Source organism: Barbus barbus (assembly GCF_936440315.1).
Source record: "Barbus barbus genome assembly, chromosome: 1".
Taxonomy (NCBI): Eukaryota; Metazoa; Chordata; class Actinopteri; order Cypriniformes; family Cyprinidae; genus Barbus; species Barbus barbus.
In genome coordinates this window covers 2,320,877-2,392,965 of record NC_136729.1, presented here as the reverse complement: position 1 = coordinate 2,392,965, position 72,089 = coordinate 2,320,877, and the positions used below count along the sequence as shown (strand labels likewise).

Below are 72,089 nucleotides of genomic sequence, written 5' to 3'. Positions count from 1 at the left end.
CACAGATTGATGAGAACGGGTTGGTTGAAGAAACAATACAAGATCAGTTATTGTGACTGACTATAAAAAAATAGAGATATGATGCTTCAACCTTATTTGGCCCATTTTACCAGATGGCCCATTTTAGCTGACTTCACCCTACCCTTTAAAATCCAATATGAGTTTATATTTTAGTTTAATTTGGTCAACTCTCTTTGTCTGAGTTGCAAGGTGTCAGGTCTGATAAAAGCCCACGCATGGGCGACTGGATTTTTCAAGTGTTTTAATGGAAATGGCAGATGAGGGATGAAACAGGGAGGTTCGCAAGGCTTGGACGAATGTCCGCCAGAGAACGTCAAAAATGCGGACGTTAGTGGACGTCCTCAAAACGTCTTCCAGCGAACGTTACAAAGCAGACGTCCTGCGGACCTAAACAGACGTTCGGAACGTCTGGGGGACGTCCCCTGTTTGCTGGGAAACGATTTAATAAATGCAACCCAAAGAAATAAATTAACTACCAAACAAAAGACTTACATGCAAAGCATACATTAAAGCAAAACAAATTAGTAAATGATAAACATAATAATGAATGCAATGTTAAAGCAAAACAGCAGTGTTAAAATTGCCAGCTCTGCTGTATTCCCTGCTATAAACCATGCAGAGCTGGGAGCACAAAAGCAGGCACGCTCACAGGATGGTTTACACACCTAGCACACAGAAAAGGTTATACCCCAAACTAATTTATGCTGGCTAGAGAACAAAAGTGGGCAGTACATACATACCAGATACTGCGGACCACATCATCTGTTCAGCAGCCCTTACTTTGATAGATCACATACAGGCAGCAGCAATCACCCAAGCAGGCGTCACCTGCAGTTCTCAAATGCAGAGGAACACAACAGCAGAGGACCAGCAAGCACCCATATATGGGTGCAACACGCACCCAAACAAATGCCAGCTTCGCAAAGATTACTAGTAGCAGACAACAAACAGTTAAAATCACTATAAAGTCTACAATAAACCAATACATACCCCTCTTGCAACACAATTAAACTCCGGAAGTGTGATGAAGCAACACCATTTCATTTTGCCTCAAGCATTTATATACACTCCCCTGACTAGAACATCATAACAAATAATTACCTAGGGGGTGTGGCAGCAACCCCCCCGCAATCAGTGCTTCGTTAAGCCTTTGGGGGGCCCTGGGCTAATGCAGCTTTGAGGGCCCCCCCACACCCCACCGTTACACGCCAATCAAAATCAAAAATGCGATCAAACACATAAAGACATGCAATAAAAAATAAACACAATGCTCACGTCATAATTCCATAGGAGGAAAAAAATTATGTACATAAATTAGTATTGAGTAATAATCTTACAAATCAGCAACAGCCAAGCAAATACAATTAAGTATCTCTCACCACTAAAAGGGCTTCTTCCTGCTCTTCTTATAATGCGCTAGAAGTTATAGACATTTAAGAAATGTATAATTTTGTTTCTCTATTTAACAACATTAACTTACAATAGTGACATACATCTTCCCTCAGGTTATTTGTATTTATATTTATTAAGTACAGATAAACACAAAACCAGTTGACCATATTGCTGTACAAAAAAAAGGTAAGAAAACAAGATTTCAATAGAATTTTAAACGGAATTTGAATCTTTCACCAATAAAGGAAGATTATTCCATATCCTCGGTCCAACTATTGCAAATAGCTTACGATCAATAATCACGTCTTTGCATTCGACCAAAATGATTTGCAGAAGACAAGTCCTGCTCGCTGTGAATCAGGAGCGATAGGCGGCAGAGGATTCCACTTGGGCCTCGTTTACACTGCAGGTCTTGATGCTCAATTCCGATTTGTTGCCTAAATCCGATTTTTTTTGGCTGTCTGTTTACACCCGCAATAACTGCATTTCACCACATAGTCTACGCATGGCTGTATCACAAATATACAAAGCAGTTCTCAGGGTCTATAAGCAGTTAGCAGAGGGGCAGATGTCTGATTTACTTACATTTACAGTCTTTTAGCACTGAAACAAAATGTTAGCTACATCGGAGAGTCCAAGATTTTGTGGGAGAGATTTTGTCTCTCATGTACAAATCCTGTTATAGTTTAGGCCTACTTTGACTTTTCAATCCTGGAAATGTGAAAAGGATTCATTAATTGCTCCTCAAAGGATGGAGGACAGAAGAAACATTCTGAGGATGTTTTGAGCTAGATATTATTCACATTATACATTTTAACATTGCATCTTACTTTGTTAATATTTATTACAAATGTATTATTTCAAACTTCAACAACAGATTTTATAAGTGAAAGCTGAATACAGTCTGGAGCCCTTCAACATTACTCTCTTCTTCTCAAAAATCTTTGCTAATTATACTCATCCAAAACCCACCAGCAGATCCATCTGCCTTTTCCTCCAAAGCTGACATTGCAACATTGACTATCATGAAATGGCCTGAACATTGTGTCAGTTTGTGAGCTTCAAGAGGAACTGAAAGCTCTAAATGTTAGTGAATAATCACAGAATTGTCATTATTTTCCTGTAGTTCAGCGATACTCATCTGCATCAACACGTCACTAAATGCTTCACTTCATCTCTTCAGGAAGTGGTGTGCTGGGTGATGAAACACTTCTGCTCTTGCACTAGTGTGAGGTGTTTTATCTCTCTTCTGTTTCGCTGTATTCCTGCTGTCACGGATGCCTCAGTCAGTCTTACCGATGTCCTAACTACATTCTGGGCCTTGAACATGTCAGTCCCCTTGCTGTCTTTGGAGGGTCAGAAAGCTCTCTGATTTCATCAAACATATTTTAATTTGTGTTTTGAAGGTCTTATGGGTTTAGAAAGACATGAGGGTGAGTAATTAATCCCTGAACTAAGAGGCCTAATAAAAGTGTTAAGTGAGAGGTGAAGGTGAGCTGATAGTTGTTGGTTTTACTTCTGCTTTGTTCTCTGCAGCTCTTTTCCACTCGTCTTGAACGCAGCTGCCTGTCATCTGTGTTGAAGGCAACGCTTTTGGCCGACAAACCGAGAACAGAGCTACTCACAATCTCACCAGAATGAACCGCACTTCAGCTGCAAAGTACAAAAAGCATAACTCAAATTACATTAAAAGGCCTACGGTAGATGTCACCTCATAACATCTAATCTCAATGTGTGCGGCTGTGTGTGTGATTTTTTATTTTTTTTCCCAACATTACTACATTAGTTACTCCCATGGCTGTGTGCAAATGAATAAATAAAATAACAGTTTCAGAACAATTCTAAAATAACTTATCTTCAAGTACAGAAACAGAGCTCTAACAACCTGCATGCACTAAAACAGAAGTAAAATATCTTAGGAAGAAAAAGAGATCCATTCTATTTCTTCATTTATTTCTGTAAAGAGTTTTGTCTCCTCCCTCGTCTCTTCTTGAAGTGTGAAATGACTGTTTAAAGAGGAAGTGTCTGTTTTAGATGACACCGGTCAGCAGGTTTTTTTTATTAATGTGTCACTATGGGGTCCGGTGCACTGCCTCGCATTCTCCGTAAGTATTTTATTATATTCTATATCTGGGGTGCAAAACTCAGTTCCTGAAGGGCCACAGTCCAGCAGTGTTTCCAGCCTTGTTATCTGTAGTTCTCAAATCAGCTCAAATCTGCAGAGCTGCAGGCCTCCAGGAGCTGAGTTTACCTGCCCTCTTCTACACTTTCTTCTGTTTTCTGTTTCTAATATGTTGTATCCAGTTGACGATCAATTTCAACAGATTGTGCTGTGTGTAGGAGGGTTTGTGACTTTAGTCTTACTGCTAATTCTGTTCTCTTTTTCTGGCATGTTTTGCCTTTATTGTGTCAGGACAGATGAGAATTGACAGGAAGTGAAGTGAAGTGTGGGGTGGGGTGGATCAGGAAAGGTCCTCATGTCAGGATTAGCACAATAACGGCGCTGTATGTTGGTGCACTGCAAGGCTATCAGCGTCGACTGCAAATTATATTCTTTATTGTTCAAATTTAATGTGATGACATGTTAAAGTATATGTTAAAGTAAGACAGCTAAGTCACACTTAAAGGGTCAGTTCACCCAAAAATGAAAATTCTGTCATTCTGCCAAACCCGTAAGACCTTTGTTCATCTTCAGAACACAAATTAATATTTTTGATTAAATCCGAGAGCTTTCTGACCCTCAATAGACAGCAAGGGAGCTGAACCGTTCAAGGCCCAGAAACGTAGTAAGGAAGCTATGAGGCTATGGGGATACATTTTTATGCAAAGAAAACAAAAATAACTTTATTTCAGCATTATTTCTCTTCTGTGTGAGTCTTTAATGCACATTCAGAAGAGCACCACAGCACACGTTTGAAGTCAGTTCTGCTCAGGTTTATAGACCAGAGCTGTAGTTCATCACATTAACATAAACATGTTCCACTAATACTTGACTATCAGAAAGACTCTGGACTCCAGTTTGAAAATTATTATACTTACTAATTATTATCATGTTTTATTTTGTGAAATGTTTTTTTTTAATTGAAAATTGTGCTTGTGCTATATTTTGTTAAAATAAAGGCCACTAGTTTTGATATATTGCAAATATGTATATGTTGTATCAGCCTGTTTATGCTGTGAACACTAAGAGCGGTAACCTACAGCAGTTTTCTTTTCTGGTTCACTTTAACTGAACTGAGTTTGGTTCATTTAAAATATACTTCATGTGAAAACACTCTAAGTGTCTAAATTCTTTTTGGGTCCACTGTAAAGTCACAATTAAGTTGATGGTACCAACATCAAACAGTGAGGAAGTGAGGCTGAGTGCATCTCAAACACCTCGTTTGTTTAGGAGTTTTGTAGCTTGTTTTGTTCCTGTGAATAATCAGTGGTGAGAAACGTTAACCACATTACTGCATGTAACGTGTTCGCAAGTGTCTTTGGTTTCAAAGTTTGGTTTTGGAATTTGGTTTCACTTTATTTTGATGGTCCCTTTAACACATTCTGTTGACTGTAAGTAATGTTACACCTATACTGTACTAACACACTAATGAGAGTTAGTATATAAGTAGATAGGGTCAGGGTTAGAATAAGTTGACGTACTTGCAAAGTTACTTATAGTCAGTAGATTATCTGTTGGGAGACTATCACTATAAAGAGTAAGCAGATATTAATCAGACAGCCTACTAACACTCTATCGAGAGTTTATTGACACGCAAGTGCAAAGTTATTTATTGTCCACAGAATGTTGACAAGGGACCATCAAAATAAAGTGTTACTGTGATTTTTTGTGTATTATGATATAATTATGTCATATAACCTATTTGGACAGTAATAGTTTCTCATGGAGACGTAAGCTATTTTCACCATTTAAAAGAGGTAGTCAGTGATTTTATTGCTGTCCGAATCCAGAATGTCATGGTTTTTCTCTCACCACCCACGTAAAAATCCCCTGCTGAATTACTTAGTTTTTTGACAAACAGCAGGGACGTGTTTTTTTAAAGTAAAAAAAAAAAGTCGTGACGTATTGTCAAGTATGGTGACCCATACTCGAAATTGGTGCTCTGCGTTTAACCCATCCAAGTGCACACACACAGCAGTGAGTAGTGAACAAATCCACACACACACACACACACACACCGTGAACACACACCCGGAGCAGTGGGCAGCCATGCTGCAGCGCCCGGGGAGCAATTGGGGGTTCGGTGCCTTGCTCAAGGGCACCTCAGTCGTGGTATTGAGGGTGGAGAGAGCGCTGGACATTCCCTCCCCCCACCTACAATTCCTGCCGGCCGGGGGCTCGAACTCGCAACCTTTCGATTACGAGTCCGACTCTCTAACCATTAGGCCACGACTTCCCCGGGTAGGGGACGTATCAGATATTAAACTGATAAGAACAGATACTACAAGAACAGTGTTGTAATTTAATTGCCGTCTGAATCCACATCTCTGAGTTTACAAGAGGAAATCGATTTAAAATTCAATGTTTAACCTTTTTGACCGTACGGTAATTGTTGTACCTCTCTGTAATTTGCATGCATATTTATTTCTGAAATGCTGTAAAGTATTTGCAAGAACAATATTTTATAACTGCTCCCTCAAAGCGCGGAGTCGGTGCGACCACATCAGTTGCACCGCCCAAAGTACGGTCCTGGCTCCACCAAGAGAAGAAAATCACGTAAACATTCAAATTAGGTCTTTATTATGGCAGCAGCAGGTATGCAATACAGTTTTAAAATGTGTATTATATACAGTTATATATATTGCGTATAATTATATACAACAATAACGTGTCTATTTTACTATTTTTAAAAAGGATATTAATAATCAGCGGGGTTGAGGCATCAAAAGTAACTAAGCTGTTTAATGGATAATAACTGTAGTATTATCACTGAAATCTTATTAGTAATTAGTTATACTACTAGTTACTGCAAAAAGTAATTGTATTACAGTAACTAAGTTGCTAGTAACTAGTTAGTGCCCAACACTGATTAGGACTACTACATTATTATTATTATTATTATTAGGCTACAGGTAGGTGAGTTTTATCAGGGTTGGAGCTAAACTCATTTAATATTTAAACTATAAACAAATATACTGTACAGTATAAGAGTGATTTCAGAAAAAGAAAGAAAAATACCTTTATTGTTTGCCGCCCCGGAAGAAGTTTTTTTTCCTCTCTTCTGATTGGCCGAAATCCTCTGATCTCTGAAGAGTGCTCTCTGTTGCCTCTGATGCACAAATCACTTTTGATCCACTTATCACACAGATATGTGGTGCTGAAGGGAGAGAGCACGAAACTAGTCATTTGCAGGTGAAAAACAGCATTAAGACTCGTAGCAGCAGATTCAAGCCGTTGTCCTTATATACGTGTGTTTGTGCTCGAAAAAGCATCTGAGGAAAATATATAGATATATGTAAGAAAACATTGTACAAGTGTGCAAATCTCACTTCTGACTTCACATTTTTGATGCAGGTGTGTGAATGTGTTTTGCACCATATTCACTGCAGCAATAACAGAAAAACATGTGAGAGTACGAGTTTCTTGATTTGTGATTCGGAGAATAGGATTTGTGTCTCTGCAGTGAAGGATTCGAGAAGGTGTAACTATTGTGTTTGTGGGAGAGAAAAAAATCTACAAGTTTGCAACTTTTGTCTCTGGCTTCAAGTTTACTGATGCACGTGTGGCTATTCTCTACAACTACAAATTCTGCTGTCACAGACACTCAGCTGTTTTGCACTAAATTTACCTTCATAAAAACTAATTTAAAAACAAAACGAGCAATGAAAAGCTAAACAAACAGCACTACAGACACTGGCAGCACATTTGAGTCAAAAGGGGTCATTGCCCCTCGGAAAGATTTTGTGCCCCCTCAGTTTTCTTAACAAACTTATTTAAACCGTTAATGGATAATTAATTGGAGGAGCATGGGCACACTGTCTGCAGAGCACGTGTTGTGTTCGATTTGAGTAGATCAATCAGTGTCTGACTTGAAGCAGCGTTGCCTATCAAAGGCAATTCATGAGCAGACGCAGGTTACAGTCATTGCAGTTTCTCCAGTGAGGCTGGCTGCACAAGCTTTGATGATGACAGCTAATGCACTATTTACCAGACTCACTCATGTATTTCCAGGGATGGTTCTAAGGGGAGGCCAGTGCCCCCCTGTCAAAAAGCTTGGCCCCCCCTAAATTTGGTATCATATCACACCAAGCGATTCTGGGTGCAATGTGCAGTTTGTCCTGTAAACTATATAAAAAAGCAAAATATCACCAGGCTGCTAAACTCAAATCTGCTTTTGCTGGCTGGCGCAGTATAGAGCTTATAATATGGCAAAACATGGCAGTTTTTATGGCAGTTTTGTAATAGACATGCATTTTCAAACAGTGGATTTTTGGTTCTGTATTCATAGACTGCAAATATCAAGTTTTTAAAAATACAGTTTTCAAGATGAAGAAATTCGGAACATCAAATTCAATATTTAAAATTCAAAGCGCAGAAATTCAGATGGTGCATAAAGTAGGTCAGAGGTCATCCACAGGGAAGAGTAGATGATCTCAGAAAAGTCAGAACGAAGCATTTACTGCGACCGGGAGGGGACATGTTCAGTTCAATTAGGCTAGTTTTGTCGTGGCCATGACATGTTAACTTGTGGGAGCGTGATAATATGCTGTGGCCACGGGATCATTTCGTCCAGGTAATCCTGGAATCGTCGCGCGGCTGCCGATTTCTCTCGTACTGGAAGTGTTTTGTGCGTCTCTGTTACGGGGTTGACGAGACGTGAGACGTGCGGAACCATTCGCAAGGCTTTATTAGTAAACATGGTCAAGACAGGCAGGGTCAAATAACAGCAGACTGGTATGGCAGAGGCAAGACACAGAACAATCCGAAGGGCAGCGTGGGTCGACGATCAGCGTACAGTATCCAGACAGGGCAAGGCAGAGAGAATAATCCAGGAACACGGGCAGGAATCAAGACACAGGAAAACTGACTATGAAAACAGGGAAACGCTTTGTAAGGTAGACTGGCTAACAATACTCGGCGGTGAGCAAGAGCAAGGCCCAGGCTTAAATAGAGTGATGCTGATTGTGAAATGGTGATCAGGTGTGGGCGAAATAGTGAACAGCTGTGCAAGTCGTCAGTGCAATGGATTGTGGGAAATTGAGTCCAGTGTGCTGTGTAGTGTAAAAGTCACTGTGGTGAACGGGTGACCTCTAGTGGTGGTTGACAGGGAGAGCATGGACCAGATTCGTGACAGTCTCGGGGCAGACATTGCCATAGTTGTAAACAACAAGGTCACATTTGATTTTACAAAAAAAAAAAACATAACCAAAATGTTATATATGTGTTATTTGCTATGTATCATTGGGACTAACTATAGCGAAGTTTTCATATCAGACAGTTAACTATGACATTTTACACATAATTGTATTTTTACCTGACAAACCAACTCGTACACGCATGCTCTGGATTTTTTTACATTTTGAATTAAGAGATTATTATATTAATTATTAGAAATTATTACATTACTCAATTATTTGAACCACATAGGCCTAGGCTACCGGACTGTATTGTGCGCGACGTAGACAGCATTCAAATTAAGTTTATCATGAATAAATTACATAAAGTACATAAATTAAAATACGCCTACAATCCATCCCAAGTCCATTAACCGATTCTCATTTTCCAAAATATTTGTATATTATTATTATTATTATTATTATTATTGGTTATATTTTATATTCGTTGTTATGCATTTGATTTACTTTCCCTTCATTTCTCTCTCTTTACTTAACTTTCTGAATAGTAATGTAAATAATAATAATTACTGTAAATGCCGACATGCCAATAAAGCTTTGATTATGCTATATGATCTAGGAATTTTTACTGTAAGTGCAGTTTAAGTGTTGAATTTAACATTTAATTTTATTTCGGCTAATTAATATACTATTATAAATATTGTGTTTCACTGAAGAATGAATAATTTACGTAGTTTAATTTGTAAATGAAAACACAACACGCTCATTGTCACATACGGGTGTAAATACTATCATAAAATCAAAACTTCATTGTCTTATAATCCCAGGTTGCTATAGTCACGCAGGTTTGTTTAAACGACATAAGATCTTCGACAAAATGATCTCGTGGCCATGACATATTATCACGCTCCCGCCAGTCAATAAGGGAAACTAGCTTAAACTAGCCTAATTGAACTGAACACGTCCCCTCCCGGTCGCGGTAAATGCTTTTCGACTTTTCTGAGATCATATACTCTTCCCTGTGGATGACCTCTGATCTACCTTTCTGTGCTTTGAATTTTAAATATTGAATTTGATGCTCCGAATTGCTTCTTCATCTTGAAAACTTGAAGCTGTATTTTTAAAACTGGATATTTGCAGTCTTAGAATTCAGAACCAAAAATCTTTGAAAATACATAAATACAATACAAAAAATAAATTGTGTTAAATTTCAAATGTTCAATATTCAAGTTAAAAATAATTCAAATTCAGAACTATGTTAACTGCCACATAATATTCAGTTTTGTTAAACGACACTAGTCAATAACTCAGATTTACACAATTCAAATTCAAATAGTTTTGTTATATTATAAGCTCCATAGACGCAGAGCCAGAGACACGTAGAGCTGCACATTATAACCAATCACACACGATTCTGATGAACTTATGAATGCAGTGACCAATCAGAGGTGTTCAGATGAGTCATCACTGAAACACGCTGTCACCGCACGCGCTGGCTGAATGAATGGTCTCTGGCAAATTCTCTCATCAGAAACAACATTCATTCACAGTGTAAACAGCTTTATATATTATTATGGCAGTTTTTGAGAGTGCTTGAACTCGCTGGACTGAAGTGAAAAAGTTCTTTGCTCTCTTTCTGTACAATAAAAGTGTTAGGCAAATTAGTAACTTGCAATGCTTTTATTAAATTCACATTAAATACAAAGTCAGTCTTATTAAACTTTATGGCAAGACACCCATATCTGGTTCTTATGTAAAAAGACACTATTAGGCTATTTTGCCCATCACCAGTAGATCAACTAACATAATCTATAAAGGTGCAAAATGCATTTACTTACACATATTTGAGAAGCAAGGTATTTCATTATATAGTTTGGGAATATTCTGAATACAAATGAAAAAATAAAACATAAACGTATATCTGTTATACAGTGGTATAGTTGCTGCTGTGTCACATCACACGCGACCCCCTTCACTCATGCCCCCTCAAAAATAATGCATGATGCCCCTGACACTACAATACAACATTATTTGTCAAATAAATGAAACATTCATTTGAGTTGAAATTGTTATAGCTTATTCTAGAGATTGCAGTGATGCATGACTTGGTGAAAACTTACTAAATGAATAATAATGAAAGTATAGGTTAAGAAATTTTAAAAGTTAAATGAATGAAACTGAATCATATCTGTGTTTCTTCTGTTTTTAGTGCTGATGTCCTTCATCCACGCTGGACTCACCCAAGGTAGTACTGCAGTACATTTGATTTATTAAACAAATGTGAATTGTTTTGTAGTTCTTTGTTTATTTGATTGAGTTCATAACAGTGATTGATACAATGATCAATCAATATTTACTCATATGTGTATTAATACAGAGAGACCAAAGCCTGTATTGAAGGTGACTCCAGATCAGCGTGTGTTCAGAGGAGAGACCGTCTCTCTCACATGTGACATACAGAGAGCAGGAAACACTCAGTGGACATACAGCTGGTTTAAAGATGGATACAATTTCTATCCATATCAAACAGCAGCAGGAGAGTACAATTTCACAGCTTATGAGTCTTATACCGGTGAATACAGCTGTAGAGGAGAGATATCAGACTCACAGAGATCAGACATCAGTGCTGCTGTTACACTGACTGTATCAGGTGAGTGATTATATTCTGTTTAATACTCATTTAAATCATTATTGTGTTGCTCCAGGCTGCGTACGTTCAGCATTGTAGCTCTGCTTCATTTAATTGAACTTAATATATGTAGACAATTATTTGCTAAAATAATTACAGCAGCAACACTGAAATAACAGCGTACAGTTGATCTGTCAGTCAGATACATGTGAAAGTTGTACTTTTTACTATAACCCTGTGCATTTTCTTTTGGAAAAATAGAATAATTTAATTTAAAATAATAAGTTAAAAACCCAATCATCATGCAGTTATATGTTATAAATTGTCAAGTATAAATATATTATGAATAGTGCCATGTAAATTTAAATAATTGAAAACATGCATCTGAGAAAAAGAACAAATCAGGCATTTTTTTATTTGACTCTTTCTTCCTTTCTTTCTTTCTTCATTTAGTTGAGTTAGTTGTTTAAATGCATGATATTCCAGAGTCGCCCATCCATTGAAGCCCTGTAGCTTGCTGTTATTAATGCTGTAATCACGTTCTAGTCACTATTCTGTTCAAATGCAGAAATGCATGAGATGTTTAAAGGATGTAAATCCTTGAATCCAGTGATTTTGATACTGTTTTAAGAAGCTAGTTACACTTACATAGAGTTCAGTTGTTCATGAGAATGAAAACTGAATTTTTTTTTTTAAGTAAAGTCTCTTAAAACTCTCAGCACTCTCATTCATATTTTAGCCCTTGTGCACCCTTATGGACATTTTTGTCCATTTTAGTTTAGGTTTTTTGATAATTTTGCCTGTGTTAATGCTAACTGCATACATTTTGGCTCAGGTGTGTATTTTTATTGGAATTTTAATATCCCACCCTCATTTGCTTTAATAAATCTATTTTACACTAGCTACACAAAATTGTTACACTCAGGACCTTTTGGACAAAAATGTCCCTATTGAAAGCCATTAAAACTGCTATTTTCAATCGCAGTGCCGTTTAAATGTAAAATTATGCAATTTTTATTAATAGGCTTTCATTCTGTTGGCAAGGCAACAAAATGATTATTTTTTATATTTTTTACCAGATGGTGCCATTTTTTCAGGTTGGGTCTATAAAGGGTCTATAAAGCAAATACTCGCTTTATTCCTGTTTTCTGCTTCTGCGTATTATAGAGCCAATTGGATAAATAATGCAGCTATAATTGTGTCGGTGTGTTGGTATAGATGTCAGAGTGTGGTTTGTATGTGTGTCATGAAACAAATTGTGTGTGTATGTGTGTGTTCTTGTAAAAATTGAGAGAGAGAAACTCTACTGCAAATCACAAATCCAAGCACTGTGTGCACCAGCAGAGGTTTACTGGCATCTAATGGGGAAAATTTGGTACTGCGTCCAAACAAAATTTTACTGAAGGCAAATTTTTTGAGATATCATCCTCAAATTTGGAACAAAACTTGTTTAGATTTATGGCTTTGATTTTCTATCAGGTTTAGAGTTCAACATGTTTCATATATAAAATATTAATAAAATAAAATATAAAATACTGTTCATAAATAATTTTCATAAACTTAAACCTGTATAACTTTTGTTTTGGTTTCACTTTTTAAACTTTTTTTATTTCAACCATAATCTGCCATAGGTCTTCTTTAAAATGAGACCACACTTCAGTCTCTGCTCCCAAGCTTCCAATTTTTATGACTGTTTTTTTGACATGGACATTTTGCTTTAACCCATGCACAAGGGTTAAAGTCACAAGAGGCATCTTTACACAGCCGATTTAAGGCTGCTCTAAAGCGGGTCTGTGTCTGCTCAGAATTCAGTGTAAAGATGCAATGCTGCATAAAAGCAAACTTAATACACCGGGTCTGACCCACCTCAGTCCCTTGTATCAAAGGCAATGCAATGCTGTTTTGATTCAGTGTAAATACAACTGAAAGCAGCATCGTTGTCATGACAACCCAAAAAACTGTCTGCTATTGTTATCTTTTGAGCTCCTGTCACCAACACATATTCTTTGTGTATGTAAACACACTTGGCAATGAAGCTCTATCTGATTCTGATTACTGTAAGGCTTTTCTCTGTGATGTCAGAATTTGCTGCTCAAGAAACATTTCTGATTATTATCACAGTTGAAAATTGTGCTTAAAGAAGTGTGGAAACCATTAGGCCTATACAGTGACAGGATTCCTTGATGAATTGAAAGTTCAGAAAAACAGTATTTATTTGAAATAGAAATCTTTTGTAACATCATAAATGTACTTACTATCATTTTGTTAATGAATTTAATGCATCCCTCTCAAACAAAAGCATATTTCTTAAAAAAATAAAAATAAAATCTTAAAATAACAACATAGTAATCCCAAAACTTTTGAATGGTAATGTCATGAGTGAAATGCCAGAATCAAGTTTAGAAATATGCTGTTGTTGTTTTACCTCTCTTACATGATCTTAGAATAGCTTTATGTGTCATATTTTTATACAGCAAATTCAACAAGGATAGTGATTCATACTCAAAAATCAGGAAAACTTATATTAATCACATCCTCCATGTCTACATTTTCCTGGATTTTCAGTGCGAATCATTATTGAATTCATTTTTTTTTTTTTTTACAAAATGTCACTGTCTCACATAATATCAAACATCCACACCAAAACACATTATAACACCATCTAGTTATCAAAAACTAGTCAAGGCCACAATCCAATCTTTATTCCACTTATTTTTTTTATTTATAAAAAGGTGCCTCTATTTAAAGCCTAATTAAGAATATATATGTTTATGAAACTTATAGACTTATAATGTTGAATGAGTGTTTGTTGTGCATCAAAATATATCATGCATTTGTATAAATGATCATGATTGTGTATCATTCAGGTACAATACAAACATGGTCAAAGAACAGATGACAGAGAATAACATGTTGCAAAGTTTTCTCAGGCCACGGATATGGTAGTGAATGTTATTTCAGTCATTGTCGGGGAATGACCGTTTTAAAACATAAAAGGTAACAGAAGAGTATAACAATAAATAATTGAAATGGTTGTTGGTTCACATGTTGATATCTGCACTACTTTTGGAAATCATGTAGACAATCATCCAGGTGTTCTGGGATGTTTCACTGTGCAATGGAAACCTTAAACCTTTATTTGTGATCACCTAACATTTACATCTGTCTGTACAAATGTTTAAACAGTATATATTGGAAACATGAAAAAAAACAATAAAACTGACAATTTCAGCAACTTGATAGTTTATAACGTCTCGGTTACGTACGTAACCCTCGTTCCCTGATGGAGGGAACGGAGACGTTATGTCGTGACGACATTAGGGGGATTTACTTGGAAGCCCCGACTGCCTCTGATAAGAGAAAACGCCAATGAAATTTGGCTAGTGGATTTTGCATACCTGAGCCACTCCCCGTGCATACGGGTATAAAAGGGCGACAGGTGCATCCACTCATCAGGTTTTCCGCTGAGGAGCCGAGAACGTGTCCCTGGCAACCAGCGATGGTTCGAGATTGTGGCATGGGGACATAACGTCTCCGTTCCCTCCATCAGGGAACGAGGGTTACGTACGTAACCGAGACGTTCCCTATCTGTCGGTCACTACGAGTTATGTCGTGACGACATTAGGGGTCTATGGAAAGCGCCACAACCTGAACCCCGTCACGACCTTGTGGCATGCAGATGTTGACAAGCTAGCGCGTGACAGACAAATGCGATGCGAAGGTCGCAACCTTCCCGTCGCCCCAGCGCAAATTCGCTAACCTTGGTGCCCGCAGGGACCACTGAGTACATTGCTGCTGGAGATAGCCAAGCCGCTGTTCCTTTCCCCAGAAATCGGAAGGGATTTCGACCTTCTATGAAAGATTGCTTCAAGTCTTTCCTGTTTGTTGTTACAGCCCGGCAGTAACGACGGGGAAGCGAGCCTTCCGGAGAAGGGCGCTACGGAGGCCACACCCTGCCCGAAGGGAGGTAACGTGTGGAGACACTGGTATGGACTGGCCCAAGCCTGGGGCAGTGCTACATACGCCTGAACCCTGGGGCAGATCCTACCTAGGAGAAGGGAGGAAGGCTGCCAGCAGGGCCTGACAGAGCTCTGTCAAAGGGAAGACACGGGTTTACCATGAGGGAAACCGTACCGTGGATGAATACACGTGTGGGATCACCCGAAGGGAATCAGGCCGCACGGGCACCTAGCCGAGTACAGGGGCTGACCGGAGACCCGGGCAAGCTAACACCGGTACTGGGCCTGGCGTCAGACTGCTCCGCCCAGCCTGACTGCCGGGGGTGCTGGAGGAACTCCGCCAGGGTTCGCCGTTCGGGGAACTAACTGGAGGAGAGAATAGGCGCTCGTATCCCCGAGTAAGGGGGAATGGCGCAGCAAGCGTGACACCGGCCAACTCTTCCCGCCACTTACCTGTTACCCAACACACGGGAAGAGACTGGCTCAACGCGGAGACTGTAAAATCTCGCGAAGGTGTTCGGTGTCGCCCAGCCCGCAGCTCTACAGATGTCTGCCAAAGAGGCGCCGTGCACCAGCGCATAGGAGGAGGCAACACTCCGTGTGGAGTGAGCCCTCACCCCGAGGGGGCACGGCTCGCCTTGGGATTGGTACGCCAAGGCGATGGCATCCACTATCCAGTGGGCCAACCTCTGCTTGGAGACAGCCTTCCCTTTCTGCTGACCTCCGTGGCAGACAAAGAGCTGCTCGGAGCTTCTGAAGCTCCGGGTGCGGTCCACGTATATGCGCAGCGCTCTTACGGGACACAGCAACGCCAAGGCTGGGTCTGCCTCCTCCGAGGGCAGTGCTTGCAGGTTCACCACCTGATCGCGGAAGGGCGTGGTGGGAACCTTGGGCACGTATCCAGGCCGGGGTCTCAGGACAACGTGAGAGTAGGCCGGCCCAAACACAAGGCACTCTTCGCTTACCGAAAATGCTTGGAGGTCCCCGACCCTCTTGATGGAAGTGAGCGCGGTCAGGAGCGCTGTCTTGGCCGACAGGAATTTCAGCTCGACTGAGTCCAGCGGCTCAAAGGGACCCCTCTGAAGTCCAGCCAGGACAATAGAGAGATCCCAGGAGGGCATCAGGGGTGGCCTAGGAGGATTTAACCTTCTGGCACCCCTCAGGAACCTCACGATGAGATCGTGCTTCCCCAGGGACCGGCCGTCCACTGCATCGTGATGGGCCGCAATAGCAGCCACGTACACTTTCAAGGTGGAGGGCGACAGCCTGCGCTCCAACCTCTCTTGCAGGAAGGAAAGCACCACTCCAATCGTGCATCTTCGGGGGTCCTCTCGACGAGAAGAACACCAGTCCGCGAACAGACTCCACTTCAGTGCATAGGCTTGCCTAGTTGAAGGGGCCCTAGCCTGAGTGATGGTGTCCACCACAGCCTGTGGCAGGCCACTCAAGTCTGCCGCGTCCCATCCAGGAGCCACACATGGAGGTTCCACAGATCTGGACGCGGGTGCCATATGGTGCCGAGCCCCTGAGAAAGAAGGTCCTTCCTCAGAGGGATGCGCCAGGGAGGGGCTGTCGCGAGGAGGGTGAGTTCCGGAAACCAGGTCCGGGTGGGCCAATATGGCGCAACCAACAAGACCTGCTCCTCGTCCTCCCTGACCTTGCACAGCGTCTGTGCGATCAGGCTCACTGGGGGAAACGCATACTTGCGCAGAGCCCGAGGCCAGCTGTGTGCCAGTGCGTCCGTGCCGAGGGGGGCCTCGGTCAGGGAGAAATACAGCTGGCAGTGGGAGGACTCGCGGGAAGCAAACAGGTCTACCTGAGCTTCCCCGAATCGACTCCAAATCAGCCGGATCGTCTCGGGATGGAGTCGCCATTCTCCGGGGAACGTGAGCTGTCGTGAGAGCGCGTCGGCTGCACGATTGAGCTCCCCCGGAATGTGGACGGCGCGCAGCGATTTGAGCTGTGACTGACTCCAGAGGAGGAGATGGCAGGCGAGCTGTGACATGCGGCGTGATCGTAGACCCCCCTGCCGGTTGATGTACGAAACAGCCGCAGTGTTGTCCGTGCGGACCAACACGTGCTGGCCTAGAAGCAGTGGCCGGAACTGCTTTAAGGCCAGATGCACTGCCAACAGCTCTAGGCAGTTGATGTGCCAAAGCAGTCGAGGCCCCGTCCAGAGCCCCGAGGCTGCCTGCCCGTTGCATGTAGCGCCCCAGCCCCTGCTGGAGGCATCTGTTGTGACAACAACATGCCGGGACACTTGTCCTAAGGGCACCCCAGCCCGTAGGAAAGCAAGGTCTGACCAGGGGCTGAAAGAGCGGCGACACGACTGTGTGATGGTCACACGACGTGTCCCGCGGCGCCATGCCCATCTCGGGACCCGTGAGTGTAACCAGTGCTGAAGTGGTCTCATATGAAGCAACCCGAGCGGCGTGACTGCGGCTACGGATGCCATATGCCCCAGGAGCTGCTGAAACTGTTTCAGCGGAACCACTGTCCTGCCTCTGAAGGAACTCAGGCAGTTCAGCACTGATTGGGCACGCTCGTCCGTGACACGTGCCGTCATACTCACGGAGTCTAACTCCACACCGAGAAAAGAGATTCTCTGCACAGGGGAGAGCTTGCTCTTTTCCCAGTTGACCCGAAGCCCCAACTGGCTGAGGTGCCGGAGCACCAGGTCCCTGTGACCACACAACTGTTCTCGCGACCGGGCCAGAATGAGCCAATCGTCGAGATAGTTGAGGATCCTGACGCCCACTTCCCGTAACGGGGCAAGGGCGCCTTCCGCCACCTTCGTGAAGGCACGGGGAGACAGGGAGAGCCCGAAGGGGAGGACCCTGTACTGCCATGCCCGCCCCTCGAACGCAAACCGTAGGAACGGCCTGTGTCGAGGGAGAATCGAGACATGAAAGTAAGCGTCCTTCAGGTCGATCGCTGCAAACCAATCCGCGGACTGCACGCATTTGACAATGCGCTTCTGTGTCAACATCTTGAACGGGAGCTTGTGTAGGGCCCGATTCAAGACTCGCAGGTCCAGGATTGGCCGGAGGCCACCGCCTTTCTTGGGCACGATGAAGTAGGGGCTGTAAAACCCCTGCCTCATCTCGGCTGGAGGGACCGGCTCGATCGCACCCTTTGCCAGAAGGACAGCAATCTCCTCGCGCAGGACAGGTGCATCTCGGACTGCCACCGAAGTCTCGAGGATGCCGCTGAACCTGGGAGGCCGCCTGGCGAACTGAATCGCATAGCCGAGTCGAACTGTGCGAATGAGCCAGCGAGACGGGCTGGGTAGCGCAAGCCACGCCCCCAGATACCGTGCAAGTGGCACCAAAGGCACAATCGACGTGCCCGCAGTGGTGCAGCGAGGGGGAGTAAGGTTGGATGGAACAGAAGGCGGTGCGTTCTGACTCATCCCCACAAAACTCCCTGAGTCCCCGGGGGGACTGGCTAGAGGTGCGCGGGGAGGCATCGCGTCCCCAGACCGCACTCTCTTGGCCACTGGCAATATGGGTCTCGGGTGAGAGTGAGGAGGCAGTGCGTCGCACACTGTCAGCCCGCAGACCTGGGAACCCGGAGGAAAGGGAAATTGCTCTTTCTTGACAATGTGGGTACCACTGGCCCTTGAGCCAGTGGCGGAACAGAAAGAAAAGAAAACACAGGATTCTCCACCCGGCCCTCCTCCGGAGGAAGGAGCGACGCTAGCCTCGTCGTCTCCTGGGAAAGAGCAAATTCCTCCATCTCCGGGTTGTGCGCGTCAGGGCCGCTTTGTCGTCTTCCTGGAGGACTTGGCGGCCGGCTGAGGCGCAGGGGGCGCCGCACTCCTGCGAGAGGCTCGACGCACCGGCCTAGGTGACGACTCAGCACGGGGCGGAGCAGCTCTGGAGGACGCAGGAGGGCGCCCACGGCGACCAGCAGACTGGGGCCTGGCCCTTGGGCCAGCGGTGGCAGCTGGAGCATCCCGCCGTTTAGGGAGGATGTGCTGAATTGCCTCCGTCTGCTTCTGTACTGCCGAGAATTGCTGGGCAAAACCCTCGACAGTGTCGCCAAATAGCCCCGTCTGGGAGATGGAGGCGTCGAGAAAGCGTACTTTGTCGACGTCCTTCATCTCGGCCAGATTGAGCCAGAGATGGCGCTCTTGGACCACTAACGTGGACATCGCCTTCCCGAGGGACCGCGCCGTGACTTTCGTCGCCCGGAGAGCGAAGTCAGTCGCCGTGCGCAGCTCCTGCATCAACCCCGGGTCGGGACTACCCTCGTGCATTTGTTTTAGTGCCTTGGCCTGGTGAACTTGCAGGATGGCCATGGCATGCAGGGCAGAGGCGGCCTGGCCCGCAGCGCTGTAAGCCTTGGCGGCGAGTGCGGCCGTCAGCTTACAGGCTTTGGACGGGAGACGCGGACGATTCCTCCAGGTGGCGGCGTTTTGCGGGCACAGGTGCACCGCAACCGCTCTCTCCACCTGGGGAATATCCACGTACCCCCTGGCCGCCCCGCCATCGAGGGTAGTGAGGACGGAGGAGGGAGACGAGCGGCTTCTGGCCGTGAAAGGGGCCGTCCACGACTTCGTCAGCTCCTCATGCACCTCCGGGAAGAAAGGCACCGGGGCAAAGTGCGGCCGCTGGTCGCGTTTTGCGCCGATGAACCAATCATCCAGCCGCGAGGGCTCGGGACTGGGCGGTCTGTTGACCTCCAGCCCGATACTCACGGCTGCCCGGGCAAGCATGGCCGTCAGCTCTGGGTCCGGATCGGCAGTGGTGACAACACCCGAGGGGGGCAGCCCCGCCGATCGTTCATCCTCAGAGGACGAAAGCCCATCCCCCGATGCCGCGATCGACATCTGATCCTCGGGCGGCGCACCGAATGAAATGCTGGCGGCCCCGTGAGGCGAACCAGCGAAATCACTCGGGAACCGGACGGAACAAGCGCTGCGGGAGGAGTAAGAGGTCCGTGGGGACGTGCCCGGCGGAGAAGCTCTTACCGTCACCCTCAGATCTCCCAGAGCGCCAGCCGGCGGTCCTCTGCTCGAGCCAGAGAGACCGGGACGGGTGGCGGCAGAGGGTGCCAATCCTTTCAGAAAGGAAAGGCGAGAACGCAGCGTTGCCATGTTCATACGCCCACAACAGGCGCATGACTCATCCACAAACGCATCTTCAGCGTGCTGGATGCCCAGACACTGAAGACAACGCTCGTGACCGTCATCCGAGGACAGGAAGCGACCGCAACCAAGAGAACACGGACGGAACGGCATCTTTAAAAAGACGCGAACCGCCCAGTGTTTTAGAAATTTGCTCTTTCAGGTGAAGTGCCCAGGGGAATCGCTGCTGCAGGGACACCGCTGTCTGCACCGTGACGCCACCCAGGAACAAACTCTTTTTTTTGAGGCAGCAGGCTTTGTGGAGATCGCAAAACTTCTCATCCACTCGGCTCCGAAGCAAAAATCTGATGAGTGGATGCACCTGTCGCCCTTTTATACCCGTATGCACGGGGAGTGGCTCAGGTATGCAAAATCCACTAGCCAAATTTCATTGGCGTTTTCTCTTATCAGAGGCAGTCGGGGCTTCCAAGTAAATCCCCCTAATGTCGTCACGACATAACTCGTAGTGACCGACAGATAGGGAACCAAACAACACAGAGAATGTTGAACAGAGCTAGTTAAGACATGGATCAGCACACCCTATACACCAAATATGTCCACAGATACATTCATGGGTTTATTTCATTTGTAGCATGCAGTAATGTATTCAACAAATGATAACAATTAATAAGACACAGTTTTAATGAATGAACAGCACAACGAAATGAAATCAATGTATAAAACTAGCTGAGGTTTGCAGTGATTTATCCTAACATTTCACAAAGAACGCCTGCAATCATTCAGTCAGGGACGACAGCACAAAACACTGCAAACTAATCAAAACTGTTACGAAATTATGAACAAATGTAGTTTAGGCAACGCTGTAAATATATTGAACTTTTTTCCATTAAACCTGCTGAGATACAAGAGGAAACTGAAATTCTCAGTTCCAGCATGTCCGGGAAATCATTAATATTGTTGTGAGTTTGGGTTTATTATAATGTTCATCTGGGAACGCAACTTACACCATTTCATCAGATTTGTAAGGTAAATAATTTATAAATCTATAGAAACACAGGAGAATACATCACCATTTCAAAATAAACCTCAACCCCTCACTCTGAGTTTACAGGGTTTGATGTCCACATATTCATTTAATTACAGCGGCTATAGCATTTCTGTCCTAAAGAAATGGACAAATATTAAAGATTAAGTGGACGTTTGAATTAAATGGTGCTTGGTCAATATATTAAACAAGGATTAGATCTCACAGTAATGTGTAAAAACAATCGCCAGGCCATCAGAGCCCCTGCAGGTGTTTGTTGTTATGCATAATTTACATTAGCTCTGTTGTTTAGAATACATTATGTATTTTAACAGTTTTGTTCAATAAAACCGTATGATTTCTTGCTTTTTGAATTGAATTCCGCCATGTTTTAGGTCACGCTCAGGAGCGCACGCAAATCACCACAGAAAAAAAAATTACCTACATACTCTTAGAATAAAACGGACTAATGTGTAAATTTCTTTAAATAAAAAATAAAAATAAAAATAAATAAATAAATCGCTCTGTGGTTTGTCTGAGAGGCTGCAAATATTCATTATTCAGTCTCCTTCACTACAGTGGTACTGATATAAGCTAACAGCTAAAACACTTTGGTTAGAGCAGCAAAACCATGGCTATTTTTTAAAGGGGAGAATACATGGCTAGATCTTAAACCGTGGACCGTTTAGCATTGTTATATATCACAATTGCCCAGTAAATCTGCTCAGTGTAAATAATTAAGCCATTATAGAGTTACTGCTGCTTTGAAACGATGTTTTGTGGATGCTGTGCAAATAAATAATGAACCAAGTTGAAGATTTCTTACTATTAGAGATGCTGAACAATGATGCAAGCGATCAAATAAATGAATGAATGAAACTTAACAAACAAGTGGCCGTGGATCAAAGAGCTGCCACAGATAATATTTCCATATATGATTTTCTTTTATTTGTAGTGTGAGGTCTTACCGTTTAATGCAAATCGCTGTATATATTAAATCTACAGAGATCAATTATTAAGACATATCTTCTTTGAGTTGTTACCGAGATTCAACTTAATATCGCGTTGAATAATTAACGCTTACTGTATCAACATTAGGGTTAATCAAAAGCAGAGGTATTTCATGCAGACATCTATAAGGGTTATAGCATTAATATCTGCAGGAAATACCTCTGCTTTTTCAGCTTTCTAAGGCTGAAAAAAGCACGTTTTTCACACCGGCCGTGCAAAGGGCTATATGGTAAATGATGTAAAATGAGCCTTAACCACTCCAACGTGATCTTAAGTAGAATAATTAGAAACATTAAATAATATCAACATCTATATTTACTATATTATCCAGTCTCCGCTCTAGCTCCCGTGACCGAAATTCCCAGAATGCATTGCCGCTGCCGAGTTGATTCCTCTTTCACGTCTCCCTACACCAGGGAGTTATCTCAAGTTATAGCAAAAGTTTGGAGTGAGATTAGGGGAGGGGCCACATAAAGGGGAGGTGTCACTCAAAGGGGAGGAGCAAGTCAAATATTTGCAGCACCCAAGTTTTTGCTAGCAGTTCAATTGTTCATAATTGACCAGCACAAATAGAAATTATAACATCTGGTAAATCTGATGAAAGACAAATTTATTCTAAAATAAAAAGATTTATGTATTTAAAAATAAAAAGAAATTTTGCCCCAAAAGAGCCAACTGAACAGCAGTGCTCGATGTACATACTGTACACATACAGTAGGATTACAGTACTTAACCTGAGCATGTATGTCAGGCTGTGTGTGTGTGTGTGTGAGAGAGCGAGAGAGAGAGAGAGAGAGAGAGAGAGAGAGTAAACATTTCAGCTTATGTTTTTTTTTTCTGTTGTAAATGTTTGTTGCACATTTTGATGCCCGATGGCAGGGGTAGGGGGCTCCCGCATAAAGCACTGTCATGACAGATAATACATTTACATTTAGTCATTTAGCAGACTCTTTTATCCAATAGCGTTCCATCCAGAGCCAAACTGTTTCTAGTTTTGGTTTTGTTCAAACCCACTATGGAAAACACAACGCATCTGAATTTGAGTGGGGAAGCCACAGTGCTTTATATGGGAGCCCCCTACCCCTGTCATCAAGGCATCAAAATACAACAGAATGTGCAACAAATACAACAGAAAAAACAAAAAACAAAAAAACATTCATAAGCTGAAATGTTACTCTTTCTCTTTCTCTCTCTCTCACACACACACAAACACACAGCTTGACATACATGCTCAGGACAAGTTCTGTAAACCTACTGTGTTGCTTAACGAACGCGCTTGTGGCATAATCGCGTAATTTAAACGGAAACAACAACATCCTAATTACTGATTGGCTGGTAGGTGGCATGAACTTGGCAGAGAACGTATTCCCTCGTCTATTAATTGTATATATAACAGGATCCCGTCTCGTGGGAAATACAAGGTGTGGCGTGAGCGTGCGAACGGGTTGAAAGGCATGTGTCTCACGCCCAATGCACGCGACTTGAGAGCCCTGCTACATTTAAGATAGCCTGCATAGACATAAATGTCAAAAACCCTTCATGACATTGTCATTCTGTGTGCTATAATCTGTGTGCTATAATCTAGTGCTATAACCACTATAATCTATCTATCTATCTATCTATCTATTTAACCCCCACCCCCTCGCCGATCCACTGAAATGTTTTCAAAACGTAACCGATCCTTGGTGTAAAAAAGGTTGGAGACCCCTGCATTAGAATACAGTTAGAATGCCCTTATAATTCCAGCAATGAAAGGAAAAATGCCCATGGATGAGTTTTACGTTTTTATATTAATTGCACAAGCAATGTACTTTTCAGCACGTGCACGAGGCCGCGAACACAAATGTGCTATTAGTTTTATACAGCAGTGCATAGCAACGCGATGTTTCATTCATCTGTGAATGAATCAGTTTTTGAACGAATCGAGTGAGTCAGTGATTCAGATGCTCTCACTTGTTTAAACATGTCGCGTTAATATTCTGGCTCACCTGCATGTCTTTTAGCATCACTGTCTTAGTACATTAAACCAGCTTTTTAAAATGATATAAATCTGTTCACAAGCTCCTAGGGATTAGATTGTGCTTGTCATTTGTTTACATAAATATAAAAATAAAGCGATTTTGTGACTCGCTGAATGTGACCCACAATCTCTGATTCTCCCCCGTGGCCATGGAAAAATTAATATTTATAATTGCAACAATTATACTTTGTCATTTAAAAGTTTGTACATATAGAAATAAATACATGCATGTGCTTGTGTGTGTATGTGCATGCTTGTAAGGATAAAGTGCATATTAGTATGTTATGAGTTTTCTTTTTTCTTTTTTTTTTTTTTACTTTGAAACACTGATAATAATGTTTTGGTATGATAACATATGATAGTTGTGTTATACTTGTTATCCACGATAATACAATGTTGCATGAGAGCACCAGCTGGATATGAGATGTTACTTTTTATTAAACATGACATGTGTAATACATTAAAAACTAGATAAATCTGTTTGTTCAATTGTTTGGTTAAAGAAATTGAGGTTTTAAATAAATATATTTCTTTTTTCTGCATGAAAATGTCAAATATTTACATTTGTCCGTTGTGATGCAACAAACTTTAAAAAATAATGAAAATGTTTATTGATATTGTTATAGTGTCCAATTTTAAGTAGGAAAAACATCAAATATATTTTTCCTCATTGATATCATATTCTGTAAAAGTCAAAGAAGAGACCAAAAAGGTCCTGACTGGACAAGGCTATTTATTTGGGCACCAACAGCAAGAAGACTTAAGCACATTATTTGTATACAATAAGACAAATATTAAAACCTCAAGAGGGCAAAGCAGCAGGTTGAGATGATTGTCACATATGCATTTCAATTAGTAATGTATTTGACAAATGACAAGTTACCCAGGACACATAAAATCAATGTACAGCAAAGTATTCAGCAGAGGGTTTCAACACATTACATTAAAATTAATTCATGTGCCGACCAATTATACACAGTATTATTATACAGCAAACACTAAAGGTACAACAATTCATAGATGCATCAGTTAAATAACACACATTGATACACACCAAAAGAAGGATCACTCAATAAATGCCAAAACCACTCTGGCTAACTGCTTAGCCATCATCAAGATAAAATAGAAGATGTCACATGAAGGATAACCTGCACTAATACCCCCTGCGCACACACACTCACAACAACAAACAAATATACACAAATACAAACGTTGGGGGACCGGCTACAATTAATCAGTCACATTAAACCAGGCCTCCCCAGCGACTACAACACTAAATACACCCACGGATCAATTAACCATAAATAAAGACAAATAATGGGCTGCAAGCCTTCTTACCCACCATCGGACATGAGGTACAGCGTTCAGGAAAAAAAACACAGAAGGGCACCGAACATTAGTTAGAAACCCCAAGACTGTAAACTATCCTTCCCAATCGATTCGCACGCATCGCAAAGAAACATCCAGCCCACATCCCGACACGGCAGCCTTGGCAAGAAGCTCAGCAGCCCTCACATACAAAATCCCTCAAACAACAGCAGAACTCATACCTTTATAGCTTCCATTAAAAATACAGTAGAGGTGTTTGCCTCTTTCCTCTAATGAGACGCCAGGAAGACACTGCAGGCACTACTACTGTCGCCCCTCCCCTTGACTTAAATGAAGGGCTTACATTTCTATTGTTTGCCCTGTGGTTGACCCTTTACCTATTACAATGGATTACCCTTAATAAAATCTGTGTTTGGATCTTTGACCCAAGGTCTAGAGCAGTGATTCATTATGATTAGCAGAATCAGTTGTGTTTAATTGCAGCTCCTGGTTAAAGCTGCAGCTCCTGGTTAAAGTGAACTAAATGAAATAAACTGGAGAAATCCAGCATAGGTCATCAAAGAGAAGTCTGTCGTTTCACTGGATGTATGCATGGATCAATTGTTCATCTCTGTGAAACATTTACAATATTTCAAGGAAAGAGGTGTTTGAGTCACTATGTTTTTGACTTTCTTCACAGCTTTACCCAGACCTACACTGACTGTGACACCAGACAGTCCTGTATTCACTGGAGAGACAGTCAATCTGACCTGTGTGATAAAACCGGATCACAGTGACTGGAGATATGAGTGGTATAAAAGCAGTACATACAGCAGTGTAATGTTACAGGCGTCTGATCGTTACACTGTAAACAGAGACACTCTCACTATCAGAGGAGCTACTGAGTCTGATCAGGATTATTACAGGTGTAAAGGACAGATAAGATCAGTCTCATCACAATCAAGCTCTTATGTTTCTCTCTCTGTGAAGGGTGAGTTGAATATTATTGTCCTCATAAACTCTGTGCTACATATTTGATCATTTATTCAGACGAGACATTTAAGCTTAATCTACAAACTCCTGAAGTTCTCAGAGTAACATATAAAACATTAAGTTACAGCGAACAAAAATAACACACTTGTTCACTGTAAGTCTGATGATTGTTTCTGAATCACATTAAACCTGCAGCGATTGTTCAGATGGAGGAGAGACCATCACTCTCCTCTCCACATCTCTCCTCTTTAACATCAGTGTTACCAAAATACAGGAACTCAGATCAGATCATGTTTCTGACTAGATCACTGAAAGACCTTCATCTTCTTTCTTCACAGCTTTACCCAGCTCTACACTGACTGTGACTCCAGACAGTGCTGTATTCACTGGAGATACAGTCCATCTGAAGTGTGTGATTGAGTCTCACAGTGACTGGAGATGGAGAAATGGACTGACAAATGACAGGAGATTTGACAGGAGAGATGGCTGGACAGATGACTGGAGATATGAGTGGTATAAAGACAGAGTAAAGTTACAGGCGTCTGATCGTTACACTGTAAACAGAGACACTCTCACTATCAGAGGAGCTACTGAGTCTGATCAGGGTCAGTACTGGTGTAGAGGACAGAGAGATGAAAGACCAAAATCATCACAATCAAGCTCTGCTGTTTCTCTCTCTGTTAAAGGTGAGTTGAATATCATTGTCCTTCTGTGCTACATGTACGATCACATGTACACGTACGATCACATGTACACATCCAATCAAAAGACATTCTCGTTTTCAGATGTTACATTCATTGCGCAAAAGGTGAGAATGGTGGCGTTGTTTCGAAAACCAGTGTAAACAAACAACAAAGAAGAGTATTAAGAGAGTGGATGCTGAGTTCTTGTTATCGTTAGTATTTGAGACTGTTTTAGTCGTAGTCTGGAGCTCTGGTATTGTTGTAAAGCGCACCAATCCAGCTTTGTGAATATTATAGTGAATACTCGATGTCATCAGTCTGAACTAGGGATGTCAATGATTAATTGCCGATCGATTAATTGTTGATAAGTGATGTAATCGATAAGAGCTATCGATGGTCGATTAAGCGGTTTCATTTTTTTCATGCTCAAAACACTAGTGATGGGAAGTTCGGATAATTTTACCGACTCGGACCTTTGAGTCTCGTTCAGCAAAATGAACAAATCTTTTTTCGAGTCATTTCATTCATTTTAGGAAAATATAATTCAAATGTTACGTGTTACTTTCCAAAAACATCTACTACTTATGCAAACGTTTATCACACTACAAACAATACAAAACTATAATGCTATAAGAAACAGAAAATATTAATTCATTGTTTACCTGGGTCTTTAGTCTATGATTTGCGCACCACCTCTTATCTGACAAGTGTTCGGGTTTGAGTCGTTCGTTCATCACGTGACAGCCCCATACGCTTAACCAATGCAGCGTGAGCCGGAAAGAGAATTGATTAGTTCACCTCTTGAGTCTCGGGTTTGAGTCGTTCGTTCTTTTGTCACATGACCACTTGCCGGATCAGTAAAATAGGCTACTATAAAGTAAAACTGTATTTTTTGTATGTTGGATCATATTTAAGAATTATCATAAAATGATCAAAATATGTGTAATAAGCATTTTCCTAGAAATAAAAATGGTCTGTTCATTTTTTTTGAATGCAAACATGCCTTAAAACATGTTCTAAAGTATAGCCACAGTGTGTTATTTATTTTAAAGCTTATATATTTTTATATATTTAAAAAAAGCCTAGCTTGTTGTGCAATATATATATATATATATATATATATATATTATTTATTTATTTTTTTTATTTTTTATTTTTTATTATTATTATTTTTTTTAAATTGTTTAAATTTATGTGGGATTAGTTATTCTCTTAGCTAGAAACTTTTTTGGCACAAAAGTGTTATTTATTTTAAAGCTTATTTTATTTATTATTAAAAAAAAGCCTAGCTTGTTGTGCAGTATTTTGTTTTAGTTTTTTAAGGCTCTGTGGCTTTAGTATATTGTAATTTTCTTGTATTTTTTATTTAAATAGTTTAAATTCATTTTGGAATAGTTATCTTCTTTGCTATAGCTTTTTCTGGCACAAAAAATAAACAATAAAAAACAATTCAGGAGTGTGTACAGAGTGTTAATGTCTAAAGTGTCATATGTTACAAAAGTATAGTAACACTATAGTCCAATCTAAAGGGTTAACTCAAAAGACATAAATACAACAAGGTATTGTATTTTATGAAGATTAGACTAAAAAAAAAAAAATACAAATAAAGCATAACCAACTCGTTATTATCTTTATTACCACATGGTGTTATGGAAAAGAACCATGTGACAGAAATTAAAAGCAATAATTTGAGACCAGAAAAGCATCACATAACTGTAAGAGTAAATAATAATAATAATAATAATGACTAGGCACCCGTTTGTAAGGAAGGTTGCAAATTAACTAATTTCTCTGTCCAAAACGGTCACGTCACATGACAAAAGAACGAACGACTCAAACCCGAGACTCAAGAGGTGAACTAATCAATTCTCTTTCCGGCTCAGACTGCATTGGTTAAGCATATGGGGCTGTCACGTGATGAATGAAAGACTCAAATCCGAAGTCTCGAGAGGTGAACTAATTCCAGTACAGGACCTATAGAATGTTGTGCAATGCACATGCGCGACTGAACGAATCACTCCCCGAGACGACTCGATCTTCCCGAGTTCAAAATGAACGAATCGTTCAAGAACGACCCATCACTACAAAACACGTGCAAACGTCTGTGAGTAACGGTGAAGGGGCTGGGTCTTACACCAAAATAATTTACTAATGTACAAACTATACGCTTTTAATGTGATTCAAACTTTAAAAGTACATTAAAGCAGATACAATACAAAGTTATTTTGTATTGAAATGTAGTAATACTTAATGCTTTGGGGGAAGTCGTGGCCTAATGGTTAGAGAATTGGACTCGTAATCCAAAGGTTGCGGGTTCGAGTCTCGGGCCGGCAGGGATTGTAGGTGGGGGAAGTGAATGTCCAGCGCTCTCTCCACCCTCAATACCACGACTGAGGTGCCCTTGAGCAAGGCACCGAACCCCCAACTGCTCCCCGGGTGCTGCAGCATAAATGCTGCCCACTGCTCCGGGTGTGTGTTCACGGTGTGTGTGTGTGTGTGTGTGTGTGTGTGTGTGTGCATTTGTTCACTACTCACTGCTGTGTGTGTGCACTTGGATGGGTTAAACGCAGAGCACCAATTTCGAGTATGGGTCACCATACTTGACAATACGTCACGACTTTACTTTACTTTAATAAGTCATGTTCAATTATAATTTCCCTAGATAGTTGTTGCATATCAGGCACTTCGCTTTGACAGGGCTATAGATACTATAGGCTATTCATTCATACGACATATTAATTTGTGGCCACTGTCCAGGTTTCATTCATTTGTTCCCTAGAAAACCCATGATTTTAAAAGCGGAAGCAATTTAAGTCATAGTAACGAATTCTTAATTCATGGCCATGAAATCTTTCATTTCCCCCCACGTTTACCACAGTAAGAGATGAGAAAACAGTGATTAAAACAACAATAAAATAAACCTGCGAATCTATAGGGTGAGACAGTGAGGATTTGGGAAAAGAAACAATAAATAATATTAAATTCGTGACCATCTGTCAAAACAGAACACAAAGCAGCATACAGCTTGATTTAAATGCATGCGCTTGAACGGCATTAATCCAAAAGCATGTAACATTTACCTGCTAACCAATTATTTCTCTTATTAAAAAAGCTTTGTACCTCACTTGTGTCATAATACTCGCATTAAAATGTTTCAAATGGGTAACAGGGTGTTTTGCTGTTGCAACGGCGGTGGTTTTGGATCACTGACCGCGCGTCACAGCCCCACGCGCCGTACTTGCGTTTGGGATCATTTTATTTTAAGTCCCGATAATGTCAATTGCAAACATTGCGACGATGGTTTAAAATGAAACAATGAGCACCATGAAACCATTTAAAAAGGCGCATTCAGCGGTCTCCATGACAGAATATGAAACAGCCCACAAAGTATAATGATCACGTGCGTAACTACAGCGCGCTCTCTTCATTTTATCAAATGATCATAATCACATCCATTCATTTTACGATCCTGCTACTAGCCTTTTATTTAGACTAAAAACCCCTTTCATTCGGGTGAGGAAGCTGGCGTTTTGAGTGGCATTTGCACATCCTGTCATGCCGGTGACTATATGCTACTGCAATAGACACATTTTACAGTATTAATGTTAACGATTAATTGATCGTTAATTTAAATGACGATCGATTGTGGAAATGATCGAAAATTTACATCCCTAGTCTGAACCAATGAAACATAATTTTCAAACTCATGCTGATGTAAAAAAAAAAAAAAAAACAGCTTGTTGCTAAGCAGCAGCAAATAACAGCTTTGGCGATTGTTCAAAACACCTGCACATGATGTGTGTCTTATCACGGAAACATCCATCCTCTGAAAACACGAAAAGAAAATGGCAATTCACTTTAATTCACTAGTGACCAATTCATGCTGGTTAATATTGTCTGACTGCTATGATGGCAGAATGATGTGGACTAAAATACTTCAGACACTTTGGGCTGTTTCTCACAAAACTATTGTATAAAGGTAGAAGATTTGGAATATAGCACATGGGTCATTGGGGTGAAAGACATAACATTTATTTATTTTTTGTTAACCATTATGTAACTATTCACAAGTAACTTAAGTTATTAATTTTACTATATAGTATCCAAAGTTCTTGGAAGGATTGGCACGAAACCATTTAGTTGACAGGAGCAAAAAAAAAAAAAAAAAAGAGCGAGCGAGAGAGAGAGAGAGAGAGAGAGACCATCCTCTCCACAACAGTGTTACCAAAATACAGGAACTCGGATCAGATCATGTTTCTGACTAGATCACTGAAAGAACTTCATCTTCTTTCTTCACAGCTTTACCCAGCTCTACACTGACTGTGATTCCAGACAGTCCTGTATTCACTGGAGAGACAGTCCATCTGAAGTGTGTGATTGAGTCTCACAGTGACTGGAGATGGAGAAATGGACTGACAAATGACAGGAGATTTGACAGGAGAGATGGCTGGACAGATGACTGGAGATATGAGTGGTATAAAGACAGAGTAAAGTTACAGGCGTCTGATCGTTACACTGTAAACAGAGACACTCTCACTATCAGAGGAGCTACTGAGTCTGATCAGGGTCAGTACTGGTGTAGAGGACAGAGAGATGAAATACCACAATCATCACAATCAAGATCTGCTGTTAATCTCACTGTGATTGGTAAGATTAATATCATTGTCCTCCTAAACAGTGTTTCCAACATATTGTCAGGTAAAGTAGTTTATATATACATAAATATAAATGCATCTATGCTGACATCACTCACAATGCACTTTTGTAGCCAGTTAGACAGATTGTGTTATACAGTCATGCTTGCAAAATCAATGACTTCTAATGAGAGACATGAAGCTGTTGCTTATTTTTCAAATGTTTTCTAAATTGGGCTGCAGCTGACTTACTGAAAAATCAGGATATTATGCAGGTGAAAGTCAGTTAGTTTGCTGTTCAAGTTGTTCAAGCTGCACAGGAATTTAATCAGGAAACTTCACTGGCAGTGATTTTGAGTGGATCAAGATCTATCAAGCTTAATGTTATATTATTATTATTATATGCTTAAAACGCTGAAACAAGGTGTTTAAATAAATTTGACTTTGAGCTCCATTTTATAAGGCTCAATCGATGATCAATGTGTCACCTGTGATGTTTAATTTAGAGATCAATAGTGTTGATTAAATGCATTGAACAACGCTGACACCAAAAAAAGGGGAAATCCCCTTAAATGTTGCATGGATACTTCAACAAATATCATTTTCTGACAACTTGTATCTAACTGTTTCACGATGACTTGACCTGAAGAAGGACAGACGTAGGTAATCACTAAAAAAATATTATTTTTTGTTTCCTGAGGTGCACTTCTAATCTTAGTATGTTTTAGGGCTGTCAAAATTGCTGAAAAAAATAAATGTTGTACTTAAATATTATCAATATTCGAATTATATTTCAGGCAAATTTTCAGTTAGGGGGGAAAAGCAAACTTTGGCTTCTCTCCTGAGGCCACAAGAGGGCAAATCGAGCAAAATATCACTAATGCAGTTTATTCAAGCAATAAAATAACATGACTATCTTTGAAAAAATTGCATACTGTTTAAAATAATGGGTAACACTTTATAATAACGTCCAGTTGTAAATGTTTTACAAACTTTATGGTTTCCAGTCGTGTGTGCGTAAATATATATATATATTCACAAACAACCTGTAACCGGAAGGTTTGTAAAACATTTACAACTGATGAGTAGTTTACACTTTAGATTAGGGGATGCAGAAAGCTTTGTAAATGATTTATAATGTTTATTGAGATAATAGTACAATGTTGACATTTCAATGATTTATAAGTGATTAAAAGAATGTTGTGGTCGACAGTGTCGAACGCAGCGCTAAGATCCAGTAGCACTAATAAAGAGATATAACCACGATCAGATGATAGAAGCAGGTCGTTTGTAACTCTAATAAGAGCAGTCTCAGTACTATGATACGCTCTAAATCCTGAATGGAATTCCTCACAAATACCATTTTTCTCTAAGAAGGAATATAATTACTACCTTTGTGATACTACCTTTTCTAGTATCTTTGACAGAAAAGGGAGATTTGAGATCGATCTGTAATTAACTAGATCTTTGGGATCAAGTTGTTGTTTTTTTAATGAGAGGCTTAATTACAGCCAATTTGAAGGTTTTGGGGACATATCCTAATGACAATGACGAATTAATAATAGCCAAAAGAGGATCTATGACTTCTGGAAGCAGCTCTTTTAGTAGTTTAGATGGAATAGGGTCTAACATACAGTTGTTGGTTTAGATGATTTAACAAGTTTATACAATTCTTCCTCTCATATAGTAGAGAATGAGTGGAATTGTTCCTCAGGGGATCTATAGTGCATCTGATGTGAAACTGTAGCTGATGGCTAGTATCAATCTTGGAAGTAAAGTAGTTCATAAAGTCATTACTGCTGTGATCTTGGGGAATGCCAACACCTGTTGATGCTTTATTTTTCGTTAATTTAGCCACTATATTGAATAAATACCGGGTGTTATGTTTGTTTTCTTCTAGAAGAGACGAAAAGTAATCAGATCTAGCAGTTTTTAAATGCTTTTCTGTAGGATAGGGTACTATCCCGCCAAGTTATACAAAATACCTCTAGTTTTGTTTTCCTCCAGCTGCTCTCCATTTTCCAGGCTGCTCTCTTTAGGGTGCGAGTGTGCTCATTATACCACAGAGTCAGACTGTGTTCTTTGATCTTCCTTAAGCGTAAAGGAGCAACTGTATCTAAAGTGCTAGAAAAGAGAGAGTCCATAGTTTCTGTTACATCATCAAGTTGTTCTGAGCTATTGGATATGTTTGGAATTTAGATAAATCAGGAAGATTACTTACAAAGCAGTCTTTTGTGGTAGAAGTGATGGTTCTACCATACTTGTAACAAGGAGTAGAAGTTACAGTTTTAGCTATATGGAGTTTACACAAGACTAGATAATGATCTGAGATATCATCGCTTTGCTGAAGAATTTCAACACCACTGACATCAATTCCATGTGATGTAAATCTAGAGTATGATTTCGACAATGAGTTGGTCCAGAAACGTGTTGTCTAACCCCAATAGAGTTCAGAATGTCTATGAATGCTGATCCTAATGCATCTTTTTCATTATCGACATGGATATTAAAATCGCCAACAATTAAGACTTTATCTGCAGCCAGTACTAACTCAGATAGGAAATCAGCAAATTCTTTAATAAAGTCTGTATAGTGCCCTGGTGGCCTGTATACAGTAGCCAGTACAAACATTACAGGGGATTTATCACTAACACGTGTTTCTCTGGATAATATTATACACAGCACCATAACTTCAAACGAGTTATACTTAAAGCCTGCCCTCTGAGAAATACTGAGAATATTGCTATAAATTGTAGCAACACCTCCCACTTTACCTTTTGGACGTGGCTCATTTTTATAGCAGTAATCTTGGGGGGTGGACTCATTTAAAGTAATTTATTCATCTGGTTTTAGCCATGTTTCTGTCAAACAGAGAAAATCTAGGCTATGATCATTGGTCAAATCATTTACAAAAAGTGCTTTTGTAGAAAGGGACCTGATATTCAGTAAGCCAAGTTTTATAAATTATTTATCTGTATTGTAAGCATTTTTTATTTGTTGAACATCAATTAGATTGTTACTCTTAATTTGGTTTGGATGTTTTCTGTATTTTCTAGTTCGGAGAACAGACACAGTCTCTATAGTGTGATATCTGGATGAAGGAGTCTCTTATGTGCTGAGAATTAACTGACTTCTGTGACGTGAGGTGGCTAGCATATGGTCGGTTTAGCCAGTTTTTCTGCTTCCTGACCTGGGCCCCAGTTAGTCAAGTACGAACTCTAAGCATATGTGCCATATTTCTAGAGAGAAGAGCGGCACCACCCCAGGAGGGATGAACACCATCTCTTTTCAACAGGTCAGGTCTGCCCCAAAAACTTGTCCAATTGTCTCTAAAACCTGTTATTCTGCAGGCACCATTTAGACATCCAGCCATTGAGTGACGACAGTCTGCTATAAATCTCATCACCCTGGTAAGCAGGGAGGGGGCCAGAGCATATTACAGTGTCTGACATTGTACTCGCAAGTTCACATACCTCTTTAACATTATTTTTAGTGATCTTTGACTGGCAAATTCGAACATCATTAGCGCCGACATGAATAACAATCTTACTGAATTTACGTTTAGCATTAGCCAGCACTTTTCAATTTGCCAAGATGTCAGGCGCTCTGGCTCCCGGTAAACAATGGACTATGGTGGCTGGTGTCTCTATTTTCACGTTCCGTACAATAGAATCGCCAATAACTAGAGCACTTTCATCAGGTTTCTCAGTGGGTGCGTCACTGAGTGGGGAGAACCTGTTTGATGTTTTGATCGGAATGGAAGAGTGGTGTTTTGACCCGCGACTAGGCCGCCTCACTGTAACCCAGTTGCCCTGCTGCATGGGCTCTAATACCGGAACCGAACAATGTACATGACTTTCAAAAGAACGGCTCTTTTGGCTCTTTTTAAATATTTAGTCAGTTTTAAGAAGCCAGCTTGGGGGCATCTCAGTTTATCCTGGAAATAATCACTGGGAGGAATGATGAGGTGAGATTTGTAGTCAAATAATTAAAACTCAGATATCACACACCAATATCTGAGTTTGAATTATTCTGAAATATTGATTATTACCTCATTTGTCATGTGTGGACTATATTCCATAGGGTTGCACAACATCCCTCTGCTTAGACAGTGACATCACTATTTTGTATTTACCTTTAGTACAAAGTGTGTGTATGTGTAAAGCTACGTTGACTTATGTTATTCATGCAATACCTACTCACAAATAAACATCAAAAACAAAGCCGGCTGCAATGAATTTCTGTGCAAAACAGCTTTTACTACAAACACTTCCACACAAGAACATTTTGATAGAAAACAAAAAATATTTAAAGTTTTACTGTAGATAAAATTAGAATAAATAAAATGGAAATGTCTACATACAGTCCACTATTACTACTATAACTACTGTAAACGTTGCAAATAAGAGATCAGCCCCTTCAAGTTTTAAATGAACACAAAATGCAATGTAAATAAATACAAAACAGTTCCTTACTTTATGGCTTTTTCTGCCTCTCTTTCTTGTCCTTGGGCAAATTTGCATTAAGGAAGACAAGAGCTCTGACCTTTTTGGGCTTAAGGCGACTTCTCCTCTCTGAGATTATCTGTCCAGTTTTAGAGAATATTCTCTCAGAGGGAACTGATGTCGCCACAACACAAAGCTTCTTGGTCATCAGCTTGCTAAGCCTGGGGTAAACAGGGGCTCGACTCTCCCACCACTTGAGGGGATCCTCATGTGTTGGAAGAAGAGGCTCCTCCAGGTAGGCTCGCACCTCCATGACAGCATCGGCGGTTGGATTCCTGGCTTCCACTGTTCCAGCTACCTGCTCATAGGGGTGGGAGATATAACAATGGGAGATACCATTTTTATGTGATTAGATTAGATTAAATTAGATTCAACTTTTGTCATTACACAGTGTAAGAGAACTAAGAGTATTGAAATGCAGTTTAGCATTTAATTAGAAGTGACAATAGTAGATTTGCATATGTACAGTATGTGCAGTATGTACAGATTAAATGCAGAGATTTACAGCTAGTGGAAGTTTTAGACTGAGATATCAGACTGATTTCATTCCAGAGATTTTTAGAGGAAAAAAAAATGTGAATTATTGTTGCCACCCTTACTTCCTCATGGAAATAGCTCCAAACTATTGATCCAGCACCACTGCCTGATCCTTCCAGTCCTTCCACAGCTGGTTGCTGTTTGTTGGGTGTGCCACTGCTAATTCTTGCTGCTGCAGTTGACAGCCTTTGAAACGTCTCATCTGCTGTTCTGCCATCAGGGAAGGCCATCCTCTTAAAACGCGGGTCAAGTGCAGCAGTATCTGCTAGTATGTGGTTGGCATGAATCCTGTGGAATCGCGATGACATACTCGCACACAGACTGTCGATCACACCTTGCGCTGCCGCTGTTGTAGTGTTTCGCCGGAAATCAGCGGTGGCTCTTTGAAGTCCCCTGGCCAGCACTATGACCTTCGAGGCTGTCAAGTAGCTGGTGAAAAAAAAAAAAAAAAAACTTTAATGTTACAATTTTAAAGCTGAAACAATGATAAATATTACAATGTATTAAACAGATATCTATTGTGGTATCAAATATCCATAATTTTTTTATCAGGAAATTGGCATGCAGGCTACAGAAATCTACTGACAATGATATATACTCCAGTGTATTACACAGATTTCTAATATGGTATAAAATATTCATAATTTACTATCAGATACTATGCATGCATGCTAAAGAAATATACTGCTGTGCAACTGAGCTACATACCTTTCTGCACTGAGTTCCACAGTGACTTCCTCAAATGGTTGCAAGATTGTGCACATTTCTTGCACTGTGGTCCATTCCTCCTGGGACAGGTGGCGGACAGGTGCATTGGTGACGGCCAGGGTGGAGATTATGGCATTTTTACTGGCAATAAAGCTTTTCAACATGTAGTAGGTGGAATTCCACCTTGTAGGACAATCCTGTTTCGGTCGGAGCTCCTCCATCTTCATTTGTAGTTGAGTCTCCTTCAGTTTTTATGCCCCACAGTGCTTCTGTGAAAGTATTCCACTGCCTCTTTCACCTTATCAATGATGGGCTTTGAAGCTTGCAGGGCATCTCTTACCACCAGGTTAATAGTATGGGCCAGGCATGGTAGGTGCATCCATCCAATGGTTTGTATAGCCTTAGTAACATTTGCCGCATTATCGGTTAGGCAGCACACTACTTTCTTGTCCACCCCCCACTCTGCTGCAACACTAAGCAGCTGTTGTGCAATGTTGTCTGCTGTGTGCCGCTCACTGAATTCAAAACAGTCCAGGAGGCAGGAGGCCACACGGAAATCCTCGATAAAATGGCAGGTTACAGACATATATGATGCTGTCGTTCTTGAAGTCCAACAGTTTGTGGTTAAACAGACAGCTGGTACTTTTGACACCCTTCTCTTCAAAGATGCTGTCTCCCTGTCATATCCGTGACCTTCTGGGCTAGTGCCTTCCTACTTGGAGGAATGTAGGAGGGGTTGAGCGCCTGTGAATATTTTTTGAAACCTGTGTCCTCCACTATTGAGAAAGGCTGGAAGTCAGTGGCTATCATCTTTGTCAGCTCTTCGTCTATCTTCTCCTGTCTTAATGGGGTCAAGACAGGAGGTAAATATTGACTGATGGATGTCTGCTTTCTTTTTGGTCGTGCCTGGCCAGGCGATGTGGTGGGCCCAGTGGGGTCAGAGGCTGCTGTGACTGCAGTTGCACTTGATGTGGAGGCAGAGGAGGCAATGGACACATCAGTGTCACTGTTGTTGTCTGAGTCTGGCTCTGCTCTCAAACCTGTGACCTGCAGTGTTGGGTGTTGAGTCTTCAAATGCCTGTGTAAATTATTTGTTGACCCAGACTTAAATGAAATGACTTTTTGACAAATGCTGCATTTAGCCTTACTGTTTTCTTCGCGAGAAAAGTGCACCCAAATGCTGCTCCTTTTCCTCTGGCTCATTTTCAGACGTGTCACGTGTGTCTTCTTCCTTCGAATGACCCGCTATTACTGACGTTGGCACTGAGACAGAGAGGCACTCGCACGTGTTTTTTTTTTGTTTGTTTTTTTAACTTGAGTAAGCATGTGACGGCAGCGTGCACTAGTCATGGCTCCGCTCCTACCCAATGACAGAGGCACGCAGGGTTTTTTTCCACTGGAGTACTCACGTGAAGGATGCGTGCACAACTATCATCATGCTGTTAGGCAGTAGCACCCCTGCGCTGGGTGCGCCCCTCCCCCTATAACTGTTCTGTCTCGTGGAGGAGCTAATTTGTGTGCATCTGTGTGAAACACGCACAGGAAAAAAAGAACGACAGAAAGAACGGCTCCCCCCCCAGCCGCGACTCGGCTCCCATCGTTCATGTTTATGAGCCGTTCAAAAGAATTGGTTCGTTCGCGAACGTCACAACTCTAGTGAGTTCAAACAGAGCGAGAGAGAGATGAAACGGAGCGAGAAAAAATAAAACAATAATAGGAGCGAATGGAAACACGCGTTGCACTCGCGGTTTTAGATTAAAAGCGAACGATCAATTTAGTTAGAATAGTTCGATAGATAATATCAGAAATATGGAGGGAATTAAGTTATATTTTATCACTTTAAACAACAGAGAGTGATGGTAAAGCTACGAAGCTACACGGAGCTACAATCGCAAACCTCTCAGCAGAACGGCAGACAGGAGCAATTGAGCAGACAGGGAATTATAAAATAAATATAATTAAGTTGCTTAAACAACTAGAAACAAAACAGCATCATGAATGTATGTGTAGTTTAATACCAAGGACTGAAAACCAATCACAAAGAGTATATTTTTTTTTTTTCATTTAAAAACATGAGATGAAGTGTGATTGGAAAAAAAAATGTTTTTTAAAAGTTGAACTTACATAAATTTTACATGGCTTTCTAAACATGCGACTTGAGCGAAACACGAGTGCAACGGTGATAGATGTCTCTATAGATAATGCGATAAATATGTGTTCTGGTGTGAACTAGAAGTTGACCGATATGAGTTTTTCTCTGGCCGATGCCGATATTTAGAAATCAGGGCAGCCGATGGCTGATATATGACGCCGATTTTTTCTGCCAGCATGTTTGGACGATTTTCTTATCGAAACAAGATTGCAACGGTGATAGATGCAATAAATATGTGTTCTGTGTGAACGGCTTGGTTTCAGTTTTGCCGTAGATCTTCTTTGCATTGATGTTCTCTTTTTCCACAATATTTTAACAAAAGTATTAAAATGTAACATCGACATCGCATCTTATATGCCACTGATAATGCTGCCTGACGCACACATAAAATTCAAATGCAACATTTTTGCATTCGAATGTGGATTTTTATTTTGAATTCAACAAATATTTGCGATTCCAATTTTTATTTGACAGCCCTAGTATGTTTTCCATAAAAACATTCATTTTGTAACCTCCCTGCCTCTGATTTGAATGCTCTGTTGGAAGGGGCTTGTTGCAAGACTTTAATGTAAACACCCACTGCTATGATTGGCTAGCAATTCTCAAAAACTTTAACTAAAACAACCACCAAGATGAACTAATAGTGAAAAGTGTTGATTATAGCATTATATTTAGATCTGTTGAAACTCAAAGGTTGAAGCAGTGAGTATCGTAGCCGAACACTCGTGTCTGAAACATGATGCAACGCAATAAACAATCTCACAAATCATCATAACTAACACAATGAAAACATGATGTAAATGGCTTGTTGAGTAGTGTAAACTGTGTAAATGATTATTACAGGAGTTTAACCACTGTTCGAGTCACAGACTTAATCACTGATAGATTCTAGCGAATATAAAGAGAACGACATTTGATTGCTTTTCTGTATATAAATTAATCACAGTATCAAGCTAATCAGTGTGAAACTGATTTTGTTAACTGTTATCGGTTTAATCATTGCCTTGATTTACTAATGCATAAACTGCAGTAAACCACTTTGTAACAAAGAACATCTGTAAATCTATTTTATCTGTGTCTGCTTTTATCTTTAACAGATGTACCCACATCTAAAGTGATTGTGACACCAAAGACTATATTCACTGGAGAGACAGTCAATCTGAAGTGTGTGATTGAGTCTAATCACAGTAACTGGAGATATGAGTGGTATAAAGACGGAAACAACAGTGTAATGTTACAGATGTCTGATCGTTACACTGTAAACAGAGACACTCTCACTATCAGAGGAGCGAATGAGTCTGATCAGGGTCAGTACTGGTGTAGAGGACAGAGAGATGAAAGACCATCATCCTCACAGAAGAGTAACCAAATTAATCTGTCTGTTAATGGTGAGTAAATACTGTGATAAACACTTGCCTTTTGTTGAGCATTAATATACACACTGATGCACTTAAAAGGAATTATTTATCGGTTTAGTGAAGCTTAAAGATTTCTCCTTTTGAGGCAAATAAGGTTTATTGTCAACCGTATTATTATTATTGAATGTTTATCAATGTTATCTTTATTAAAATTAATGTTATAACCAGCAGTAGCACAGTGGGTGAAGTCAGAAGCCTTGAAATATTAGGTTTTATGAAATATTATCATATGCAGAGGTGGAAAGTAACAAATTACATTTACTCGCGTTACTGTAATTGAGTAGCTTTTTTGTGTAATTCTACTTTTTAAAGTAACTTTTAAAATCTGTAATTTTACTTACTGAAGTATATTTTGTATTATATTAGAGAAGTATTGTACTTCTCTACATTTTAAAACACATTCATTACTGAGTAAAAAACAAACAAAAAAAACGCTCCCTGGAAACTACTACAGTAAATAATGGGCAGAAGAACAAACTGGCGCTAAAATCAAAAGAAAGATGTGCCGCCGGGAGCATGGGTTGGTGCATGCGCTTGGGCCCGGCCCTGGTGTGGGGGTCTTCGACACATCGGTGCCTCCGCGGGGGGGATCCAATAGAGGCAGGGAAAACGGGCTTAACCTGGGTGTCTTATTGTCTTATGTAGTCTGGGAGTTGAATGAGTGATGGGGTGGGGTAGTTTTTCCTCTGCTGTGGGGTCTGGTGGGCCGCCCCGGGCTGCCATGGGCCCTGGTCTGGATGGGCCTGGGCCCCCCGCCCTGGGCAGATTTGGGGTAATGGGGGTGCCTATGGGGGTCAGCGGGGGAGCTGGCTCCAAAGGGGGGGGGTATTTTGCCCCCTCTGATGCTTTCCTCCCCATCCCTAAGGCTTCACTTCTCCCGCTCCATCACACCAACACATAGGTAGGGTTTTGAGGTGCGGGTGTGTCGCTGGGATGCGGGGGAGGTGGTACTCCTCTGTCTCCTCGTGGCCACCTGCATCTCAATCACACATTACAGCTTAGACATTCTCATTACTTACTGTCACATGACACATACATATAGGGCCTTGGGGGTGGGCACACTGAATGGCATCCGGAGGGCGGTCTGTTCATTCAGCCTTCCCTCTGGTGCCAGTGCCCACTTCTCAATTTTAAGTTGCACATAGACATTGAGGGCTCTAGGGAGGGGACGAGCTGACACAAGCTTGTGGAGGGTGCCCCTCCCCTGTTTTAAAGCACCCCTGTTTTAAAGCACCTTAGAACAACACACACCAACACTACATTTGAGCGGGTGAGGTGAAGCATGGGGTCTTTTTTTTTTTTCTTTTATCTCACACCCCTGTTCTCTGTTCTCTGTCCGGGGCCGGGGGCTGTGAGGATGAGCTGGCCGCCTGGTCGGGGTCTGGGCTGGTGGTCTTCTCTGCTGCTGCGGGGACCGGGGTGGTCTTCCTGTCCCCACGCCAGAGCGAAGGGGGTTCAGCTCCGGGATCGGGCGCTGATTACCCCTCTGGGGGTGGTGGTGCCTGGATCTAGGAGTATAGAGTGCATATAGGGAGTGTGAGTGTGGGTACCATGTCCATTTTTGTGTGTCTACATGTGGGGCGAGGGTGAGAATATTCGTTGCGTGCATGAGGGTGGGAACGTATGCTTGTGTATATGTGTGCTTGTTCGTCTACGTCTATGTGTCAGGTCGGGCCTTAGACTCCACCTCACTCATCATCTCAGTCGACCCCCACCCCACCACCATGCCCTGCCGGTGGAGGATGCCGCCGGTGCGTTGGTGGTTTCTCGCGCCGGGGCAGGATGCTCGGGTGAGCGCTGGCCCACTCTCGGCGGTCGCTTGGCGGGGCCTGGCCCTACTGGCCTTGCTGGGCCCCGGTTGGGGGGTGGGGGGCCCTTGGATCTCCGGGCCCAGGGCTCGGTCTGCCCTGGTGTGGTCGGCTGCCGGCGGAGCCTGCGGGCTTGCCGCCACGGCACCCTGGGGTGTCTATACTGTGGCTGTCGGATGTCCCACCTTCGGGCTCTCCTCTGCCCTTTTCTGGGTGGGGGCCGCAGTTGTCCCTGCGGTGGTTCCCCTGGGGGTCCCGTGCCCTGGGGGGCCTCCGGATGTTTGGGGCCTGGGTCTCTTCCATGCCTGCTGCATGCCTTGCGGGATGGGGCTATTGTCGTCGTGACGTATTGTCAAGTATGGTGACCCATACTCGAAATTGGTGCTCTGCGTTTAACCCATCCAAGTGCACACACACAGCAGTGAGTAGTGAACAAATGCACACACGCACACGCACACACACACACACACACACACACACCGTGAACACACACCCGGAGCAGTGGGCAGCCATGCTGCGGCGCCCGGGGAGCAATTGGGGGTTCGGTGCCTTGCTCAAGGGCACCTCAGTCGTGGTATTGAGGGTGGAGAGAGCGCTGGACATTCACTCCCCCCACCTACAATCCCTGCCGGCCGGGGACTCGAACCCGCAACCTTTCGATTACGAGTCCGACTCTCTAACCATTAGGCCACGACTTCCCCACACACACACTATTAAACATTTACATGGAGGAACCTTATGAACACAAGCGCGCTCACACACACAGGTGTACACTCAAGCATTCACATTGGTGTAAAAACGGGTGCTCACAGACACACATTGTTCTGATCTGCTGTTGCTTCAAAACTTATTTTGTAATATTAGTTATGCGTGTTGCTCAATAACATTTAACATTTAGAATTTATTGTGATTCATACAGATGTTGGTTGTTGCTGCAGTTTCTCTGATGTTGTGTCTTCTGTTGTGTCTTCTGTTGTTTTCTCTTTTTGTCAGCAGGTATCGAAGCAAATTGTCTGTTTTTTTTTTTGTTTTTTGTTTTTTTTTTCCTCTCTCTCTCTCTATCCCCCATTCTCTTTTTTTTTTCTCTCTCTCTCTCCCCCTTCTCTGTTGACTTTATCCACAATTTTTTTTTTTTTTTTTTTTTTTCTAATTCCTTTTTTTTTTTTTATTATTATTATTATTTTTATTATTATCATTATAATTATTATTATTATTATTTTTTATTATTATTTTTTTTTTTTTTTCTTTTTTTTTTTTCTTTCTCTCTCTTGTTTCCTCTGTCCCCTGGTCTTGTCGGTCATAGTATGGTTAAATAAAAGGGTATATAAAATTTAATTAATTAATTAATAAAAAAAAAAAATAAATAAATAAATATATATAAAAAATAAATAAATAAATAAATAAAAAAGGCTGTGAATGATGATAGCATAGCTACACATACGTACTGTCATGTGTTATCTGTGTTACTGACAGGCCGGAAAAAAAAAAAAAAAAAAAAAAAAAAAAGAAAGATGCAGACGGACAAGACAGGCGTTAGTGGTGCAGACCGAGCTGAAAACCAGACCCCGTCATATTCTGCTGAAGTTGAACGCGAAGAAAATGAAGTGAACCCCTGGCCATGTTTAGCTTATAAAATCTTGACATCAGCCCTTCACAAGCATATAGATGTAAATACTTGCATCATTATTGGTGGTTAAAATTAAGCTTTGGCAGTTTAGCAAAAGGTTTTGCACAAATTAGCCAAAAAGACAGTGGTGCAGGGTGTGCGATATCATCTGCGACAATATCGTAATTGTTGTTTTAACGATGTGCGATTTGACATTATCAGTATTTAGCCAAAAACCAAACAAAACACTCCTCCTACCGTGTGTGAAGTCTAGATTAGACTAGTGCACGTGCATTTAGTGTGTTCTTTCACTGAGTGATTCAGTCTGTTAAAATACATTTAAAATTATCACAAAATGTAAGATATAGGTGCAGAAAATGTATATTTCTATAATTTAATATAGTAAATCAATATCACACGAAGAGTGGCGTTTTTCTCCAAAAATCAGCATGATTACATATATACAGTGTATATATATATATATATTATAACAGTTCAATAAACAAGAAATTAATTAAGAAACGCGTTTTAGACACCATATTGCCTGTTTTTGCTCTATTTCGACAACAAACATAATCCCTAACACAGCCACAGCACTGTTTTGCGTCTCTGAGCAGCATGACAGTGTTTCGTTCCTGAATGAATCAACTAAATGACTTGGTGACACCTACTCGCGGTTTTAATTTCACATTTAAAAGTATCTTTTGATTTTATTTAATTTTTTTTATAATTTCAAATGAGTATTCAACATTTTATGTCTTATATATCAAAACATTATTTCAGCATTTGTAACTGCAGCTTAAATGCATTCATGTCCTGCATTAAACAGTGTGTAAATACGTCTAAATGGCACTTCAGATGAAGCTTCTGTGTTTCCTCTGCATTGCAAAGATGAATTTCGTTGATATTGATTTAATTTGCCTGGTAACAGCCCAAATGTCTTATTATTCTAAATAACTGATTCCTTTAATTAAAAACAACTAATGTGAGATTTATAGGCCTATCCCAGAGGTGTCAACTCAGTTCCTGGAGAGCTGCAGCCCTGCAGAGTTTAGTTCCAACCCTAATACCCAAAGAAGCCTAAATGATTAGATTAGTATAGATATAACCCTAATTAAACATATCTGATCCAGCAATAGCTAGATCAGAAGTGTTTAATTAGGGTTATATCTATACTGTTGTAGGGCTGTGGCCCTCCAGGAGCTGAGTTTGACACCCTTGGCCTATCCAATAGTTGCCTCCCTCCCACTGTTAAAAAGTAACTAAGTAATTTTTAAATTAGCTACTTTTTACTTTTACTTGAGTAGATTTTTAGACTGGTACTTTTACTTGTACTTAAGTCAAATTTAATTAAGGTAATGGTACTTTTAGGGGAAGTCGTGGCCTAATGGTTAGAGAGTTGGACTCGTAATCCAAAGGTTGCGGGTTTGAGTCTCAGGCCGGCAGGGATTCTAGGTGGGGGGAGTGAGGTGCAAGGCACCGAACCCCCAACTGCTCCCCGAGCGCCGCAGCATAAATGGCTGTCCACTGCTCCGTGTGTGTGCGTGTGTGTGTGTGCGTGCGTGCGTGTACGCACGCACACACATTGGATGGGTTAAATGCAGAGCACGAATTCCGAGTATGGGTCACCATACTTGGCAGTATGTCACTTCACTTTTACTTGAGTAAAATATTTTCGTACTCTTTCCACCTCTGATCATATGTGACTTATGATCAGTTCTGCATGTTTATGTTCTCCAGTCTCAGCAGCTTCATCTCCTCTTCTGGTCACTGGAGTGGTTTTGGGATCGTTGTGCTTGTTGTTCTTCATCTCACTGCTGCTGCTGTGGAGATACAAGAAGAACAAAGGTGTGGAGCAGTTCATAACATGATTAATACAACTGAACAGCAACAATTGGAAGATACAGTTTCATGAATTTCATGCTAATTTTCATTTTTGGGTGAATTAACCCTTTAAGTGACCATAATTCTCTTTGTTTCTATTATAGATCAGCAGCGTAACATTAACCAGACATCAGTCCCAAATCAATCTGGAGAATCTCAACCAGAAAACTCTCCTCTACAGTCTGGTCAGCCTCAATACGTCATTTCAAATCTATATGACTTTGACATCTGTGGAATAATATATATATATATATATATATATATATATATATATATATATATATATATATATATATATATATATTAATATAACATTATTATAATTATTAATATAATATGTCCAAATAATAAAACAAATCAGTTGGGTTCAGTTTGGACCCCAGCATTCTTCAAAATATATTTTTGAACCATCCTTTTAAGCTTCTTTTTTTTTTTTTCTTCAAGACTGCTTTGCTGTTCACATTTTCTCCTCAAATGCTTGTTTTCTGTCCAGCAGATCCTGAACACATTTATGATGACGTGACTGAAGTGAGGAAGAGAGACAAAGGTTGAGTTTTAAACCATCTTAAAACATACCATTCAAAATCAGCAAATATCATTCATTAATGTTGACATGTTTGTTTTAGATGATCCAGAGTCATATTTGGAGATCACATATTCAGAGGTCACTGTTCAGAAAAAGATATCTGTGGATAAAGGTTAAAAAACCCTCTTCACTTCTATTGGACAATATGTCATCAGTCATTAACCAGTAACTTTAATGGTGTATCAAAGTATGGTGCATTAGATAAAAATACTAAAAAATGTTTTGTTTGTTTTATGCAGATGATCCCATGGCAGAGTCAAATGATGTGACATACTCAGAAGTCAGAACAAAAGTAAAGAAATGCAAAAGCAAAGGTGAGCAAAATTATGAACATTTAAATTTGGGGGGGGGGGGGTGAACTATCTCTTTTAGTATTAAACATCATGCACCATTTCTGCTACAGATCAGAATGACTCCTAAAGCTATGTGGCTCATTGAGGAAATAAATCTTGCATGTTATCATTATTTTATTATTGATGATTTGTGTTCTTCAGATGCTGATGCTGGAGTTGGTGATGCAACTTATGCTCTTATTAGGAAGAAGGGTAACAAAATAAAATAAAAACAATAATTCTGTTACAATTGTACAATAATTTTATAATAACTGACAGCAAGCTCACAATTTTCACTCGTTGTCACAGATTGTGGCATATATTGGTTCTTTTACATCATAAATCTGCTTTAAGTGATTCAGTTACTTGTGAAGTTCACTGTGATCTTAAAACTGTAAATCATCAACAGAATGAGCTCAAATCAGAGGTTTGCATTATTCACATCACCTGAATCATCTTTTATCTGTTTAAAGGTCCCTGAGTTCAGTGAAGACAGCAGAGATTCACAGCAGCAGACACAGTAACGCTTGCATTGCTTCAGAAATCAATCTGAGTGAACTGCTCCTGCACATGCTTGACTGAAATACTTTAGAGATATGCACTGTATTATCTGCACACATGCAAGCAAACAAATCTATCTGTAATATAGTAAAACACTTTGACCAGTGAGCACTTTTGTTTAACACAATTCAGTGTTAACTGCCCTAAAAGTTATTACAGCAATTAAATAGTACAAGATATAGAATAAAATATAGAATAAATAGTATAAAATAGTGTAATTGGCACTTGGTTGATAGAGTTATATCTATGTTTTTGTTGTTGTTATTGCTTTGTCTTACAAAATAATGCTTGTGTTTTTGCCAAGTCATTAAGATGGATGAAGCTTTTTTCTTTTTTTTTTTTTTTACATATCCACATACTGCTTTTTACATTCATATACTTTTCATACTTTTTTGCAGTTAATGAAATGTGAGTTTTATATTTAATAAATAAACATGCAAACAAAATCAAGCAGTAGGTTTTATAGCATTTCTAATCTTTTTGTTTTCTCACTGTTTGTTTTCTTATTTATTTATTATACAATTATCAAAATCAAAAAAGGCCTCTATCACTAGCTCTATTCTTTTTCTATTCTATCGGTTTTCTTTTTATTATATAATCAAAAAAAAAAACCTTGCTATGTGTTCTGCGTTAAGATAACTGAGACTTGTTATAGCACTTGAGTATCATTGCTCTTTTGTTGATTTTGATTGCTTCAGTTGTCCTCATTTGTAAATCACTTTGGATGAAATCGTCTGCTAAATGTGAATGTAAATGTTTTCTTTGCATGAGTTTTTCACAGTTGTTAATCTACTGGCATTTTAACAATAGGTTAAAGTAATTCCAGATTAGCAACAAGTCATCATTTTTACTTTGACTGTAGAATTTATTTGTTTGTTTGTTTTTTGAGGTTGTGGGTTGATTATGCAGTTATTGTTATGAACAAAATAAATCACCATATGTTGGACACTTCACCATTAGAGCAATATCTGTTTCCGGAGCTGGAGGACATGTTTGCATCTTTAGCATCTTCTAACAGATATGAGCCATGAAAATCAGATACTGATGAGGAAAGCATGAATTAACACTTATGAGAGATTACCTTGTGGAGTCAGTCATAGTCCAGCACATTATGATCAGAATCCTGCAAGATTCCTGAAGTGACACCTGACTTATATCTTCATGACAAGTAGAGATCAGCATCATATTGTTACAAAAAAAGACCTAGCAGTAATAATTATTTCTAAGCAGACTTTAAACAGAAATTCTAATTCTTATAATAAGATGCATGATAAACAAACCAAAGCATAGCAGAAGAATATCATCAGCTCTGATGTGTTGTAAAGTGATGATACACTCATTCACCACATAGGACAATTACACAAGATAAAGAAATTAATTATATATATTATTAAAGTATATACAAGCATGTAAAAGTTCAGAGGAGTTCAAACTTGAACACAAGAAAAAAACAGAATTGAAAAAAAGTATTTTTAAATGAATGGACAGAAGAGAAAAGAGACGATTCCTGGATTAGGTTTGTTTTTGAAGGGAATTCTCCGATCTGCCTAAATGCGTTTATGTTTGCGCGAATCATTCGTGATCAAGCTTCACCTCCAGAAGAAGTGAGTATAAGGTTATTTTATGAATCTTTGCAAATCGCCTTCCCTAATAATTCCGCGTCTAATGTAAACAGTCTCTCAAGGAGAGAGGCGGGGTCAGCAGAGCTCATTCGCATTTAAAGGAACATGCACTAAAACGGGTTGCTGAAAACAGAGCTGTTTTTGACAGGGTGTTTACACTACCATTGAGAAATTAACCAAAGTATGTTATATACTTTTCTATAACTCTATATACATATATAATCTATAGAAAATGGGCATCCGATGACCCCTTTAAGCAAATATATGAGAACTTGTTTAACACAGTTCTGAAACTGCTCAATTTATTACTACATTATATAATTGCTATGCAGAACCAATAGAATAAATAAATAGTGTTTGACTGTTTGATTTAAATAAAACGTATTCTTTGTATTATAAAATAGTGCCTGTGTTTCTGCTTTCATATATTTTCATATATACTGCTTTTTACATTCATATGTTTTCATATCTCGTATCTGAGCTTTTTCAAGTGTGACATTTATATTAAATAAACAAAAACAAACATTTTTGCATTCTTTTTTTGTGCAATTTCTCACAATTGTTTGTTAACACAGGGTCATTTAAGTTGATGTAGCTGATGTAGTTGTATGTTAGCATCACTAAAAACACCAAGCTTTTTGCATAGAATTTTGAAAAATGTTTTGTTTTTTTTGGTCTTAGATTGGTGATTTTGTTATGAGTTCAAGTTCATACAGTTCATACAGTGGAACGAAATGTTGTGCCTCGCAGGACCACGGTGCTACATAAATACAGACATACAACAATGAGGAAAAAAACACTATAAACCTATACACAACTAACCTACTGACAGATATAACTATAAGTATAGTATATATAAGTATTTACCCTATACAAACTAAAAAATAGAAGATAAAAAATACAAACTATACGAATGCTTCACAAATACTGTACATGTGCAAAGAGAAACATTTTGAGTCAGCAGCTGGTTGGGGAACAGAGCAGGATGATTTGTAGTGCAGGAGCATGTAAACATACATATATTGCTGAGTCTTTTGTGGGATTGTGGGACAGTGTGTTACTACAGGTGGTTTGTACAGGCCCACTCACATCGAATTGCACAAAAAAGTTCTTCCATACAGTTTTTTTCCATGTTTCAGGAGGTAGGGGTTTGCATGGGGTTTCGGGGGGGGCGGGGTGGTTTGAGTTCAGGGCTCTCACAGCCTGGGGGAAAAAGCTGTTGAGCAGTCTGGCGGAGCAGGCTCTGATATATTTTGATATATTAACAACCATATTTTGGAAAGTTCACTGCATGTTGTAGGTGTTTTGAGTATTTTTTTATTTTTTTCTGATGCTGTAACTAAACTGACCTACAAAGAGAAATCACAGTAACTACATTATGAGTATTAAAACAGATAGAAATCAAACTCAATTCAATCTCATCTTTCTGACTTTGGCATCATGAATTCATGGTGAACAGGGTCAGCATTAGAGCGATATCTATTTCTTAGGATCAAGAACATTTAAACAAGTAGCTTTTAAGTTTGTTGTTTATTAAAGTGTATTTATCCTGAGACAGAATAGAATAACAGCAGAGAAAAAAAAAATTCATTGCGCTGTAGTGTAGTGTATGGAAACAAAATAAAATGCATCTTCTGGGTCCCTTTTCAAATTTTCAAAGTTTGAGTGTGAGTTCATTTTTTCTCAGTATGTACACTGAACAAAATTATAAAAGCAACATTTTTATTTTTGCCCCCATTTTTCATGAGCTGAACTCAAAGATCTAAGACTTTTTCTATGTACACAAAAGGCCTATTTCTCTTAAATATTATTCACAAATCTGTCTAAATCTGTGTTAGTGAGCACTTCTCCTTTGCTGAGATAATCCATCCATCTCACAGGTGTGGCATATCAAGATGCTGATTAGACAGCATGATTATTGCACAGGTGTGCCTTAGGCTGGCCACAATAAAAGGCCACTCTACATTTTTTATTTATTATCTTATTACCTATTTTTATTTATTACTTTTTATTTATATTTTCTGTAAAGGGGTCATAGGATGCAAAATTCACTTTACAAGTTGTTTGAACATAAAGGTGTGTTGGAAGTGTGTGTATACATCCATCCTATAATGATAAAAATCCACCCAGTGTTTTAATCCCTATTTTAAAATCCCCTTTCTCAAATCAGGCTGTTCTGAGGTCCGGTCAGAATTACGTAGTTCTGTACAGGCCCCTCCCACGATAGTTGATTGACAAGACCGTCTTACCTTAGACCCGCCCTGAGTGAACTGAGAGCTGTCCACCTTCGGTCCAGGGGAACACAAGATGTCTCAGATTAAGCAATTGAAGTGTTTAGTTGTTGGATGTAATAATGAATATAGCAGTCGTCAGTTACTCCTGACATCTGAGCCGCTGAAGAAGCAGAGGATTAACGTTACTTTCACTTTGAAGTGAATGCACCAATCCCCGATCTACATAAATGTCTATGTTCACCCAAATCATTCATGATTCAGCTTTATCTACAAAAGAAGTGAGCATAAGGGTTTTTATGAATCTTTGCAAATCGCCTTTCCTCATAATGTGCTAGTTAGCCAGTTTTGCAGCTGAAGTTTAGTATGCTCTATAGATATATATATCTAGATGCCTCGACTGTTTCTATGGGCCGCGGTACGTAAGCCATCCACCATTTTTGGAACGGTCTGTGAACCATTGAGAAATGTTAACCAAAGTATGTTATAGACTTTTCATTAAGACCCTAAAGAATCATATTAACTTATGTAAAATTAGCATCCGATGACCCCTTTAAAATGTGTTATTCATTATTTACTTTTTTCTTTTAATAAAGCATAAAGGAATAGAACAGTGAAGATAATGCTAGGTCCAAATTTAACATGGAAATAATCATTTTGAACTATTTGCAAATAATATTTTTTAATCGGCATACGTTCACTCTTATTTGTATTCCTAATTTGTATTCCTAATTACGAGAATCATATAAATGATACCATAATTTCAATTCAAAACAGACATATCAGTCAAGTATTGTACAAGTATTGTTTCTATCATAAAACAGTTGTTAAATATCAAATGTTTTGTTAGTTCTATTGTATATGTGTTAAATCTGACAGTTTTGTGCTGAATTCGCGCTCTGCTTCAGTGAGCAGTAAACGCCGCCTGTTTTTATTTGATTGGCCATCTCAGTGGTTTTGACAGTGACGAGTGGTGTTAGACTGCTAGGGCAGACCAGCCTAAAAACGTCACTTTTAAACCTTTTTGGCAATCTGACAGTAACAGAGCGCTGTGTAATCGAGTTCAGCAGAGCACTGCAAGAACTTACAATACTGGGGGAACAATTTGGCCATTTCTAACTACTGGGGGGGGATTATTGTCCCCCTCAATGTCTTTAGTGATTATGGCCCTGGAACAACCCCCAAAAGGACAAGAGGTGAAAAGCCACCAACTGTCCAAAAACAAATCCCATCCCAAAGCTGCCATGAGACGAGAATCTGTGCCACTCACGACAAACCAACAGATGCAAGGTTGACCCCAAAAACAGCTGATTGACAAATCATAACATGAGGGTTTCTCAAGACCTCCTCTCGATGGGATCTTCCTCGATGGGATTTTCCTCACAGGATCTTCCTCACGGGGTCTTCCTCATCTGTTGCTCTTTGCTTCTTCAAATCAGTGTCAAGCACCAAACGCTGCTCAGCTGCAGAAACAAGAGTGAGGAGGAGTTCAGAGTTTTTATCCCGAAGCAGCTGACCAAATACAAGTGAGGACTGAACACTGAATATTATGGGATGATACATCTCTTGACATAAAACAGCAAGTATTCGTTGGCCCCGGCGTCCTCGGACACCTCCCTCCAGCTGCTTCTTCTGACAGACGCGTCGCTGCACCGCAGCTCATCCATCCTCCCTGCGCTCACGGATCTGACTGATGTAGTGTCCTGTGAGACCGAGAAACTTCAGCGTCCAATCACGACGGACTGGAACTGATCACATGATCAGTGAATGAACGAATGAGATGGAAGAAAATTCTTACAATAATCAAATGGCTTCCCACATGAGACACAACAGCGGAGAGTCTGTACTATGAGCTGATGACTGGAGCTTCTTCCTGTTTTACACACAGAGATTATAAGATAATGCTGTCTATCTATCTATCTATCTATCTCTGTACATCTAATCCCTATTTATTATCTATCCATCCACCATCTATTCACCCATATATATATATATATATATATATATATATATATATATACACTCACCTAAAGGATTATTAGGAACACCTGTTCAATTTCTCATTAATGCAATTATCTAATCAACCAATCACATGGCAGTTGCTTCAATGCATTTAGGGGTGTGGTCCTGGTCAAGACAATCTCCTGAACTCCAAACTGAATGTCAGAATGGGAAAGAAAGGTGATTTAAGTAATTTTGAGCGTGGCATGGTTGTTGGTGCCAGACGGGCCGGTCTGAGTATTTCACAATCTGCTCAGTTACTGGGATTTTCATGCACAACCATTTCTAGGGTTTACAAAGAATGGTGTGAAAAGGGATAAACATCCAGTATGCGGCAGTCCTGTGGGCGAAAATGCCTTGTTGATGCTAGAGGTCAGAGGAGAATGGGCCGACTGATTCAAGCTGATAGAAGAGCAACTTTGACTGAAATAACCACTCGTTACAACCGAGGTATGCAGCAAAGCATTTGTGAAGCCACAACACGCACAACCTTGAGGCTAATGGGCTACAACAGCAGAAGACCCCACCGGGTACCACTCATCTCCACTACAAATAGGAAAAAGAGGCTACAATTTGCACGAGCTCACCAAAATTGGACGGTTGAAGACTGGAAAAATGTTGCCTGATCTGATGAGTCTCGATTTCTGTTGAGACATTCAGATGGTAGAGTCAGAATTTGGTGTAAACAGAATGAGAACATGGATCCATCATGCCTTGTTACCACTGTGCAGGCTGGTGGTGGTGGTGTAATGGTGTGGGGGATGTTTTCTTGGCACACTTTAGGCCCCTTAGTGCCAATTGGGCATCGTTTAAATGCCACGGCCTACCTGAGCATTGTTTCTGACCATGTCCATCTCTTTATGACCACCATGTACCCATCCTCTGATGGCTACTTCCAGCAGGATAATGCACCATGTCACAAAGCTCGAATCATTTCAAATTGGTTTCTTGAACATGACAATGAGTTCACTGTACTAAAATGGCCCCCACAGTCACCAGATCTCAACCCAATAGAGCATCTTTGGGATGTGGTGGAACGGGAGCTTCGTGCCCTGGATGTGCATCCCACAAATCTCCATCAACTGCAAGATGCTATCCTATCAATATGGGCCAACATTTCTAAAGAATGCTTTCAGCACCTTGTTGAATCAATGCTACGTAGAATTAAGGCAGTTCTGAAGGCGAAAGGGGGTCAAACACAGTATTAGTATGGTGTTCCTAATAATCCTTTAGGTAAGTGTATATATATATTGTACATCTATATATCTAACCATCCATCCACGATCTATCTACATCTATCTGTATATCTGTATATCCATCCAACATTTAACCGTCATCCATCCATTTGTACATCCATCCATCCATCATCTATCCATCCAATCTATAGCTATCCATCTATCCATTTGTACATCCAGTCATCCATCTAATCTCCATCCATCCATCCATCACCTATCCACCTATCTATACATCCATCCGTACGTAGTCCATCCATCCATTCATCTATCTGTCTGTCTGTCTGTCTCTCTTTCCTGTGGTATCTGTGGAGCAACTCTGTTCTTTTTCCTGAATATTCTCTGGAGAAATGATTGGCCTGCTCTGCTGTTTTCATCTGACTCTGGCTGCTTTGTTCTCTCTGTTGAAGATCATAGACCAAAAAATGAAAACACTTCATGGAAAACTAAAAATAAAAGAATGGACAATTTCTTCCCGAAGCTGACTTAGACTGTAATTAACAGTCACTACAGCATTACTAATTACAATCGAGGGCTATAACCCCCAAGCACTGAAATATGACTTAACTACATTTGAAAATAATCAGCAAAACATTTCCCACACTTTGCAGAAATCTAAACCTAATGCACACTGACAATCAGATAATGCATCCAGGAATAACCGCTGTAATCACTTACAATTATATGATGAACAGGACGGCTGTTCTGTAACTGGCCAATGTTTGACAAACAGCAGCATACCTTTAATGCAGGACAGCGTCAGCTCCTCAGGAATCTCCAGTCAATTCTTCAGCTTGATCATGGAGGATGTGAAGTCAAAGCGCTGCACCAGAAGGACCAGGACCCTGCAGAGACATGATCAAATGTTACAGAGCAGCTCATGATTGGCTGTTCTCCAGATCAGTAACTGATCAGCAGCGTGTCGTCCCGAGGAAGAGAGAGAAACATCAAGGTGTCAGAGGCCTGTGGTCCTCCACACAGACTGCACACGCAATCAATAAACGACGCCTGAGACAACAAACACAGACTTCAGCTGATTAGAGACACGAGAGGCTCCTGTTCATATAATATAATGACTTCAGCGCTGATGCTCACGTTCATATACTGCTGCAGACTGTCTGTGAGACTCTCATGAGCGCCGATGACCAGCGAGAGGCAGTTTGATTCCACTGTGAAACTCTTCATGAGGCCACAGCTAAAATAACAGTGAACATAAACGCTTCAATGTTGGGCTTCTTTTGAATGAGCATGAATTCATACAAGTTCATTCATCTTTAGGCCAAACCTTTGGTGACATTAATTGTCACATGATGCTTGGCATTACCTGTTGCAGGTGCGCTCACTTTTGAGCTTGAACTCCAGACTGGACACGGGGCAGGTGTATGAGGGATGAGACTATCTCCAGCTCATGCTTTGCTCTTTTAGATGGGACAGACAAGCCATGAAGAACTCGTGTGCATCCTGAGAAGAGATAGAGAAGGTAAATCCAGCTCATAAACAAACAGCTTACAGTTACCAAGACTGCATAACAATCCACATTTATATTGTTCACCGCTGATAAGATCAGGATGAATTGTCATGCTGGTCCAGGCTGGTTTGGTACTCCAGAAAAACAGGTGTGAAACAGCATAAGCAAGGAAGCTTTGCTAATTAATCTAGTTAAGAAGCCTGGTTTAAGGCGTCCTCACCTGCTGACAGTGTCCCTTGAAAACTGGAAAGTGACTTTCTATGTAGCTTTTAACTTTAGCCAAGTGTGCTTCCTGACAGCAGAGTCACTGCTGTCCATCTGGCTCATGTGCAGGTCTGTTAACGCTCTGGAAACGAACAGATTAATATTATCAGAACCTTTTTAGTGTCACAATTAAAGGTTATTCTGCTTTACTCGAGAACGTCATGAGAGTAACAATATGACATGCAATTTACATGCAGTTTTCTTCAACTGCTTACACACTAAATCTTTACTTGTCACACAATTTCTGAAAGCTGACACTCAAACAGCAGAAGCACACACCAAATCTGCAAAACCATACACTAATTCTCAGACTTTGACTTATTTTTCAATTTCATAAAACACGTTTTGCAAAACACAACACACAATTCTCTATATAACACACAGAAATCTAACAGGAATTAATATTATGGCAAAGTTGTTTGCAAATGTTTGCTTTTGAGATGTGTTTGTGACGTTTGGAATGCAGTGCTTCATTTTGCTCGAGATGTGAGGCATTTTGTATTTTGTGTGTGCAATACTTGGATTTGTGTGCAAAGTTTTGAAAATGTGTGTAAGCAGCTGAAAAAACTATAAATAGAAAGATTTTAGTTGAATTGTATTTCTTCTCTCATTAGTGTTTAGCACAGTTGTCTTGCTAGGAAACGCTTGTTTTGTTTTCTGTGTTGAGACGTGCTAAGTCTCGCACTCTATTGCATACCTTCCCTGCGTTCCATTCGGAAGGGCTCATCCAGTGGCAGACTGGCCATCTGGAGCACCGGGACTTTTCCCGGTGGGCCACTATACAATGTGAGCCGGCCCATTGCGTAAATATAAAGCATGGATTATAGTAAATGTACGTAACCTATATCCGTCCATTGGCCCAGACGAATGGCCCGTGCAGCCCACTTGAGTCAAAAATTCTATTTATTTTAGCGCGTTCTGTCTCAGTGCAGCGGCTCAAAAGCGCTCGTCAATGTCAAACTGTTTGAAATTTGTTGAGCTGATCTGTAACATCTAATCATGTCTCTGCAGGGTCCTTCGCGTCGGGTCCTGATCACACTGTCGGGGCTTATTTCGCGATAACTACCGGCTGCCTGTACATTATCCCGCTTATTACATGGCTACTTGCCACATAAGGAAAAAAAACTGGACATGAATATGAATTTGAAACATTTTATTGGCATATTTGTTTTAAATTAACATTTTTATCCTTCCGCGAAACGATATAGTACCACGTGACTAACATTCAAACGAATGTACGTTAGTAAGACAATTTATAACATCTACATATGAATATATATATATAAGTATTTTATTTATTTACAAGTATTAAATTGCACATTTCCATTAATTGTGAACTGTGACATTGTAAATGTGGTCCCAGCGGGGATGTTGAAGTTTTTGGTAGAGTCAGCGAAAGTTTCCTCTATGGACTTTTTGTTGATTGCACCTAAAATCACTCTTATCATTAAACTATTTTGGTGATTGAATTTTATGATAAATAGTATATTTAATACGAACTTTTACTGCTTGCCAAGCTGTTGTCAGGATTTGATGAGAGTATACTGCTCCATTTCTGTCTGTCAGCGGTGGTCGGAGTCCAGTAAGTCTTTAAACGGTAATCTTTGTTGGCGCGGAGGGATTTTAAACATACAAGTAGTACCAGCTATGCGTTATTACTTTGGAGCGGTTATTATTTGAAAAGAACGAACCTGCAAATGTCTCAACTGACCAATCAGAATCAAGCATTCCAGAGAGCCGTGTAATAATCAAAGATATACAAGCGTATAACCTGCTGTTGTAGACGCACATAGTCAGTGATTCGCAGACCGTTCCAAAAATGGTGGATGGCTTACGTATCACGGCCCATAGAAACAGTCGAGGCATCTAGGTATATATTTCTATAGAGCATACTAAACTTCAGCTGCAAATCTGGCTAACTAGCACATTATTAGGAAAGGCGATTCGCAAAGATTCATAAAAACCCTTGTACTCACTTCTTTTGTAGATAAAGCTGAATCATGAATGATTTGGGTGAACATATATGTAGATCGGGGATCGACTTCAAAGTGAAAGTAACGTTAATCCTCTGCTTCTTCAGCGGCTCAGATGTCAGGAGTAACTGACGACTGCTATATTCATTATTACATCCAACAACTAAACACTTCAATCGCTTAATCGGAGACATCTTTTCTTCCCCTGCACCGGAGGTGGACAGCTCTCAGTTCTCTCAGGGCGGGTCTAAGGTAAGACGGTCTTGTCAATCAACTATCGTGGGAGGGGTCTGTACAGAACTTCGTAATTCTGACCGGAATCTCAGAACAGCCTGTTTTGAGAGAGGGGATTTTAAAATAGGGATTTAAAAAAAAAAAAACACTGGGTGGATTTCTATCATTATAGGATGGATGTGTACATACACTTCCAACACACATTTATGTTCAAACAACCTGTGAAAAAAATTTAATTGCATCCTATGACCCCTTTAAATAAAATATAAATAAAAATAGGTTTAAAATAAATTCTTCCAATGCTAGAATCCATGAGCCAGAACAGTACACTTGGAACAGACACTCTCAACAACCAAAAATCACAAGAGAATTCAAGCCAGAAAAACCCCCTGAAAAAGTGAATAATAAAATGTGTTCATATATATATATTCATGTACAGTGCTGTGCAGAAGTTGTAGAAGGCATGTTAACTTCATGTACAATTTACTTTTGTAATTGAATCCAAATTTGGTATGATCAACTCTTTGCCTTAAAAAAAGCTAGTACACTAAAGAAAAAGATGTAACTTTTTTAATGAAGAATCTAACAGGCCAAAGCACTTAAAGCATATATGTAGTCTATGTTACATGCTTTTAATTTTAGTGTCCTTAACTTTTTATTTATTTATTTATTTTGCAGACACAGGTGCTAGGAATTAGTCCTACTGTCTTGGCAAGTTGTGGACGGGGTGGCACATCATGTTCTGCCATGGTTAAAGATCTGGCAGTGGCAGTGTTTGGACGAGAGACATTGGCCACTCATGGGCTGTCTGGAAGGGCTAGCAGTGCAAACAAAGGCACTACAGCAAAGCCAGCTCTTGATCAAGACAAAGTAATGCTTATCTTGGGTGAGTTAAATGTCCTTCTTTTTTTCTTTTTTTTTTTTTTTGCACAAACATTGTTACAGTGCAAAATTGTAATGATTGATAAGTGAAATTGCATTTACAGACACAGTACAGAAGAAATTCCCAGATGCTCCAATAAAGTTTATCAGGGCAGCACTCAGAGAAAAATTAAATGATGAGCACAAGCCACGAGTAAGGGAATAATTTGTGGCACACACACACACACACTTGTATTGGTTATTTACGGGGGACTCTCCATAGCTGTAATGGTTTTTATACTGTTTTCTATTGCCCTACACCAACCCTACACATAAACTTACCCCTTACAGAAAACAGTTTTGAATTTTTACATTTTCAAAAAAACAATGAGTGTGTTTTTTTAAGCTTTTTGAACTATGGGGACCTAGGCAGTGTCCTCATAAACCTTCACATTTTAATGCCTCTGTCATACCCATGTCAAAATTGTGTCCCCATAAACCACCCAAACCAGTGCACACACACACACACACGTTGGGTTTTCATGTTTTATAGGAGCAATCATAGACGCAATGTTTTATAATGTAAATATAAGCTTGTTTCCTCATTTGGACCAAAAAAAAAAGTCCCCACACGGCTAAAATTTACTGGTATTACTATACTTGTGGGGACACAACGTTGGGAATACCAGGACCACATATACACACCATATTTTAAAACATCAATGCATCTTTTCTTTTTGCAATATTCTTTTTGAATATGGAGTAGATGCCACCTGTGAATTGGAGTCTCCTTCGCTCTGCTTTAACAATTTCAATAAATTAAATTGTGAAAATACATTGTTTCCTTGTGAAGTTATTTCTCCTGCAGGTATCTTGCAGAAGACAATTTGCAACTCCTACATAACTTCATATCTATCCTGCACAATAATCCTGCAGGAACTGTATCTTTTAAATAGACCTGATTGCAATTCCTGTAGAACATAATTCCTGCATAAAGTTGTTCCATTTACATTTATTCATTTAGCTGACGCTTTTATCCAAAGCGACTTACAATTGCTATATATGTCAGAGGTCGCACGCCTCTGGAGCAACTAGGGGTTAAGTGTCTTGCTCAGGGACACATTGGTGTCTCACAGTGGATTCGAACCCGGGTCTCTCACACCAAAGGTATGAGTCTTATCCACTGCGCCATCACCACCCCTTCATAAAATTGCTGCAGGTATTCCTTCAGGAAAATGAACTGAAAATCCTGTAGGAAAACTGCATAATATTCCTGCAGGTTTTTTTTTTTTTGTAAGGGTGAAGATCATGTGACATTGAAGACTGGAGTAATGTGTCACGGTCCTGCTGGTGTGCCCTGGTTGGCCACCAGATGTCACTGTGTGTTTGTTTGAGCACATGGCTTGTTGTTTATGCCATGTGCTCTCCTGTCTATTGTCTGACCCCGCCCTCCTTGTTATCTCGTTATTGTTTCAGTGACTTCACCTGTGTGCTCCTCGTTTGTCTCCCTATTTATTCTTCTGTGGTTTGCAGTCCTGTGCTGGTTCGTCGTTTAATGTCAGATGTCTAAAGTTGTGTGTGGGTATGTCTGCACATACTGCAGTTTTCTGTCTGCCTGTTTTTCCCCTTCGGGGTGGTTTTTGTTCAGTTTTTGTTTCATTTTATTATTAAAAAAAACAACCGTTCTCCTGCACTTGAGTCCTCGCCTCATCTCTCTTCCGGAGCCATGACATGATGCTGAAAATTGAGATTTGATTAAAGGAATAAATTACATTTTACAATATATTCATGAAAAAAATATTTTAACTGATAATTACTTTTAAAATTGTAAACAAAATATAATTTATTTCTGTGATGGCAAAGCTGAATGAATAAATGTTTTTCTTTTTAACTTTTTATTCATCAATAAGTCCTGAAAAAAGTATCACAGGTTCCCAAAAAAATTAAACGGCACAACTGTTTCCAACAACGATAACTGAGTATCAAATCAGTATATTATAAAACAGATCCATGCCGGTATTGGCCCATTGTGTCAAAAGACACCGGCCCGAGTCCGTTACTCGGATCTGGTCCAGAACTTCCGATGGGTCTGGACCAGATCTGACGCAAATGATGTTTGTACTGTTTTTGTTATTTTTTCCTGTTTTTTGTTTCTCAAACACGATCAGTTTTACTAGGGATGAACTGCTGAAAATTCTGCAGAACACACCACAAAATCTTTTACCGGATTTCGATTATTCCGACGTTTTGCTGAACGTTGTAGTTGGTGGAGCTGCGGTGCTGATCAAATGCTTCAGGACGCGCAGACGGGAGAAGCAAGCCTGCGCGCTCGTGAAGACCAGACAGCGCGACTTCAGAAGGCCGCTGCCTAGCATCCATCTGGTGATTCTCCGACTCTCTACCCAACAAAACGGTTGAACTTCTTCTGCTCTCCCGGATAAACAAGGATTTTTCAAACTTGGCTGCTCTGTGCTTCACGGAAACCTGGCAGAATGATGCCATTCCGGACAGCACGTTAAGTCTGCCGGGCTTTCAGCTGTTTAGAGTGGACCGTGTCGCAGAATCAACGGGGAAATCGCACTGCGGCGGGGCATGCTTTTACATCAACGAAAGGTGGTGTACAGATGTAACTGTGTTAAAGAAGGTGTGCTGTTCCGATCTTGAAAAGCTCTTTGTTAACTGCAAACCGTTCTATTCGACGTGGGAGTTCTGCTCGTTCATTCTCGTGAGTTTTTACATTCCTGCGCAAACGCACGTAAGCTCGGCTTTACAGAAACTCGCTGATATGATCACAGAGAGTGAGCAACAACACCCAGACTCTGTTTTAATCATTCTCGGCGACTTTAATAAGGCAGATCTCTCATGTGAGCTGCCAAAATACAGACAGCTGTTGTTACATGTTACATGTTACATGCAGATGTTACATGTCCCACCAGAGACAGTAATATACTGGATCACTGTTACACAGCAATAAAATATGCATATCACTCTGTTCCACGGGCAGCTTTGGGGTCCTCTGATCACTGTTTAGTTCATCTCATACCGACATTGGCAGAAACTGAAATCAGCTGAACCTGTATTAAGGACTGTAAAAAGATGAACTAATAAAGCAGAGCGGGATTTACAAGCCTGTTTCTCTCTCACTGATTGGAGTGTTTTTGAACACTCCCACCGATCTGGACGAGCTCACAGAGACTGTAACATCATATATCAGTTTATGTGAGGATATGTGCATTCCTACCAGGATTCATTTAACTTACACCAACGACAAACCATAGTTCACTACAAAACTCAGCCAGCTCCGTCAGGCCAAAGAAGATGCTCACAGGAATGGGGACAGAGTCTTATACAAACAGTCCAAATACACACTGGAAAAGTAGATCAGAGTGGCAAAGAGGAATTATTCCGAAAAGCTACGGATTCAGTTCTCTTCTAGTTACACGGCTTCAGTGTGGAAAGGTCTGAAAGATATCACCAATTACAAGACACCATCCCCCAGCACTGTGGAGAATCAACAACTGGCAGACGATCTGAACGAGTTTTATTGCAGGTTTGAAAAAACACAATTCACACCTCCTGCAACCCCCGTCTCCCCCGCACCTGCAATTCAGTTCAGTGAAGATGACATGCGTCAGGTCTTCAGAAAGAACAAGAGGCCAAGAACAAGTGTGACACCAGCCTGTCTGAAAACTTGCACTGACCAGCTGGCCCCCATCTTCACACAGATCTTCAACAGATCACTGGAGCTGTGCGAAGTCCCCTCATGCTTCAAACGCTCCACCATCATCCCCGTCCTAAAGAAACCCAAAATTACTGGACTTAATGACTACAGACCTGTGGCTCTAACGTCTGTGGCCATGAAATCATTTGAAAGAGGTTTTGGCTCATCTGAAGGACATCACTGGACCCCCTGCAGTTTGCCTACAGAGCAATTATGTTCTGCAGCATCTGGACAGACCACGGACTTATGTGAGGATCCTGTTTGTAGACTTCAGCTCTGCTTTTAAAACCATCATCCCATCACTCCTCCAGCCCAAATTAACTCAGCTCTCTGTGCTCACCTCCGTCTGTCAGTGGATCACCAGTTTCCTGACAGACAGGCAGCAGCTAGTGAGGCTGGGAAAATTCTCATCCAGCATCCGTACGATCAGCACTGGAGCTCCTCAGGGCTGTGTTCTCTCCCCACTTCTCTTCTACCTGTACACCAATGACTGCATCTCTAAAGACCCCTCTGTCAAGCTCCTGAAGTTTGCAGACGACACCACACTGATCGGCCTCATTCAGGACGATGACGAGTCTGCTTACAGAAAGGACGTTAAGGAGCTGGCTGTCTGAGACACCCATTTATGAGACACCCATTTAATTGATAAGTGCTATCTCAGGGTAGTAGAACTCAAACACTAATCAATGAAAATGCTAAAAACTGGTCACATGACCCACAGGGGTCCATTTTGCTTCCAATTTCAGGACATGTGCACATCTCGCATGACTCCCTATTTTCTCCAGTAAAAAGGGCATTTATCATCATCCATATAATTGCCTACAAAAAATCTGAGTCACCCTCATTAGTAAGTAAATAAGTATTTTCAAAAACTTTACATTATACATCATCAAATGTATTTTAGGAAATTACATAAAACTGCAAGTTGCTTCAAGGCAACATTGTACCATAATGGAATCACATGAGGCCATGCAGGCCTGCAAGGTAATAATACAAGTATATGATATTGGTAAGGGAAAAAAATAAAAATGTCTAAATGTATTTGCATTTTTGCTAAATTTTATAATGCATTTGTAAAAATCGTAATTCAGGTACTATATCTGCACATTTTATGATTTTTCTGTTGAGAGGAATTGCTTCCTCAGTTTTCACAAGCAGTGAGGTGTCATTAGTGAGGAAGGAGATTTTACAAGCATGTGCTTCTGTGTGTATGTGCATGCTTGTAAGGATAAGGTGCATATATGATCATTTTTCATTTTTTACCTTGAAACAACTCTGATTGTAATGTTTTGATATGATAAGTGATATGATGGTTTGGTTATACTTCTGATCCACGATGGTACAATGTTGCCTGAGAGCAACAGCTGGATATGAAATCACATTTTATTAAATATGAGATATGCAATCCATTAAAAACTAGATAAAACTAGCTGTTCAAGTATTTGGTTAAAGAAAATGTTAACAATAAATATATTAATTTTTTATGCATGAACATGTCAAATGTTGAAATTTGTCCATTGTGGTACAATGTTGCCTTGAGGCAACAAACTTTATAAAATATAAATAAAACATTAATGAACATGTTTATTGCTATTGTTATAGTGTCCAATTTTAAGCAGGAAAAACATCACAAATAATAATAAAAATTCCTCGTTGATATCATATTGCATGAAAAACAGAAGTTAATTCTGAGAAAAGATTGAATATATATATATTTTTTTAATATATTGTTTAATTCAGTGAAATTCAGTAATTTTTAAGTGTTATTTTTGGCCACTATACAGACAATTCATAAGAGGGGCAGACAGAATAACAAGTGATGAAACTTGTGTTTTTTGCCACTGTTCTTAAACTCTCTGAAACTCTGATGGAAAGAGACAATATCATACAACACCAAAATCATATTAACACAAAGAACAAGTTTTACAACAAATCCAAATATGTGCAGAGGGCCTCCTTCTTTCGCGTGCAGCACAGATAAATGCATGTTCTCTGAAACTCTGTCTGATCCACATGTAACATATCATCACATTGAATCTGAACAATAAATAATATGATAAGCAGCAAGACTGTGGATTCTTAGACCCTCCTGCACACAATCATTCTTTTATCTTCAGTTGAATACGGTTAATAACAGAAAAAACAAAACTGAAGCTGGTGTAGAATATAATGAAATACTCACAGAGCATGAGAGGCAGTGCACTGGACCCCATACTGACACATTAATAGACTGTTTTAACAGAGATGCGTGCGCTAAATTAGACACTTCCTGTGTTTCACAATTCAAGAAGAGATGAGGGAGGAGACAAAACTCTACTCAGAAACACATGAAGAAAAAAGAAAAAGAGAGAGATCTCAGCCACTCTTTCAGTGCATACAAGCTGTTAAAGCTGTTTTTCTACTTGAAAAGACTTCCACAGAGAATGTCTTCCAGCAATTGTTCTCACAATGCATTGTTTTGCAGACCAGTGAATACCAAGTAATATTGTGCGTCCTGAAGTGATTCGCTAATGTAGAGTAGACAAGAAAAGTTTGTGGATTATGCACACGTCTGAGATGGAGGAGATGGAATGATTACAGCCTGAATCATTCTTCAGACTGTAGGAGCCATTTTAAAGCAATGTGTGTTTTGTCCATGGGGGGCATTGTGACACCTTTGTATATTAAGAGCATCTGGTTAATTAGAAGGTATGTTTGGTGGCAGGAAAGCAAACAGTTTTTGATTGAGGGTACAGCTACAAGTTCCTGCTCACTAGCTTATTGTGTCAAATGGCTATATTGTGTTGGACTGAGCTTAATGCATAACCGTACAAGGAATAATATGGATTATGGACAATGTGTTTGTTATCTGCAAGGTATGAAATACACATTTGTATGTCAGGAATTAAAAGGAGAGCTCACAGGAAGCCAATGAGAAGAACTGTTTATTGGTTGAAGCACAATAAAGGACACTGTTTGCATTTTACCATCTGTGCCCATGGATTTAATTTGCACGCGTCAATTACTTGCTCACTTCTACCATCAACATCGGCAGCTTTGTGGAAGGCCGTAATACAGACAATGATGCTGAAAACTGGAGACGATTTAAACCAAGATTTCTGCTGAATTTGTCTACAACTGATGGAGATCGTAACCTGGAAGCATGTGGCAGATTCGGGAATCTAAATAAAATAACGTTGTCCTTCGTTTTATTAATACACAGCTAAAATACCACAACTTAAATCTAATATATTTAACATGTCAAATATATCTGATTTCGTCATCATAACAGCCTGTAAAATTATTATGCATTATTATTATAATACATTGATTAAAGAAGGCTAATTGTTAATAAAAACCTTTAACCCTTTAGAGATTTTTGGAAAAATGCTGGATTTTGACTTCAAGATTTCAAAAGCTTGTTACGGAAGCGTATTGCATTCACTTGAGGAAAAAAAAATCTACTCTGTTTTTCTGAATTAACGAGTTAATTATCTCAGAATTACGAGATAATGAAGTCATTAATTTTTTTTTTTCATTAAAAATGATCTCGTAATTCTGAGATAATTAACTCGTTAATTCAGAAAAACAGAGCAAAAACTTTTTTTATGAAAAATTATCTCGTAATTCTGAGATAACTCGTTAATTCAGAAAAACAGAGCAAAAACTTTTTTTCATGAAAAATTATCTTGTAATTCTGAGATAATTAACTTGTTAATTCAGAAAAACAGAGTTTTCCTCAAGTGAATGCAATACGCTTCCGTAGCTTGTGGCTTGAAAGGACTTAAAGATAGAGATCTACTGTAAATTAGAAAAATGCTTTGTGGAATAACCGAAAGTTTATTTTTGGGTGTAAATATACGTATCTAATTTGTATATTATGACGTCATCGGGGGGTGGGGGGGACATCTTGGATTTCATAATATTCAGGAAATAGTAGTATATTGAAATGATGTTTGAACTTATTTGCATGTTTGTTTGTTTTTTTTCCATTAAAACCAACGCAATTCCCAATATAACTATTAAATCCTAATTTTAAGGTTTGTGATGGTTCCATTGGTATTACTTTGAGCAGGGATTATTTTTTATATATTATAAATAATAATAATAAATATGAAATTATACTTTGCCCCTTGTAAAGATGAAATTAAATCTTGCTGTAATATTTGTAAACATTTTGTGTAATAACGGAAATCCACAAGAATGATGTGGCATGTAAATCATTTTATTAATTGAAGTGTTACCGGCCTCAGACCTAGGGGATATCTGGGACAGCAGCAAAGGATACACAGGCGTTATGCTCTCTGGATCGATGAATAAACTGTGAAAAACACACAGCAGCAGTCAGTTTATTACTCCAATTATTTCTCTTTAAATTCTGAAAAAATTCAACATTTCAAAACTCAACACTCTCAAAGTGCATTTTGTGAAATACAATTTAAACAACAAATCCAGTAGTACACTTGATAAGTATGAAAAATGTACCTTTGATCATAATATAGTGTATACTTGTATAAGAAAATATATAGATACATATGATTTTTTATTATTGCAAAGTAACAGAAATTATATACAGTATATGATATCAAATCAAATCACTTTTATTGTCACATCACCACAGCACGTGTGCCTTCGTGAGTGAAATTCTTGAGAGCGTGCTCCAGACACTGCAAAAACAATTTACATATAGACATTACCATACATACGTACAGACTTATACAGATGACAATGTGTAATATACACATACATATACTCAGTACACACAGTGTACTATTAGACAGACATACAGTTACCGATACACATTATACACAGTATGTAGTACACATTCTACGTTATATACACACAGTAATATGCGAAGATGCAGCAGATTATATATAAACCGGATGTGCAAATGTCATGGATGTGCATTGGATGGTATCCGGTGCTGGCAAAAAGATTGTTGTATTTGTGCAGTAGTGTACTGGTAGTCCCGTTTGAACTGTATGGGATTAAAGTGCAGTGCGTATACTGTAAAGTGGGATTATGCTGTAGGTATATTAGTTTTGACTGTTCATTAGCCTGATAGCCTGAGGAAAAAAGCTATCCCTCAGTCGGCTAGTGCGGGATCGGATGCTGTGGAGACGTCTTCCTGAGGGCAGCAGAGAGAGCAGTCTGTGGGACGGGTGGCTGGAGTCACTGATGATCCTCCGGGCTTTCTTTATACACCGCCTGGTGTAGATGTCCTGGAGGGAGGGAAGCTCACCTCCAACAATGTGACGGGCAGTTCGCACGACCCTTTGCAGAGCTTTGCGGTTGCCAGCAGTGCTGTTTCCAAACCAGGCGGTGATGCAGCCGGTCAGGATGCTCTCCACAGTGCAGGTGTAGAATGATCTGAGGATGCTGGGGTTCATTCCAAACTTCCTCAGCCGTCTCAGGAAGAAGAGGCGTTGGTGTGTCTTCTTCAGCACTGCATCTGTGTGAGCGGACCATGTGAGATCCTCAGTGATGTGAACACCGAGGAATTTGAAGCTGTTTACTCGCTCCACAGGTGTCATGTCGATGGTGATGGGTGTGTGTTCTCTGCTCTGTCTCCTGAAGTCCACCACCAGCTCCTTGGTCTTGTCGATGTTGAGTGAGAGGTGGTTCTCTTGACACCATTTAGTCAGGGTTCTCACCTCCTCTCTGTAGGCCGTCTCATCGTTGTCAGTGATCAGGCCTATCACCGTTGTGTCGTCAGCAAATTTGACGATGACGTTGGAGCTGTGTGTTGCTGTACAGTCGTGTGTGTACAGGGAGTACAGGAGTGGGCTGAGGACGCAGCCCTGAGGAGCACCAGTGTTGAGGGTCAGCGGGGATGAAGTGTTGTTGCCCATTCTGACCACCTGACATCTGCCTGTCAGGAAGTCCAGGATCCAGCTGCACAGAGATCCGTTTAGTCCCAGAGTCTGGAGCTTCTCAACCAGTGTGGCAGGCACTATGGTATTGAATGCTGAGCTGTAGTCCACAAACAGCATTCTCACATAGGTGTTCTTATTTTCCAGGTGGGAGAGAGCAGTGTGCAGGGTGAAGGCAATAGCATCGTCTGTGGAACGGTTTCTGCGATATGCAAATTGTAGGGGATCCAGTGAGTCAGGCAGCACAGAGCAGATGTAGTCTTTGATGAGTTTCTCAAAGCACTTGCTGAAGATGGGTGTCAGAGCAATGGGCCTCCAGTCATTCAAGCATGTGATTTTATTTTTCTTTGGTATGGGCACAATGGTGGATTTTTTGAAGCATGCGGGAACCACAGACAGAGAGAGGGAAAGGTTAAAAATGTCTGTGAAAACCCCGGCCAGTTGGAATGCGCATGCTCGGAGCACACGGCCTGGGATGCCATCGGGACCCACAGCCTTGCGGATGTTCACCCGTCGGAAGGATCGGGTTACATCTGCGACAGAAAAGGAAAGTGCGCTCGCCTCTTCTGCTACAGCCGCGGGAGCGCGCTCTGTGTGGGCGGTGTTGTGAGCCTCGAAACGAGCATAAAAGTTATTAAGTTCGTCCGGTACAGAGGCGACAATGTTCACAGTAGCTGGTTTATTCCCTCTGAAATCTGTGATGTTGTTGATACCCTGCCACATGCTTCTTGCGTTGTTGGTTTTGAATTGTTCTTCAACTTTGTTTTTATATTGTCGTTTGGCAGCTTTGATTGATTTCCTGAGATCGTAACTGGCTTGTTTGCGATCGTCAGAGTTTCCGGATTTAAAGGCAGATGTCCGCGCTGACAAGGCTGCTCGAACATCGCTGTTAATCCACGGTTTTTGGTTGGGGTAGATGCGGATTGTTTTTGTCGGTACTACATCCTCTACACACTTCCTGATGAAACACGTTACAGTATCTGAGTACGCCTCTATGTCGTCATCAGACGCTGCCCGGAACATGTCCCAGTCCACGTGATCAAAACAGTCCTGTAGTATAGCGTCTGATTGGTCCGACCAGCATTGAATTGTCCTGAGGGCGGGTGCTTCTCGTTTCAGTTTCTGCCTATAAGCAGGCAGGAGCAGAACGGAAGTGTGGTCCGATTTGCCGAAAGGTGGGCGGGGGAGCGATTTGTAGGCGTCCCGGAATGGAGAGTAGCAGTGGTCCAGTACACGATCACCACGCGTGTTGATGGTGATGTGTTGAAAGTATTTTGGAGCTATTGTTCTGAAGTTGGCTTTGTTGAAGTCCCCCGTAACAATAAACGCTGCATCTGGGTACGCGGTTTCCTGCTCGCTTATATTCCCATACAGTTCCTTAAGTGCCTGGTCTGTGTTGGCTTGAGGGGGAATGTAAACAGCTGTGATTATGATCGCTGTAAATTCCCTCGGTAGCCAGAATGGTCGACACAGAAGCATATGAAATTCCAGATCAGGGGAGCAGGAGGATTTAATAGAGTGTAGGTTCCTTTCATCACACCACGAGTTGTTGATAAATAAACAGACGCCCCCACCTCTGCTTTTCCCTGTGAGCTCTTTCGTTCTGTCCGAGCGGTGCACGGAGAACCCCGTGAGCTCGATGGCTGAGTCTGGAACCACTGCCGACATCCAGGTTTCTGTGAGGCAAATAATGCAGCAGTCCCTTGTTTCCCGTTGGTATGAGATGCGTGCCCGCAGTTCACAGAGTTTGTTGTCCAGTGACTGAACGTTAGCCAGCAAAATAGTTGGGAGAGGAGGTCGGAGGGGACGGCGTCTGAGTCTGACAAGGACGCCGGCTCTCTTCCCCCTTTTCCGGCGGCGTTTCTTCGGTCGCGATCGTGCAGCCCAGACAAAGGGCTCTGATGCGGTGTCTGTAAACAAGGCGCCGGCGTTCAGGAACTCAAAGTCCGGTTTGCGTTGCGCGACGAAGGAACCAATGTTTAAAAGCGTGTATCTATCGTAGACAGTTATACTGACAACATCTAACACGTGAAACAACAAAATAACAAATAAAACATAAAAAACATAAGAAAAACTGCAGAGTTTTCTTGGAGCTCGCAACACGGCTGCCATGCTCGGCGCCATCTTGGTTCATATAAGTTGATATGAAGATACATGGGGGGGGGAAGTCGTGGCCTAATGGTGGGGAAGTTGTGGCCTAATGGTTAGAGAGTCGGACTTGTAATCCAAAGGTTGTGGGTTCGAGTCTCGGGCCGGCAGGGATTGTAGGTGGGGGGAGTGAATGTCCAGCGCTCTCTCCACCCTCAATACCACGACTGAGGTGCCCTTGAGCAAGACACTGAACCCCCAACTGCTCCCCGGGCCCCGCAGCATAAATGGCTGCCCACTGCTCCGGGTGTATGTTCACGGTGTGTGTGTGTGTTCACTGCTGTGTGTGTGTGTGTGTTCACTGCTGTGTGTGTGTGTGTGTG

General features: G+C 40.6%; 2 protein-coding genes across 2 annotated transcripts; both read left to right on the top strand.

The window, feature by feature from the left end:
* The first annotated feature begins 3,408 nt into the window (after window positions 1–3,408).
* On the top strand, window positions 3,409–12,844 carry LOC306884687 (uncharacterized protein). The gene is made up of 3 exons (XM_079440791.1): window positions 3,409–3,518; window positions 10,919–10,954; window positions 11,087–12,844. The coding sequence occupies exons 1-3, from the start codon at window positions 3,488–3,490 to the stop codon at window positions 11,365–11,367; spliced, it is 348 nt and encodes a 115-aa protein (XP_079296917.1). The 5' UTR covers window positions 3,409–3,487; the 3' UTR covers window positions 11,368–12,844.
* Window positions 12,845–26,430: 13,586 nt separating this feature from the next.
* LOC306876040 (basement membrane-specific heparan sulfate proteoglycan core protein-like) lies at window positions 26,431–49,111 on the top strand (the record flags this gene model as incomplete). The annotated part of the gene is made up of 11 exons (XM_079426935.1): window positions 26,431–26,743; window positions 27,084–27,431; window positions 31,728–32,075; window positions 41,062–41,352; window positions 46,537–46,644; window positions 46,785–46,865; window positions 47,177–47,227; window positions 47,307–47,378; window positions 47,506–47,580; window positions 47,761–47,811; window positions 48,072–49,111. 11 exons carry the CDS (start codon window positions 26,431–26,433, stop codon window positions 48,077–48,079), a joined length of 1,746 nt encoding a protein of 581 aa, XP_079283061.1. The 3' UTR covers window positions 48,080–49,111.
* Window positions 49,112–72,089: the final 22,978 nt, after the last annotated feature.

Excerpts from the sequence above, each read along its gene's own strand:
- LOC306884687 (XM_079440791.1), top strand. The coding sequence starts at position 3,488 with ATGGGGTCCGGTGCACTGCCTCGCATTCTCC. Across the intron at positions 3,519-10,918 it reads TGCACTGCCTCGCATTCTCC|TGCTGATGTCCTTCATCCAC; the intron begins GTAAGTATTTTA and ends TTCTGTTTTTAG. Across the intron at positions 10,955-11,086 it reads CCACGCTGGACTCACCCAAG|AGAGACCAAAGCCTGTATTG; the intron begins GTAGTACTGCAG and ends GTATTAATACAG.